We start from the raw sequence: 72,089 nt of genomic DNA on the forward strand, positions 1-72,089 counted from the left end.
AGCGTGCATTTAAAAAAATTTAGCTTTTATCAACACGTTGCCATAATGTTAACAAAAGCTCGAATTAAAAAATAAATTAACTGTTATTGCTAATTAAACATATAAAGTGTGATTTTCAGCGCGTGTCTGTATGAAATGAAATAAATATAAAAAAGGTTATTTTATACAGGTAAAGGCAAAGAAATGATTTCTATGAACTCTTACAATAGCGATATATTATTAATTCAATTAATCAGATTTATTCAATGTACCAATGGTTTAAAATATATATCCTTTGAATTCAAGGCCTAATTTGACCTACATCAACCAAATTTATTACGCGTATACGATGGATTTCGGAAATGTGCACCTCGGAGCGATTTTTTTTTTGAATTTTTAATTAATTAAAATTAAGAGAAATTTCGTCGTTTCAGATAATGTCATCGCATACAAATAATTTTTACAGCAAGTTAAAGTTCAAAAAAAAATAATCTTTTAAATTATGCTAATGCTTTAACCTATAAATTAAATTTCTATTTTTAATAACTTTTATAAAAATAATTTAATTATATTTTCCAGTAATCTAAATCGCAATAAATAAAAATAAAATCTAAGCTGCGCAAGCACATGGGGGAAATATTAGCTTTTATTAACGTGTTGCCATGACATTGACAAAATCTCAAATAAAAAAAAAGTTAACTATTATTGCGAATAAAAGATATTAAATATATAAATGTAATTTTCAGTACATGTCTGTATGAAATGAAATAAATATTAAATATGATATTTTCTAAAGAGTAAATGCAAGGAAATGACTTTTGTAATCTTTTATAATATCTATATCATTAATTCAATAAAACAGTTTTATTTAAGGCAAACATAGTTTAATATATGCCAGATACGGACTTTAATCAGGGCCCACTAGATAATTTGGAACATACAATGCTAACAAAATAGTCTAAGTGAAGCAAATATATTTTATGCAATTTGAGTTCAATAAATGCTTTGATGATTTAGGAATTTTAACATTTTACATAGATCCTCTGCCTGGGAAATCAAATTTAACACAAGCTGCTGTTAAAACTCATCAAAATATGAATCTCTGACTTTCTATTATTTTAGACCAAGGAGCTGGACTTTGCTTTGAAAAATGGGTATTTAAAGCTTAATAATTCCGTCAGTGTAGTGGCAAAAGTTGATTTTTTTTTCATGTCTTTGACCTTTATTATTTTAGGCGAAGAAGCTGGTGCTCCGAGAGAATGCCATCTTAGGATTGGTGAATCTAACATGCTATAGCCAACAAAATAGTCCACATTGATTTGAAAGTGGTATTCAAGGCTAAATAATTCTGTCAGTTTTAGTGGCAGAAGCTATTTTTTTGTTATGTCTTTGACCTATATTATTTTAGGCCAAGGATTTGGGACTGCGAGAGGAAACGCCGTTAGATGATTGGTGAATTTTTCCTGATGCGGCCAACAAAAGTTCAAATTTGAAAGTGTGGTATTCAATGCTTAATAATTTTGCTGGCTTTAATGGCTGAATTAAAATTGTCTTTTGTTTAAGATATTAATGTTATTTATAAAGTAATTATACTAAAGATGATGCACAGATCTGAGATCTAAAATTTAGTTTTGAAATTTTTCAATAATGTTAATTTATTGATAAATCATCATAACATGTAACTTTTTACGACGATTCTTATAGAAAAAATTTCTTTTAAAATATTTTCAAATTGGAAATTTCTCTCTCTATATATAAACTAATTTATAGTGATATTTCATTGTGATATTTTATTGTGTCTCAATTAAAGTAACACTTTTTATTTTCAGTGAGAAAAAAGATAATTATAAAAAAAAGTAGGAACCGATAAAATAAAAAATATATATATATATGCATCGAATGTAGACATAAATTGACTTGCAATTGTAATAAAACAATATGAATAATATGATAAAACATAAATCTTATTTTTATTCTTCTTTAAAAGAATGTTTATTTTATCAAATTAATTTATTTGATTTGTTAAAATTAAATTACTAGGGGTTATTGTCCTTGTTTTCTATTAATAACTGTAGTTTCATTACACCAAATATAATGAAACATTAATCATTATGTTAAAATTCTTTTTTTATTAATCAAAATCTTTTTAATGTTATTCTGAGCATAAACATAGAACTCATAAAACATTAATCATTATGTTAAAATAATTTTTTTATTAAGCAAAATCTTTTTAATGTTATTCTGAGCATAAACATAGAACTCATAAAACAATAGCATTCTATTATTGTAAATCCTGTTTGTCTAGAACAATTTTATGCATTTGTTATAAACATCACTAAATATACTTTTATAGAAAAAAAACCAACAAAAGAACCTTTTTAAAGAATTTAAAAATTTACTTCAATAAAATGGATTTAAAAATATTAAAAATATATGTGTGCCATTTATAAGATATATATTTTATATGAAACTAATCATAACTGAACTCCTCAAATATCGCTTATGCATTCATTTCATACAGATTTTATTGATAAAGACGCTGAGATGCCAGAAAAATTTTCTATTCGAAACGTTGAAAGATTATAGACTTCAATATCTTTCAAATGCTAAATGGCAATAAAATCCCTTGTCTTCTTTTTCTAAGATATTTTACAATAATACGTCGAAGAAAATACTTTCAAAATGAAATTGCCATTTTCCTTGAAATTTATTTTAATGCTGATGATTCCTATATTTCGAGAAATAGTTTTTTTAACGAACAGTTCTAAGCGATTGCAAAAGTTTTCAGACAGTGGACTTGTTTTGGCGTATTCTTGTTGAATTTTATTTTTTATCTTTAAAAAATATTTTAATACTTTATGAAATATTTGGAATATCTCATTATTTGAAAGAACGATTTCCAAAATATTTTTCAAACGCATATATTTCAAATTTCATTTAAATATCTCTTTTTATTTAAAGTAAATTTTGAATTCCAAGAATTTGTAAACAAGACTGTGATAAGAATTAAGCTTCTCGTTTCCAGGAATTTCAATTTATTTTATATATACAACTGATAAATTTGAATAACTGTAAGCCAACTAAAATGTTTTGAAATATTTAATTCTAAATTCTAAATCTTGAATTTTATTTCGAAAAGTATGTTTGTTTGCAATAATTTCATATTTTTATGACAACAAGAATTTTGAAATTCGTATGAAATTTTTGGGAATGTGGATTTAAGTAAATTAAATCAAAACAATATAATAAAATTCATACGAATGAAAATATAATTTTATTATTGTTTATATATTGTATTATTGTTCAAAATTATTATTGTTCATGTAATGTATTTTTGTTCATATATTGTATTATTGTTCAAAGTTATTATTGTTCATATATTGTAGTATTGTTCAAAATTATTATTGTTCATATAATGTATTATTGTTCAAAATTATTATTTGTTCATATAATGTATTATTGTTCAAAATTATTATTTTTCCAATAATTTGATATTGTTCAAAATTATTATTGTTCATATAATGTAATGTAAAATAATGAGATAATATAAAATGAATAATAACTTATTATTATATAATCATGTACAAAATATATCAATGAGAATATTTAGTGCCTACTATTTCAAACCTTTTGTTATGTATGTTAAATTTGTTGGGGCCAAATGTCCTCCCTCTGGTGTGGTGTGGAAGTTTGGTGAGCGGGTGTCAGCTCAGGTGTCATCCTCGTTGGCAGATCACGGTTAGAAATTACGAGGTCCGTCCCAATATAGCCTTAGTGTTGCTTTAAAATTTGAACGTTAATATACTTAACACCGTCAGATTAAAGAACTATTTTTCCGTTGTAGAAAAATGCAAATTTCAAGTATTATGCATGAGCATTTGAAACTGTTTTACTCATCTTATCTCATATTTTTTTTTACTCGTGTTATCATCAGTTGAGATGCTAAAACATGCGGAGGCAGAAAGAGAAATAGTTTCTAGTATCCCCGGACTGTTGGCGGAGATATTTTTCAATTCCATCCTAAATGTTCTTCTGAACTTGTTCGGATTTCTTTTCCACGATTGACTGCCAGGATCCACTAGATTTATATTGGATTGTTTGACCTCAGAATTCATCGTCTTTGTAGGCAGCTAACCCAACTTTTTGCTGGACACGCGAATCTCAAAAACAGCAATAAATTTGCCAGTTGTGGTTCAACATGAAATGCTGTATTTTTTTGTGATATTTTTGATAAAAGTTGTATCGATTCAGTTATTACATATTAACATGTTGTTACATGTTTAACATACATCTTCTTTTTCTGTATTGTTCTATCTATACGAACAAGTATTGATGTGCAGAATAAAACATAAAATACCAAATGGACGTTGATAATAAATATACATTATTGAAATTTTGTTTGCCTTAGAACAGAGTCATGAGTCATTTGAAATTCATGCCTCATCATTGAAGGAGGTATTTGGTTAGGCTTCACTTAATGCCCTCAAATGAATGCCTTTATTTACAGAGAAATCTTTCTCTTGAGAGTATTGATACGAGATTCTAAATGAAGGCATTTTATGTTTTCATTAATTAACCAGCTTTTTTTGCAAAAATTTTCTTTATCATGAAGTATGAATAATAATTTTAGTATAAACAATATTTCAAAATCAAGTTTTCCTATCTTTATATATGTTACCGTTAAAGTATGAAATCCGTTATTTTATAGAATACCTAGTTATTCTATGAAACAGCTGATCATGTCCGTTAAAGTGTAAATCTCTCTTGTACTTCATGGTTTAACTAGTTATTTCATAGAATAACGATCTGTAGCCCGTTAAAGTGTAAAATAATCTATATCATACATCTTGCACGACAAATACATTTACCTTCCACCCCTACTGCATTTATGTTTTTGTTCGTTTGTTTTAGAAATGAAAAATGTTTTTGTTTTAGAAATAATGTTCTTTGTAATTCCAAGTGTCATTTTAGTAATCCTTGTTGTAACAAATGATTTTATGGTACGTTTCCATAAATACCATTTATACGCTGCAAAAATTAGATAAATTGCTTTTTTTTTATTTTAATTGTCTATTATTAGTTTAATTTCGTTTTTGATAAATTGTTTATTTTACACTTTAATTGTCTCTCATTAGTTAATTTATAGAATACCTAGTTAAAGTGTCAAATTAATAACATATTACACATTTTAAAGGACACGATCAGTTATTTCATGGAATAACTAGGTATTCTATGAAATAACTGCATTATATACTTTAACGGTAACATATAGTATACTCAGATTACAAATGAAAACTCTTTTGTTAGCATTAAATGACAAGCTGTCAGATTTCGTTACGGTACTTTCAATTTGAAATAAAACATGATGGATCCGGGCTTATTTATTCGGGTAAATATTGTCGGGTTATATCTGAAAATATGTTTTCAATCATATCGTTTCATCGCATTTATAAATCTCAAACATAATTTCGCTTTGCTCTGTTTTGGGAATTTCCCTCCGATTTATGATTTTATATCCAGTTAAAAAAATTTTAAAATTAGGAAAAATAATAAAACTGAGGAGCCGAAAAATTTCACTAAAACTTTATTCTAGGAACAATCAAGGTTTACAAGTAAATTAAATATAAATTTACCAAAGCAAAAAATAATATAAAATATTCTTTACTTTAATTAGATCTGCTTCACATTTTATATCTAGAAGATAGCCAATTTGATTTAAATTAGTTGTACTAATATATTTTTAGTATTGAAATAAGAATAATACTGTTGTGAGACATGGTTATACTCAACACAACACCATTCAAATGATGAAGATGAAAATAGAAATGGAACTTCCATACCACACTTAAGCTAAATATTTACAAGTTTATAAGTTAGAAATGAAATTATAAAATTTACGCAATATTTAAAAATAGCAATCATGCATATAATATGGATATCAGAGCCATTAAATATCGAATGAAGGATCTCACGATTTTCTACTGTTGGTATTACTCTAAATATCTCTCCCAATTCCCCTCACTTCAAACACATTCATTTACTGATTTAGAAACAGTAGAAAATAGTAGTTAGCCATAAAGTATATGTATGAACACGTGTAGTTTACGTGGAATGGTTTGTATTCAAAGAAAATATTCGAGGATTTTAGAATTCATTCACAGATAATGTTCATAGATAATGTTTTATGTGGTTTTTCAGCTTTAGAATACAATTTTTATAACATCACAGTTTTTGTAAAAATTAAACTTGTTCTAATGTTTTTTGAAAAATTAATTATTAGATTATATGCAGTCTTTCTTGTAACAAAGTGAAATCAGTTTTATTTTATCCAACAAACAATAGGCGGCAACAAGTTGCATTAAACATGTAATCATGAAACATATAAACATGTATTCCTACCATGTAATCATAGTATGAAATTTTATAGAGGCATGCAAAGTTATAACATGCAATTTCCATGCTATTACTTTGCTATGAGCCCTCATGTTTTCAGAAATCGCGAATATCGAAGGCTGTTTATTTCTGTGAGATATTCATTTGTTTTATGTTAAAAAAGTTTTACAAAGATCTTTTAATTGAAATTTTAAGTAAATTTGTTAAAATATTACAAGTTTTCTAATTTCTTCCAGTATATAAAAATATAATGATAGTTAATGTGTCCACAAAATCTTTACCAATTAAAAATTAGGTAAACGGATTATGATCCACTGCATAATTGATTTATAAATTAAACTATAGCATCTCAATTTGGAAACGGAGGGCAACAACTTATAGGTGTGCCCTTCGTCCTCTGAATGCATTTTAAATTATCCAAAAATGTATGCAAATATTTATCGTATATTTTTTCAAATTTTAAATAATTAATTTTAGATTTCAATTATTTTTTTGAAAAGCTTGCAAAAAATCTTATAAAATTAAAGGCTAAATTTTTAACTGAAACTCTTTGATAGCAAAAGTTTATTTTACATCTGGAATACTCATTGTTATCTTCTTTAGAAATAATTGATACGCTTACAAATATTCAATTATTTTAGAATAAATATTTTCTTATGTGTGAAATGTCTACAGTATACACTCTAATTTTCAATTTATTTTGAATATCCTTCACAAAAATTCGTTAATTATGGAACACATTCTACTTTACAAAATTAATGCATCACACAGTTGAGTGAATATCTAATTAACTATTTGATGAAAATCCCAAATCCATTGTTAGAATAATATTTGTGATACTATTAATTAAATCTAATGAGAGTTTAACAACTGAAAATTCATTGGCATTTACCTTTTTTACAAAACATCAACATTTCTTGTCATGAGATTTTGGATATCAATTTACAGAAGAAATCAAATATTGTCAATAATAAAATAATAACAAAAATATTTGTTATATTTATTTCCGCATAAATAAGAATTAATATGTGGCATCACAAAACTCTTTTTAGATTCCTCAATGGAAAATCTTCCCTTTCTGTATCCACTTTATAAATCACAAAATAAAATCTTACGTTGCATGAACTTTGATTAATGAAATAGAGAAAAACTTTACAGGCTTCAGTTGAAATGGCACAGATATGGGGCTTTATGCATTTCATAAAGTCCCCGTAAAATTTATTCTCATAGTTAGCGTTATTCGTTCCTGTCATATATTCAAAACTTTTCCAATAGCAGTCCCGAGGCAGGAGAGAAAGCTGCTGAGTTATTATCGTCTTTTCAATTTCCTCTCGTTTTGAATATATATGACGATTGTAAGACTTCACGATTATCCTCCTGTCTTCCCATTCAAATTTTAGCAGACTTTTCGGATTATGAACTTATAAATAAAACTGATAGGATGTAAGATGTATTTATGGAGTATTTCTGTGTTATTGGAATAGCAGAAAGGTTAAAGCTGTCTTTTTTGAATATTTCAAAAATTCTAAAGAATATATTTTTTATATATATATATATTGAAGACATTGAAGGAACAATTGTACTTTTAATTTCGTTTTATTCTCTCTAGGGAGACAGTTATGATTTATGTACAAAAGGCGCTACTTGGCACAAAAGCAGAAGTCAGAAAAAAGGGAAACAAAGGGACGAAACAAATGATCGCTAGTCTTATATAACGTAGGATTTCCAGCCACGCGCCAATTGAATACTCGTGTTGACCATTGACATCTTGGCAAGGGCAACAGAAGTATCACTTTCATTTGATACGTAGTATTGATGGCACAATATTTTTACAAAGGAATTAATTAAACCAAAAGTGGAATTGGATCAAGAAAAATGAGAATATTTTTAGATTGAAGTTACTATGGGCTAAATTAAGATAAAATCTTGGAAATTAATTAAATTGAAATTAGAATTAAAATATCATCACACACACACACACATATATTATATATATATATATATATATATATATATATATATATATATATATATATATATATATATATATATATATATATATACAAAAGTATCAAAATCAAGTTAATAGGAAAATAAAAAAAACCAATTAAAAAAGAATATATATATATATATATAAATTTAGTTTATAAAAGAAATTTAAAAAACTTATGGGAAAAGTATATTTTATGGTGGAATTCCATGATATATTTAAGTTGTATGAATATATATATATATATATATATATATATATATATATATATATATATATATATATATATATATAATGGATTCTATTCTTTTAAAAAAGATGAAATAAGAAGCATTAAGGTGAGTAGAAAATTTAAGGTGAAATTTATTTATGAACAAATTTATATGATTAATTTAAAATATTGTCCGATTTTATATCGAAATCAACAGATATTATTGCTCATAATACAAAATGTAGTACATCAGGAACTCCATTTCATTTAAATAAAGTATTTCATAATCCTTGATAACGTCAACGTATTCCAAGTTATCAGTGACAATAAGCATTGTACCATTTGCAATTTATTTGAAAATATGAGGACATATGATTATTAAATTTCACACGAATAAAATTTTTATTTTGCATTATTGGCGACGAGGAATTCTTGTTGTTGTTGAATTCTGAATATAATATCGTACATCTTATAATATTTCATACGTCATGCCAAAAATGTAAAATAATTTACTATCATGTGGAATAATTTAATGCATAGGGCTCAGACACAATAAGAAAATCATATTGCTTTTTTATTCCCACTCATCATTATTTGGGAAAAAAAGAGTATGAAGAAGTAATCTTATTTCATACTTGTAAATAAATAAACATAACACACTCATTTATATCAATTTCATTCTCATTTTTAAAGAGAAACAAAAATTTCATAAATTTATAATAAATGCCCAATTAAATGTGTGTTTTATTCTATGTTATTTTCACTCAATAAATTTTACAGATGCAAATTTATTTCATCAATAAAACATTCTTTATTACATTTTACCTATCATCTTTCATCATAATTCGCTAATATATACATATCTTTCTTCCAAATGTGAAAATATTTGAAATTTATTATGCATTTATATGAAAAGAATCTATTTTTATTTCAATGAATTCTTTCCTCAAGAAAATGATGCGTATGACGATAGGTAAGAGATGACATATTTTAACAGCAACATTCGACAGAAATCTTGAAAGGTAAAAAAAATCCGTTATCGAAAGTAGGAAGGTTTTATCATATTTAAGATTTAAAGTGTCGTTTAAATTATTAATATAAAAAAAGCATCTATATTTCAAAATAGGTAGAAGCAATTCTTAAAGACTGAAAAATTTATGCAGCGAAAACAATATCATAATTTTTAAATTATTTTAATAATGGGCAATTTTTTAATATATGAATTTTTTTTTCTTTAGTTTCCTAGTCAAGAATTTCTAATTTTAATATACATGTATTCTGGATAATTTGGTTAAAATGTTAATGGAAATCAAAGTATGTAATATTTTTTTTATCATTTTAATTTTCATTCATTTCATTAATTTTTTTCATCATTTTAATTTAATTTTTTTATTGTTTTAATTTTCAAATCCAAAAAGTGTTAAATGAAATATTTTGCAATAAATAAATAAGGTAGTTTAATGCAGAAATGAAACTTTATGTTTAAATTTTTGAGCATAAAGAAATGTGCCCTTGTATTTTTCAAAATTTTAATTTTTGTCTGTAGGATCTAGATCATCGATCGATGTTATTAATTTACTTTTAAAAACAATCATGTTGAGGAAATGCATACTTAATGATTCAGGTTTATCATATCAGCCTTTTGGGTATCAAATTCTTCATAAGTTTATTTTTCTCATGGGAATGTTATAAATGTTTTTTATTAATCATTAATTCTGCGACGGCTCACGACCTACTATTTGTTATGTGACAGTAATTATAATGTTGGCTGATAAGACTAATGTCAAGATGACTTTTTTAATGAGCAGAACTTCTTCGCATTGTACATTGACGTAGCAAATTTCCTCGTCCGTCTTCGCGAATTCTACTGATTCATTAATTTTTAAGTGAATAAAATATTATATTCTGTCTATTTTCATAACTATTCCTTAATTTTTTTTCACTTTCCAAAGAATAAATCTTGGAGATATTTCAAAAATAACCAAAATTTAATTCCTTGTTTGCAGAGAATGTAGTGAATAATTAGAAATTGAATACTTCAATATATGGAAGAAAAACATTTCTTCTGGAATGTGAAGTACTTAAAAGTCGTCGTGATATGTAACACATTTTTCTTAGTCATCATTATTGGCATCATCTTTCAGCAGTTCTGTATTCAATTTAATTTATTTTCAAAAAGAAGAAAAATATTTTATGATTTAGAGAAATATATTGGGTTTAAAAGACTGTTAATAATGTAAATCTCCATTTTTTTTCTAATCGAAAATTGTGTTAAGATCAAATATTTTAAAATTCATTTATGAATTAAACTTTTTATTAAATTATGATTCACAACTATAAAAAAGAACTGTTTATAAATTAATTCAGTTATTTTATAAGGTTCAAGACTGAATTTTAATATTCTCATTTTACCCCTCGTATGAACTTTCAATTATTTCAAAGAAATAAAATTGTTTCTGCTGTAAAATCTTGATTATAGCTTTCTAATTTATTTAAATTCAAAATTTCTTAAAACTAAGAGCATAGTAATTAAATCTGCCTTTGAATTTTTATTGTAATATAAATATTGATGTTCATTAAAATTGTGTATTACTTTTCATAGGTTTCTATGTAATATTATTTAATTCAATTAAGCACACTCATCCATCAATTCTTCAAATTAATCCTATTAATTAAATTTTGCTCTGATAATAATATATACCAAACTTCTTTTCTTTACTATTGTAGGTAAAGTCATATATTTAATTAAAATATCTATAAAAACATAACTTAAAAGTAAATTAGTCTTGATATTAAAACTTAGCAATTAAAGCTTTTAAAAATTAATAGTGAATTAAATAACAAAATAATTCGAAGAAAGGTTTTCATTTATGGATATAAAAAGTAGAAAGTATTATGTTTTTCAACGACTTTAAATTTAAAACAAAAATATCAAAAGAGCGAAATACTGGTATCAATATCCTTATTAAATTGCAATCTTAATTGCATTATAGATTAATAAGTAGTTATTTTTTAAGAATTTCTTTTTTTATGATATTTATTGTTATTTGATTTCCTTATCATTCAATTATACGGGATTTTTTGATATTAGGTTTTATTTGCTGATTCATAATAAAAACCATATTTTGCAATTTTCAAGAACTTAATACAGTATGTTTTACGCTTCGAAGTATAGTTTTTATTTTTATTTTCTTCATTTTAAGTAATTGCATTTTTAATTTTAATTATTGCCTAAGTTTTATTTATTAATGACAACAATTTTTTATGGAATTTTTATTATAAAATTATTATTTTTTTGACTTTAAAATTCTTATGGAATTTTTATTATGGAATTATTATTTTTATGACTTTAAAATTCTTATGGAATTTTCTAATCTTTCTTTTATTTTTAAGAATTATCTTGTAATCCTAATTATGTGGAATTTATATTATTATCAAAGATGAGTTATTATGGAAGAGGAGTTATTTATTGCTCAAATTTTAAGTGTGAAATAAGTGTCGTTAAGTGTTAAGTGTCGTAGCAATTCACAAAATAAGAATTAAAGAAACTCCTAAAAGATGAGTAGAGAGAACGCATAATTTTGAAAAATACAATGAGATGAATAAAATTGTTTTTCTGCCGGATTTATATCTTCTTGGATTAAAGTAGAATTGCTATTTTCTGGAACAACTGTTATTTTTTTTTCCATTCTAAATCCCTTAAAAATCCGTTGTAGCGTTGTATTAATGAAATACTTCGTTCTTTTGCGCTCATTTACTGAGATGGTGAGGAATTATTTATTTTTAATCTTAATGCAATTTCTTATTAAATCAATATGCCATAAAAATGAAGATTTTTTTATTATGTTACCAGAAGGCTAATCTATTACTACTTTATCTTAATCAATTTTAAAATATACATTTGAGATTATTTGAAAATTATTTCTATTATAAATGGTCAGTTAACTTTGGTAAAAAGCACATTATTCTTTTTATTGAAAGTAGGGCTATTGCTTGTGTACAATTTGATAAAAGTAAACCTTTTCTTGGATTATCTGTAACCATATGTGGTAATGAATCCAGCTGACACAAATTCCTAATATGAAAATTTTTCTAAATATTAAATAGTTGCTCTTGGCGATCAGTTGGACAGCCGAGGATATTATTTTTTATATTGAATGTCAGTCAAATCGTTTAGATATAATTGCTTGAGCTTTATTCTGGCAAATTGACAGACATAACAGCTATGTTATTTTAATAATCTTCCATATGTTTTGGTTGCTATATTCTTCAGTCTTTCTAATGGAAATCAGTCAAATAATATTGTATGATATTAAAAAAGTAAATGCCCTATCATCTTCCACTGTGTAATTACCTACTTTGCGTTTGTTCTATCATGTAATTCTTATTCATATTAGAATTTACACAGATCATAGACGGATTTTTCTTCTTTAGCTTTCAACAAAGTAAAAATATCACGCGCTCAAAAAATACAGATTTTTGAATTTCAGAGAAATAATGTCATTTATTGCTAGAAATTATGCATTTTTTTTTTTTTTAATTTGCCAAAGTTCAGGAAAATAGGCATGGCTAGTAAATTGGTAAAATTTAAAAAAAAATAGCTTTCTACATTTTAAAGCGGTGTAAGATGCAATTTTCTGCAATAATAGTTTTAGTAATTGAACAACATAAATAAAATGCCAGGCTTCAGTTGTTTAGAATTCTGCATTAAAATTTCAAAATAGAATTTCTTCCCTCCAAGATATTATGTGTGAAATTTGGTAGCTATAGTTGAAACGGTCAGGCCTGTAGAGTGCTAACACATGAGTATATATGAATATCATTTATATTACCTTTCATTAAAGTGCTAATTTCATTTTTTATTTTAAATAAAAAAAATTAAAGCTTAAAATTCTTTTTCCCCAAAAATTGTTTATAACGTTTTTTTAAACCAATTGCATTGAAAAAAAAGAAGATATTAAATTTATAGAGGAAAGAAATATAGACCCTGGTTCATATAAACTTAGAAATTGCCACCATTTCATGGATGAGATGAAATGTGAAATTATGATAATACCAATATTTATCTCCATAAAATAGAGAGAACCTTTTGTTAGGATAAAGCTTTTTGGCAATAAATAAGCTTTGTCAAAATTACTATGTAATAAATCTCGTTTTTTGTTGATAATTTTATTTTCGACTTGCTCTTTGGATGTTTTCAGAAGAACTCAAAACATTGACGTGATACAACAATCTATCTGAAAATATATATTTATAGCAATATATAGCATGTTGCAAATCTGTATTAAAATTTCACTGTGTGTCTGCATATTCATCATATATATTTGATAAGAAATGGGAAGACCTAGCTTTTTTTCCCTAGAAAGATTAATTCAATAATCATTCAGTATAAAATTATAATCTTGTTACATTTTTATTTACAAAAATATATATATATATATATATATATATATATATATATATATATATATATATATATATATATATATATATATATATATATATATATATATATATATATATATATATATATATATATATATATATATATATATATATATATATATTATATTCGAGTGTAATAAACAAACTCCTGAGTCTGGCAAATTAAGAAATGCATTAAATATCCAGTTACTCAATGTATATATTGAATTAAAAAAAAAACCTTTATTCAAATATTTGTTTAGTTTCTTTAAATATTAATGTTACTAATATTTAATGTTTTTCAGTAAAATAAAGAAGTGTTCTGTAAATTAACTAAAATAATGAGTTGTTATTCTGAATTATTATTATCTATTGATAAGATTTATTCTATATTGAATGCTTTTAGTAACAAATAACCATACTTGAAACAACATGTGAGGCCAACTTCTGATTTGTTTAAAAATGAATTTTAAAAAGATAAGAAGTTTTACATTAATTCTTCTTAGATGAAAACAGTATCTTTCCAAGAAGAGAAAAAGTCAGTTAATGCGTATAATTATTTATATTTTATCATGTATAATCCTCGATATCTTTACATATTGATTTTAAGTTATACATTTTTAAATATCTTAAGTAATTTTTTTTTCCTCAGAGAGGAAAAAAAACAAAAAAAAACATTGTGACTTATGACAATGTTACAAACTTTAAATCTTAGAATTTTTACTCAGTAATTATCAATATATTATATTTATTTCATAAACAATGCATTTCAATTATTTATTTAAGTTTCTAAGTTCAATACTCTCTTTAAAAAAAGGGAATTGATTGTAATTCATAATTAAATCTTAAACAAAATTTTCCATAAGATCTTTATCCAAATCAAACAAATGCCTCGAAAGTATACATTTATCATAAATCTTGCATGTTTATACTCATTTTTACATAAGAAAAATGTAATGTACGAATTAATAGAGTAAATATGAGAATACATAAATTTTTATATTTTCTCTAAAACATAGAGGAATAACCATCAGAAGCAGTTTTTTTTTAAAAAAACATTGATATGATAATTCGACTTAATACTGATTTTTTCCACTCATTTTAAAGATATATCATCATTTTTCTCGAATAGAAACTTTTTATATATTAAACGTATTAGTATTCCGTCATAACAGAAATATATTAGTATTTCAACTATTTAATATCTTTCTTGGTGAAGGCATTGAATTGTCGTTTCTGAAATTATATCCTTCTAAGATATTATAATTTGATACACAAATAACACATAAATATCAAACTCGCCGATTAATCTACGGATTTATAATTGAATTAGTAAGATATCATATTCCCAAAACAAAAGGTTCTCTCTAATTAAACAAGAAAAAATAATATATAAGTTAAAAATTGATCAACAAATATTAGCAGAAAGTCATTGTTACCGAATGATAAATATGAAGCTGGGCTAATTATTTCATCATATAAGAAAGTAATCAGAATTAAACTGAATAGCATGTGTATCGTTAATATCAAAGAACATCTTCATTAGGATAATAAGGCAAATATCATAATGTTCTAACATATCTTTTATTAATTTATCTTTAATCAATAACTTTCCGAAAGCCTGAATAATTGGAAAGAACTAATTTTTCACACTTATTTTCTTAAATTGATAAAGAGGCCGTGTAAATGAGATTTACTAATTAAGAACTAATATAGAATAGATAAATATTATCTATAATAATTAGTACGATTGTTCTCGGAAGTATAATTAGAATTTTCAAACAAAAATGATTAATTTGTCAATTGTTTGCTGTGAAATAAAAAAAAATATTGTGAATAATTAATTTAAAATATCTAAGTTAAAAAAATTGAACTTTAAAATTAAAAAAAAAACTTTTAATTTTCTGCTCAATTTGAGGAATTTAATAATGCATATAATTTTATAATGCTTTTTAACATATGAACATATTTAATCTGTATGCGTAATAAATTTAATTTTTATATGCTCCAAAAATCAATTGTTTTTCTTAAAAACTGATGTAATTTAAAAATTTATATTCAACTTATCAAGGTATTAACCAGGTATTGGTTTTTGAAGAGCATATTCGTCATGAAAAAAGTACATCATTTTGCGTTATGACGAGTTTATTCGTCATTAGTAATAAGTAGTGATAATTTGTAGCTTGAATTACAATTTTAGTAAAAGCAGAAACATATTCGTAAAATTCAAGATGTTTAAAATAGTTTGATACCAAGTCGAAACCAAAGGAACAACGGAGGGATTATTAATAATTATTATTAAAAAACAGCATTTATAATATGAATTATTTTCTATGTATAGCTGTGTTGTATTAGTCGTTCCAGAAGCAATTATGCAAAGATAAATTGTTTTAGACTATTCAATAAGTGGAGCACCTGGTAGTAAAACCAGAATGAGGATCCTTTTATACCATGCTTTGCTGAATAACATTCTCTAACAGCAAAATAAAAAATAAATAATATTTTTTTATGTTTTTTTTTCGTTTATATGCAAAAATATATGTTTGTTTAAGTAAATAAATAAATGTGATTATTGAAATAAAAAAAATAAAAATCATTTCATCACAACATAATTTCATATTACACATACTCTGTCTTTGACGAGTATACTCGTCATTTCAAAATTTTTGCTACACAATTAGATACGCATTTTCCGAAGAGGTCGAAACAGTTAAATGGTTAAATAAAATTCATTCGCTTTTCAACAATATGAGGGCGCTGATGATGATTAGAATCAGAAAACGAACTGAAGGGAAGAGTGTGGAGGAGTAGAACCGCGGGAGAGACGGTGCCGTGAGAAAAATGATGGATGTTCGGAGCTCTATGATGTTCTCTTACTAAATTTTGTTATAGTGTTCTTGTATGTTATGTTTCGTCCTACGTCAATTAAATGTGGTCAAAAAAATTTAAATATGGTGTCATACCAATTATTTTCGTTTACATTTACTTATTAAAAGGGCAGTCTTTGCCTTATTAATTTTTCTTATGAGAAATAAAAATTGAAAAAGCTTGGCAGCGCTGACAAACAACAACAGTCGAAATAATTTAACCTTTCTTTCAAAATGCATCGCTCCATTTCTTGCATATATGTTTTTATTTTGTATTAATTCGAAATCATTTTCTATTTCGATGAATTTGAAACACCCAGTCCATTTCGAAACTTATCAAAAAACAAAAAGATAATGAAAACAATAGAACGAAGAACATTTTATTTTCTATTTTCTCCCACCTCAACTTATTACCGAAATAACAATTCTAAATAAATAAAATAGATTTGACCTAACAAGCTGAAATTCCACTTCTCTATGCAAATGACCTAAGCAATGCTATGAATACTAAGGAAGCGATTCGTTATTCACTCCGACGAAGAAAAATAAGCGTTTCCGATTTTTAATTCGGAACCACATGTCTGTATGTGGGATGAAAGTAGCAGGTGTGCTGGAAGGAAGCGATGACAAATGCATTGTCTTCGGCGCAGTCTGTGTCTGTGGGGAGGCTGTGCTCACGCAATGGTAATGACTATAAGAATGATTGCGGTCGGAAATCTGTCACGTTTATTTGGCGCTATTCTTCATTGGGTGGCATAGGAGTCTCAGTGATAGAAAAACTTTCTAAAGAAACGATACTTATTTTATTCTTTAACGGTACTCATCCTTACTTTATTTAGTTTTATTCAGAGTTATGATGTGTATATTGACTGGAACCACTGTATACATTACAGTTTTAAACCGTTATATAGACTTTATTTTTAGAAGGGACGACACTTGAAATCGATTTTTTTCTCTCTTTCTGATTTGATAGATCTGAAATTCTCTGCACCCCTGTTACTTTCCTAACAATACATTTCGTGACCTACTTAGTGAATTACCAAGTTCTGAGCATAATTATCAGATAATGAAGGAATATTATTTCATTGTGCTAATAAATGGAATGTATCGGAAGGTCCTTGTATACGTTATGCTTTTAAACCGTTATATAGACTATATTTTTGGGGCAGCGGTGGCCTGGTGGCAAGGTCTCGGCTTCGGAACCGGAAGGGCTCAGGTTCGAGACCCGATTCCACCGAAGAACCGTCGTGTAAGGGGCACGTTAATCCGTCTGTTGCACGTTAAATCCGTCCTGATGGAACGTCCTCCCACTGGTGTGGAGAGGGGGTGCCAGCTCAGATGTCGTCTTCGCCATCTGACCGCGGTTCAAAATTACGAGGTCCGTCACAAAATAGCGCTAGTGTTGCTTCAAAAGGGACGTTAATACAACTGAACTAAATAGACTACATTTTTAAAAGAGTAAACATTTGAAATCAATTTTTCTCTTACTTTCTGATTTGGTAGATTTAAAATCCTGTTCACTTCTGTTATTTCCACAATACACTTCATTACTCTTATTTGAACGTAATTATCAGATAATGAATGAATTTCATTTAATCGTGCTAATAAAGGGCATATATTTACTGGAGACCTTCTATACGTTTTATTTTTAAATTGCTGTATATAGACACTATTTTTGAAAGGGTAGAAACTTTAAACCAATATTTCTCCCACTTTCTGATTTTGTAGACATGAAATTCTGTGCCTTTCTGTTTACCTTTGAGATAATATACTGAATTACTATTTTCCGAACATAATTATCAGATAATGAAGGAGTTTTATTTAATTGTGCAGGTAAATGAACTATATTTTCTCGAACTATTGCATACGTTAGATTTTTAAACCATTATATAGACTTCAATTTTGAAAGGATATAAACCTGAAATCGATTTCTCTTTCACTTTCTGATTCGATTGCCTTGAAATTATGTGTAACTATTATCTTCACTACAATACACTGAATTACTTTCAGAACATAATTATCAGATAATGAAAAAAATGATTTCAGTATTCAATAACGTTTATAAATATTCATTATAATTTAAAGTATAAATAAATATATATATAAAACAATATCTATTTATAATGAGATTAAGAAAAATTCTCTATATTGTAATTTTTTCTAAGAAAAGCATAAAAAATATAATAAATACATTTCATAATTTAAAAATTGAACTTATTCTTAACCCTTTATAGTTCTATGATGTGCATAAATATCATATGATAAATATTTTTTAAAAAGGCTCAAAAAGTATTTTAAAAGAATGAATAGATTTATAAGAGGTTTAACATTTAATTGAGCTAACTTACCGTCAAAAATATATTAAATCTATAGTTATATATCATTTAAATTTAAAAGTAGTAAGTATGATTACCACTATTCATTTATGGCGCGAAGGTTTTCATAACGACAGTAAATTGCATCTTTGGTCATCAGAATTTAACTCACGGCAAAGGTTTCAGAAATGAGCACCACAATGTTGTGTTCCATATGTCTAATATATTCTTATATTAGTTATCAGTATTTTTTATTGAATTTATTTCATTTAAATTCAATTTTCATTCTATAAAAATGAATTTATTCACATTAAATTCATTTTTAAAAAGCAAAAATTGTTCACACAGATAAAGTTTCTTAAAAGTCAGAATATTCCTATTAATGATTTTAGGCATATTTTGACTTTATTTTTGATGTTTTGATTATTTGAATACTATATTTTATGGCATTTTAAATTCTTTTTTAAGACCAAACATGTTTAAGATATTATGAATCAAACTTCATCAGAATGCAACTATTTTACTATAATGCAAAATAAAATTCAAGCTTTAAAATGAGACAATAATGAACTTTAATACTTGAATTCCGAGCAATTCTAAAATAAACTTGTTTTGAAAATTGAATAAACTTGTTTTAAATTATATAAATTTAAGCGGTATATATATATATATATATATATATATATATATATATATATATATATAAATGTTATTTTTACCCTTATTTGCCAGTGGTAAGTATGCTTACTTATTCAAGTTTTTCCTGAACGATCACTGTTAAGTATATTTACCATTTCTTATTTCATAAAATGAGCGGCAAATCAGAGAACGTTTGATATGTTAGTATTTACACCATCAGTTTATCATGATATTACCCCTAAAAATACATCTGTTGATGGTCCTGAGTTGCCCTATAACGGATAAAAATAAATTTTTCTTTATTATGTTCAGTTATTTATACTAAATCTGATACTGCTTCGGCCTTTTTGTATTTGATGCTTTTTCACAATTTTGTTTGCTTAAATGCTTGCGAATACACTTCACGATATCCAAAGAATCATGCCCTATAAATAGTTAAATAAATTTTATCTTTATTATATTCAATTTCTTTTCTTTACTCTGATACTGCTTCATTCTTTGTGCATCTGATGATTTTTCACGATTTTGTTTAGGTAAATGTTTTCGAATACACCTGAAAACATTCCTTTATTCATAAAGAAAGGAACAGAAAAATTAACTAAGGGAAGACTTATTTAATTTTCCTCTCCACAATCGAATCGTGTTTTGTCAGGGAACCTTAACCTAACATGGCCAGCTTAAAAATTCAATGTTCCACATGTGACAGAAGCGAAAAGGAACTCTGTCCTGGCCAATTTAAATCTTTTTTTTTCCCTTCTTTTATCTGATCCACTTCGCAGTTTTCCCCAACCTTCTTTTCACCTTAAACTTGGACGCAGAATGCGACTTTTTGTGAACGTGTGCTTTCGATTTCTAAGATGTGTTTCATTCAAGCTTGAACTTCTCACGTTTTTCAACTTGTTTTTCTTAGCCTTTAGGGCCGAAGTGGTGTCGTAAAAAATAAATCCGGAATCGAAATGCTGAGAAAGAATTTCGTAAAATCCTCAAAGAGGCTTGTCTTGGATTATGTTCCTGAAATTCTGTAAGATTTTTCTCTCACTGTCATATGTATCCATGATTTTCTTGGATTATTTTTAAGAACTTCATATGTTTCTGGATAATTTATGTAACAAAAAATATTTTATGTAACTTACATTACGAATATTTGTTATTTTTAATCAAAACTTTTATCTGGTTACCATTTTATTTATACTACATGGGAATTTTGGCAGTATTTCAAGTTTTAAACATAATATTGTACAGTACAAGGGGATTTTGACAGTATTTCAAATAATTTTGTACAGTAGAAGTAAATTCTGAAAATATTTCAAGTGTTTCAAATAATTTTGTACAGTATAAAGGAATTTTGACAATATTTCAAGTTTTTCAAATAATCTTGTACAGTTCGACATAAATGTTACAGTATTTCAATTTTTCAAATATTCTTGAACTGTACAATTAAATTTTGACAGTATTTCATACTTTTCAAATAATATTATTAAATTATACTATTGTAAAATTGATATAATTTGTAAATGCAGAATACGAAATATATCTTACCAATTGTTCACGTTGTTAATCTTTTTACATATTCTTAAGATCAAAATAAACCTTGGTAATGAATTATTAGGAGTTTTTATCCCATTGGAAAGCGTCATATTGTTGACACATTAGACGGCAAAAAACTGTTTTTGAATTTTTTGCTACTTGCAACAATTATAATTCTTATTTCTTCAATTATTTAGTCGTGTGAACTAATTATTTATTTCATTCAACCTAACCAAAATTTTTCAAAAGAGAATAATGAATGTCTTAACATTTTCAATTTAAAGTTCTTTTTATAATCGAAATAGGAAATAAAAATCCATATAATTTTATGAAGAGTTATTAATAAATAAAATAGTCGTTGATCTATAAATTCGATTCCCATCACAGTTTTTATATTATGGCACGTGCACTAAGTGTAAAATGTTTTAAACTATAATATTAAGAAATTATTGAAAATTTTTAATAAATTATTTGGTTCAAATTCAAGAAATAATAACGTTTAGTGATTATTAAATATGCAAGAAATCTAAATAATAAGATAAAAAATTTCGAATTTTATATTGATCTTATAAAATGTGCCCATCAACAGAATACTGTGGATTAACATGTTTTTGCTCGATATATAAATTTATCATGGTCCTAAACTAGAAAATATCTCTACTGCATAATTTTTATCATTCAATCAGTGCATTTCTATCTTCTCTCACGTAAACTGCAGCTCCTGAATGCCTTTGACACCTATTGAAAGTTTTTCAGACGTTTCCTCTGTAGACAGTTTTTCTTCTCCTCTAGTGACAGTGATGTCTATTCACACTGTTAATAGACAACTTCCAATAATTTTGTTGCTTTGAAATTTGGGAATTATTTTCTTTCCTACATAAAATTGAAGTTCTATAATTATTTTTCCTTGAACGAGGCGCCCTGAAGAAATATAAAACGAGTGACATATGTAACTAATGGTCTTAGATAGCGACTATTTTCAAATATTTATTTCTTTATGTTTCTTTAGAATTAAAAAAAAAACATATTTTCTGTCCGTAATTAGTATTTTTTCCCTATCCTGTAAATATATAGAATTCCAGTTGGAAAAAAACTTAAATAAATAGAAGAACGTATATAAGAGAATATAAATTTGTGAAATACGAATGACTTTAGATAAGTGTATATAATAATTAAAAAAAATCAGATCTTTGGAATGATATATTAGTAATTTACAATGAAAAAAAAACTTTTTCCGTAATGTTCCTTACATGCACACTAATTTATCAATGAAAACATTAAACTTGCACATTAATTTTCGCAAAGAAGGATATTAGATTTTAAGAAATGCGAGAATATCAAAATGGAAAAATCTGTTTTAGAACATTCCAAATGTAATTATATTTAAAATTTACGTTTAACAATCATCATTGCTCGAAAGATTGTTCAGTGAAACCAATTTGTATCAGAAAAACTCTATAAAGAAATTCTATTGGAGATAAAAATGCATCTCATATAGGAAGAAGGGGACTGCCAACAACACCTTGAATTTCAAAAATATTCCTTTAGATGAATGTAACTATTCTAACCCCTTCATCCCCCCAGCTAAAAAAACCAGTATCAAAATTTCAAGTTCATCGCAAAGTAAATAAAAAAATATTAAAAAATAATGTTTTAAAGAAATAGGCCTCGTTTATGTACATCATTAAGGTATGAGTTGGGATTGGCATTATAGTGTTCAAATAGAAATCCCGATGGTCTTCTACCAAGACTTATTCTCTGTATAATACATTTTCTACAGCGGCTTTTTTTTTAAATTAAAAACTCAATGTAAACTAAAAACTCAATAAAATAATGAAAAACAGCAGAAGTCATAGGTTACTGTTACATTAAAAGAAATATTTCTAATGTAAAAGTTTATAACAAATTATAATGTGAGGATCAAAGGTGAAATGAGTGAATTAAAACATAAAGTGTAAAATAAGGTAGTAATATTCAAGACATTTTTAATACCATAAGATTTGCTACAGAGTTCTTAACATAAGGAAGTTAAATTAAAATAAGTCACATATTATTTTCAACGTATTTCAGTAGGTAATGGAAACAGTCTTAAAATAATAAACTTGATAAATGTACAATAAATTACAAATTAAATGTGAAAAATGTATTATTTTGCCCAAAAGGCTTTCTTGCCATTGACTTCAAGACATAAAATACAAACTAAAAAAATAAATCTTTATTCTTATGATGTTTACACTCATGTTTACATTTGAAATAAAACTAGTAGAATGGATAAATCAAAATTATTTAATGAATACTCATACTATAATGAGATATTTATGTAAAATCAAGAGGAAGTTATTCCCAAAGAGGGAATTAAATTATTGAGATAAATTTTTTTCAAAAAAAGTATCTATTTATTTTACTTGTTATGCTTTAAGAACGCTTATGCTTGAAAAAAATCAATAAATATTACCAGAAGGATTCTTACTAGAATAAAAGACTTTATTTTATATAAAACCCTTGCATTAAATTAAAATTATGTAGACATCTTTTTGAGTTTAAATGTTATCCATAATTTACTTATTTTATAAAAACTAACTTTTAAATTAAAAAAAAATAAATTAAAAATGCACATTTATTTTATACTTATTCATTTATGTGAATATTTCATGTCACAGAAAAATTTATTTGTTCAAACGATTCAAATTCAAAAAATCAATGTTTTGAATATTAAATTTCCAAAAATACTAAAAGAAAAACATTAAGAAAGATTTTCTAATGACCAATTATTGGATAATTTTTAACTAATTTAATATAAATAATTTTAAAAAAATATTAGGATTTAAGTAAATATTTTAATGTGTTTAAACAAACTGTCAAATGCATTTTTTCTGATATTTATCTAAGATGATTCATAAAGAATAACTTCTATACAATTTCATATAATAACTTTTATTTCGACATTAATTAAAAGATGAATTCATGATGTTTTTATCCTTTGTTCTAATTCATTGATGCTTATGCATGAGTGAGCATGACGACAAATGAGAAATAAGCAGTTTTTCCCAATAGATGAAGCTTTATTTTAGATTTATGTCTACTTAGTACACTTTTGCTTAAAATGTAAAACGAAATTAATCATATTATCGATTTTGAGCCATCTAAAATTTTTTTATGGTAATCTAAAATATTTTCATTGTCTAAGACTAATATAATGCTATAAATTCTCTTAAGATATATTCATTCATAGGACATTAAAAAAGAAATTTTCCCGTTTATTATTTTAGCGATTGAATTTTCAAATCAAAAAATAAAATGAAGTATCACTTAATGACACTCATCATGTTTATGATCCATTGTCATTCATCTGAGAAATATTATCAAAAATCATCGTGTAATGCTCCAACTGTCATACTTCAGAGAAGCTCATTAAAATGTCTGCAAACAGACAAGAAAATATGTTTGTTTATTTTATATTTTTATTGAGTTTTAAATAATAGCATTTTTCGATCCAAATATCCTGGAGAATGATTAATATTACAAAACGGAACGTAAAAGAAACTTATGGAACATAAAATCTATTGAAAAATCGATAAGAATTTATAAAAGCCATTTTTCACTAATTTTTTATATCTTTGTCATATATTATCTTATATATTTATCATATATTATTATCATTATCATATATATTATCATTATCATATATATTATCATATATTTTATATATATCATATATATTATTATATATATCATATATTATCATATATCATTATCATATATAGTGATATTAAAATTATGTCATTTCCTAAATCTAAATAGCTATTAAAATTTTCGGTAGATCATGATCTGCAAATATTTTTTTTTGAATTTTCGTTCTGAAAATTGATTATTAAAAAGTAGACATTTGCAAAATTCTCTTGTATATAATTTGATTGTACATTAATCGCTCAATATGCAACTCAAATTGCAGTATAAAAATGTTTAGTATAAAATCTAATATTATTAGAGTTATAAGAGTGAAAAAGTAATGATGCAAATCAATTCTAAAGTATTCAAAACATGATGTAAATCAATTCTAATGTATTTAAATCCTTTTAATGTAAAATTACTAGTACAATGTTAATCTTAAATAGTATGTCTAATTAGTATTTAAGTTATGTTGTAATGGCTTATTTAAATGTAATATTTTTAGAATTATTTATGATTAATAAATATTAGGTAAAAAGATCAAAATAAATATATTTCAAAACCTTTGACTCTGAAATTGGATGTTGACAATTATTTAATTTGTTTATTAAATATATATTAAAATTTGAAAAGTAAAATAGTTTTTTTTTATTTTATTGCATTAGAAATTATTATATAATGGTTCTTAAAGACTTTATAAATTAATCGAAAATAATTAACTAATCAGAATTTAAATTATTTTTCTTATAAATAATTATTCTGTTATGCAAAATTTCATATTTTCAAGAATTTCAAAAAATCAAAAAAATTGATCAATGATAAAAATTCATATAAAGCAATATTTTCAATAAAAGCATACCTGTCTAAACACTAAAGATATATTCATAGGTGCAACGAATCTCACTCCGTTTAAATTTTCATTTCTTGAATATTTGGTTCTGCCAGATATTTTCTCAATCGTTGAAAATCAGCACTCGTCTTAGTATAAAATACAGTTTAAATTCAACCACCTTGATGGTGATAAATATTTAAACTAAAAGTGACAACTCTTTTGTTAGCGTGAAAAGACAAATTGTCAGAATTCATTAGAACATCGCGAGAGCAAAATAAAACACGATCTATCTACATCCATAAAGTCTTTACAACCTTTTTATACTAGAAATATGTTTTCTGTCAAACTGGTATCTTGCATTTATGAATCGTGACAGTTACTTGTCTAATTTTATTTTGAGAATTTATGTAGTATTTTCATCTTGTTCGTGAGCATGTTTTGTTTGATTTAGAAGAAAAAAATATCAAAGAAAAATTGCTCATTCTCTAGAATATTCCACTTTTCATACATTTGCTCAGTAAGACTTATGATCTAAGGTTCTAATTTTTTTAATAACTGAGTTGTTTATTATTCTAGATGTGAATAAAATATATAACATTTACAATTTTTTATAATTTAATTTGACATAAAAACTTTTTGGATGCATCTTACATAATTCCAGTTTCTCCAATATTAAAACTGGAATGTGTAATTATTTATTTAAAAGTCTTAATTTCATTCTAAAAAATGTTCAAACTTTTAGGAACTTATTAATTAAAAAGGTTAGATAATTAAAATTTCAGAATTTCTTATTATGAAATCTCAGCATTTTTTTTTTTTTTTTTTTTTTTTTTTTAGAAACGAAATAATATTTTATCACGGATTTCTATTAAATATTTTCATAAAAATATCAGAAACATTGTTTAAAATTATTTATTTTATTCAAATGTGCTAATTATATATTAAGTTTCAGCATTCCTTAAACTTTTTTCAAAATCTGCTTTTCAATTTCTGTCTAAGCACCTCTATGTAAAAAAGCCATGCAAATTTTTGCTAGAAAATAACAGGACACAAATATATCATAATCTTATATAAGACTTTACGTGCATCTTAATATCAGTGTTATTTTTTTCCCCTCGAGAAAAAAAAAACTATTTCTCTAAACTATTTAGAATATTTCCTTCAATAAAAATGTGAGCTTCTGAGTAGTTCAATAGCAATTCCTTTTCATTTTAAATATATAACCTGAATATAAAACATCATATTATTTTCTAATCTTCTTATTACATTCTTCTTATTTACATTCTTTCAATGTTATGAAAAAAGAAAGAAAAACTAAAATATACAATTTGAGATAAATATAATAAATTACGGAAGATTGTTTTTTTACTTACATTCGTTTGTTTTCCGAATTATGAATCTACATTTCAATTATAAATACGTTTTTTATTAAAATATTTTTAAGTTGCATTATACCAATGAATAATTGAGTAGAAATATAGAAGCAAATTTCCAATATATATAATGAAATTTAATTAATATTCTGATTTTCTATTAAAATTTAGCAGATTGTAAAAAACGTAGTGCCATCAGCGGAGGAGGATTTGCATGACGTTTTCTCTTACTTCAGAAGAAGAGCCTACATCAACAGAGCTAAATATTCTCCCTAATAGAGCTAAATTAAGGACACAAGCTGGAGGAGCTGGTTTCTGACAGCCTATTGTCTATTTGAGCCCAGCGCCTCAGGCATTATTTTATTAACCTTTGTTAACATTTTGTGGGTAAGAGTGTTTTGCAAATAACTATAAGGACATAATGCAAAAGATAGAGTGGATGTATATAATAATATAAGGTCAAAGAGGGAGAGAAAAGTACAAAATAGAAATCATAAATTAAGAATAACAAATAAGAAACAATAAAAAAATAAAAATGTGACAAGTCATCTGTTTTCCTTTTTTATATATATTTGTTGAGAAAATACCTGGCATTCTTCATTTGGGGCAAGGTATCATAAAAAAGAAATCGTTTTTTTAATCGAATTTACCATTCCTCAAATAACAGTTTGTGGAGACATGATTTGATAGGCCTTCCTGGCGTGTGTAGCGTATGTACGTACATGTCAATCTCAAGCTTAGTATATTGAATTTTAGCAATTATTAAGCAGCTTCACTCTCTAAAATACCGACTGATATGGGACGTGGACCAGTACATAGGAGTAATTAATCAGATTCTGGGCTTATTTTTTTAACCTTATTCTGGATATGAACTTTTTGTAGAGTGTCCCGTTCACTTATAAAATCCATGAATAAATAACAAGGAGCAATGGGCTCAACGTCCTCTTTCCAGTGCAAAACATGAATGATCTAAGTTGCTGAATTTGAAAAAATATCGAATGGGTACAGAGACTTTACCACCTAGACGTGATAAAAACTGTTTTTTCGAATTGGCATTTAATGTTTGAGTCATTTGCATATAGTGAAAATGAATATGGTGGTCTGTAACTAACCCAATACAGTTTTAGGAATTTACTGGGATGTCAATTGATGCTTACATACGTAAGCATCAAGGATCCGTCATTTGTTATGCCAAATATTTTGGTGCAGCTCAGTTATTTTTCATAGATTTTGAAACAATACTACGCTCTTTCAATTTCTCAAACTAAGTCCACTAGTGCAAGTCTATTTATCATTTATATTGCTGATGTTTAGGTAGTGCGGAAATCCATCGAAATCTCAACTACAGTTAGAAATATTTGCAAGAAAGGTGACAAAGATGAAGCGGTAAATGTATTGAAAATAAAACTTTTTAAATAATTATCTATAAATTCTTAGATTATTTATAAGAAGAAAATATTAAAAACAAGTCTTTTTTTAAATCCAAAGTTTACAAAATAAATATAATTTACATGATACACATCTCAACTTCTATTATAATTTAATCACATGGAATTTTAGATGAATCCTTATTATCTCATGATTGTTTCAGTTTTCCTATATGATATGCCTCATGAACCTGAATCACATTGTATCTAATCATTTTTCCGAATTAATTGCAGTCATTTTTATTAAAGTCACTGATTCAATTCATATATATATATATATATATATATATATATATATATATATATATATATATATATATATATATATATATATATATATATATATATATAGATATAGATGTAGATATAGATATAGATATAGATATAGATATATATTGATCGATCGATCTACATACAATGAAAAATCAAAAATTAAAATATTAGACTTTGGGAAAAAAAACTGTGTGTTCTATTTTCACATTTCTAAATTTCGCATTATTAAAATAACAGTTTTTTTCAAAGTCATATATACACTGATTAAAAATAATTTCTTTTGAATTCATGTATTTTTAATTAATTTTTTTTGTTTAAAATAATAAGCTATATGATATGCAAAAGATAATTAATTTTTAAAGAAATCCTTGATATAAATCTTGAAAGAAAAGAAATACTGTCAAAACAAACTAATGCAAGCTTTCTCAGTCATATTTAATTTTTAATATGACGTCTAAATTATTAAGAAAAATAGAATTTTTCGCAAATTTCGAAGAAAAGAACTTGGAAAAAAAATCATCGAAAGAAAACTAACTAAATTCCTTATATTCTTTTATAATTTATGAGCCTCTTTTATTTTTACAAGCTTGTAAGAAGAAGATAAATTTTTAGACGTATTTTCAAAAGGTTTCAGACTTAATGCCAATTTGTTTTTTAGAAAGTTAAAAGTAATTTTGATATTTAAAAGAAGACACTGAAATTCGCTTTTGTATTTAATAAAAAAATATTTTTGTTTGAGTGACACATTGAATTATTAATTATTTTTGTGAATAAACTGATCTGTGAAAGATTCGTTTTATAAAATATCTCTTAAATTTTCAAGCATACTAAAATGATTTTATACTGTCATGACTTCGTTGTTTTTAGATAATTTAATGAGAATGTCATTTCATGAATATTTTGTCTTAAAATTATATTACTTCGTAATTAATTCCAATGTAATGGCATTTTTATATACTTTGAAATTTACAATTGAGGAGAATATACCTTCATATTAAATATCTCTTTATTACTCATTATCTTCTTTTCGAAAAATAATATGATAATTTAGAACAGTTATTCTTCAATTTCATGGAAACTCCAAGGTTTTCAGGACAAGCCTCTGTTACATTTAATGATCTTAAAACAATATAAAAGAATTTATTTTGAGAACATCGTCTAACATTAAAGAAGACCTCTCAAGATAATGAGATTTTATATAAACCTTTAAATATGAATAATTTTATATTATACAATTCTATTTAATAATATACTTGCACAGAAATTATTGAAAATTTAAATTAATTCATGTTAAGAAATTAATATTTTAGTTTCTGTCTTCTAAAAAAAAATTCATATTTGTCATATATTAATGATTAATTTCCTCTCAAACCATTAACTGTCAATCATTACGCATATGAAAATAATGGTACCTTCAGAATCCTGTGAGTTCGATTTTAACTGTAGATGTATCAATGTGTGATATGAAGCTTTTTAATTTCGTTTTTTTATTTGAATCGGTTGGCACGTTATATTAATGCACGTCCTATGAAAATAAACTTTTCTTAGCACTTGCTGATTTTTTTTTCTTTTTATGAGAAAACACCAGAATTTTTTATTCCACCTCATGTTTTCTTATTGAAAAATAGAAGCCGTGTTGTCTCGTATAATTAGGAAAATTGTATGGGCCTATTATGACACGTAATATGCATCTTCTATATAAGAGAAATATCTATCTATATCGTAAAGTGTCTATGTTGAATTTATTGAGACGTTATACCATATACAGAGGCAAAATAAAGAAGTCATAAAAAGTATCTCTCAAAAATAGAGATTGGTTAGTTAGTCGAAGAAGATTGGAGAATTAAATTGGAAAATTATGGTTAGAAAAATGCATGCTGCACCACAATAAAACTACAGGAAAAAGTTTCAGGGACTTATCTGTAAAACTAACGGAGATATTTGCGATTATAATTTTGAATTTCTGACTTGGAAAAGGGGTCCATCCTAAATTGAAAAATGTATTCACGGATATCCCCTCCCATCCCCAGGGTTTTCTCAGGAAAATTTTCTATTATCATTATTTCAAATCCTTTTCTATTATTTTTATTCTCTTTTCCCTTTGCTTAAATTTTATTTCGCAGTTTGGCAGCTTGGAAAAACTGTATTATAATAGCGGATAATGCATTTTTAAATTAACAACGATTTTTTTTTCAATTGAACAAAACTTCATAATTTTAATTTCAAATATATCCTCCAATTTTACAGAAAACTCCATGAAACTTTTTTAATTTTTTATTATATCTCATATATTTCTAATTGGAGTTTTTGCCGATCTCATTTATTTTTGGTTACTTCCTTATTTTGCTCTAGAAACGCTATGATCATCTTTGATAAATTCAGTATAGTCACTTTAGTATTGGTGCACGCAACATCCTTGGCTATAAGTAAAGTTGTATTGAATTTAAAACACTAAAAGAACTGACCTCCTGTGTAATGTATATAAAATAAATAATCACTGCATTCAGAAATTTTTTTAAAAAAAATATATATCATATTATATATTACTAATTCAAATAGAAAATTTATATTGCAATCTAAAATTCCTTATAATTTAAAGTATTCTGAGAATGATGTTAAAATGAAGGAAAAAGAAAAAAAAAAGAATATATACAGAAGTAAATGACCTCTCATAGAACATTTCAAATTTGTTTATTATTAAATATATAATAGTGAAATATCTTATTTTCGGTTTCTTTTATCATCCTATAAACACAACCATAATCGAATGATGTAATACATATTGTTGAATTATCTGAAAGAGTAATTCGGAACAACATATATCTAACAATATTTCAGCATCCATTCTTTTTCTGTTGAATAAACGGATATTTTTAGGATGTTTTTAAATTGATATAAATCTTTTTTTTTTGAGTTTCCTTTGTTCTTACTATTAATTGTATAATTTCAATAAAGGTGATATGTGATGCGTTTCATATAACAAAAGGTTTTAAGTTTTAAAAGGAGGTAAAAATGCATTTTTTAAAAATTTTTCATAGTTGCAATATTTATATAAATGGCAAATTAATATAAAAAATATAAGCATGAATACGAAGAACCTTTGATTCATATATAAATTACTGTTATTTCATGAATAAGAGGAAAAGTGTATGACATGAAATAATGACGGTATCAATATTTATCTCCATAAAAGTGAGATTATCTTTTATGGAGAAAAAGGCTTTTGGCAATAAATAAGCTCAGTCGAAATTACAAGGTAATAAATCTTCTTTTTAACTCATAATTTTATATTCGTCCTTCTCTTTGGATGCTCTCAACAAGCCCTATGGATTTGACGATAATACAACAATTTATTTGGAGCAACCATTTTCTAGCAAAATAAATATGCATATAGAAATAAATTGCGCTTTTATAGCGCAATATAAAAATATGAATAAGAACCGCCTATCAAACAAATATGGCGCTAAGCAAAGTTATTGGTATATTTGATTGTTTTCTAGATAAATTCGAGAAGTAAAAAAAAAAAAAAGTAAAAATCGAAGTAAAACCGCAGATTGAGCGTACTTTCGAAATGCTAAAATTTGAGTTACATGGAATTTTTTAATCATTTTAAATAATATTACTTAACTAAGTTGAAATTTATTAGTGGGAATTTTCTTGTGCAATACTATTGGAAATATCAGTAAAAATTACTAGTGTGGAGTAGTAATTGAATTTGCTTGAAAAATTCGCCGTAGGGAATTTAATAGATGCAATATCAACTAAATGGGGCATATATCAAGTGTCTACACTAATCTGATTCAAATTAGAGAGACCACTCTAATTTGAGCTTTAGGATAATTTCTTCATATTTTTTGTCATTTTATACAGTTTTATTTAATGATACTCATCTATATAGGGATTTGTGTTTATTTACTTATAGAATGCTAGCGGAATCCCTAGTGGAAATTTATTGGTGGGGTTTTTTAGAATTTAATAATTTACTAATTGCTAATTTACTAATGAATATTTATTAGAGGTAATATCGACTAAATTTGAAATATATTGATATTCCCCGTTAATAATACTCGAATAGGCTCTTTTTCTTAAACAGTTAGAAATAATGATACATTTCTTGAATTAGAAATACGCTTTTTATGTTATAAAATAATTATGTTGACTTGAATAAATGATCAATTGAAAAAGTTTGTAAATTATTATACCATTATCATTACCTAATAACAACATTTAAAGAATTGCTTTATGGGTTCTAACATGTTAAGCAAAAAGAAACCTGCAGTTCTACAAATAAAACGGACCAAGTTATGTTACCAAGTATCGTTACATCGCAACGATATTGCAGAGAGGTTATTCTTGATCATGTTCGTCTTTTTAAGGGTGCTGTAGATCCAGACTTTTTGTTTATGGACGATAATACGCAGCAACTAGAAGCGTTGAGGTATCGGACACACTGCAAAGTGAAAATATTGTCCTTATGCAATGGCCTGCTTACTCTTCCTGCCTAAATCAAATTGAACATGCCTGGAATGCTCTTGGCAGACATGTTTCACAAAGAACCATCCCCCCCCCCGGACAGTACAAAAGTTCAAAATCACCTTAAGAGAGGAGTAGGACAATATTCCTCAAGAACTCCTCGATAGTTTAGTGGAGAGCATGGAGAACAGATACAAAGTGTGCATTAGTGTCCGTGGTCATCACACATCTTACTAAGGTGCTCATGTCTGAATCATTCTGACCTGAAGATCAATTTTTGTGGTGCTGTTTGCAAATATCCAAGGAGCATCTTTTTTTATTTTTAAGTTTTTAATAGTTCGATGTGTCGATATCGGCACCATTTTGCACTATAATAAATGCACATCCTCCCTACTAAATATGCGCTGAGTTTCATTTATTCAATCAATGTCTATACTTAATTATTCTGGAATACGTAACTGCTCCTTAGCAATTGTCAAGCAGTGTAGTTGGTCAATTGATATTTGATCACTCTTGCACCAGTCTTGATATTTTTTCGCAGTTTAAAAAATGTGCTTGTTTTAAATGGCAAAGAAAACATTTCACGGGGACCTATTAGAGCAAAATCTCTGATTATATACAGGTGGTTATCATAATAATGGAAACACCTGTGAATAAGAGTGCCATTTTTTAATGCACTTCTCAAATTTTAAAATATAAAAATAGCCACCGATTTATTTATAAATAGCAATGCATATATTCTGGTAGTATGTGTTATTTTTATTAAAGTTCTGTAATTCTTGAATTCTTTTCAAAGGCGTAAAATGTCGGACATTTCAGATTTTCAAAGAGCCCTAGCTGGAGCAAGTGTGACCGAAACGTCCCAACTTTTAGGTGTTTCTAGAGGTATTGTATCTAAATTCATGACATCATACACACAGCGAAGCAAGACAAGTACGGCAAAGCAAAATATGGACGGAAAGGGAAGCTTAGTGGAAGAGACAGACGAGTACTATTATGTCTAACAACGAACAACTACAGCAAAAGTGACCGCAGAGCTCAATACCCATCGGTATTCTCCAGTATCAGTGATTACAGTTAGAAGGCACCTTTATAAACAGAACATTTATTGCAGACCAGCAATTCCTAAGCCACTTATCACAGTTAATGGTAAACTTCGCCTATATGGTGTCACGCTCACAAAACTTGGTCGATTAATAATTGGAAGAAAGTAATAGCATCTCACGAATCATGTTTCACACATTTCCCTACAATAGGACGGGTGCATGTTTAGAGGATATCTGCACAAGCGTATGACCGTGATTATCTCCTTCCAACTGTCAGGCATAGAGGTGGATCTGTCATGATATGGACAGCGATGTCGTGGTTTTCTGCTGGACCAATTGTAACCCTAATAGGAAGGATCACTGGGGAGAAGTATAGAGAAATTTTAGCTGACCAGGTCCATTTATGATGCAAACTTTATTTTCTGCAAGAGTTAGAATTTTCCATGATGATGCACCTATACATGCAGCGATTGATTAACACGAGGATGAATTTAAACATCTGCCGTGGCCCACACAGTAACCCGACAACAATGTAATTGAATCGTTATGTTTTTTTTGTTTTTTTTAGCGTTCAATACGGAATCGATATCCTCCACCGCAGCGATTCTCAACCTGTGGGGCGCGCCCTCCTAGGGGGGCGCGAGCACACTAGAGAGGGGTCGTGAGAATATCCAAGAGAAAATATTATTTAAAAAAATTGATTAACTCACTGAAAGGAAAGCACAGATACACATTGAAAACAAAATACATTTCGACATATTTAATAACTTATTAAAGTAAAACAACTTTCTAAATCAAAACATACTAAATTAAAACAAATTTAATAATTATTAGTCACTTCCTGGGGCCTGTCTTGCAGAGCAAAGTTTTTAGAAGGAAGGCTTAATATTAGAAATAGCCACTCTCAGTTCTGCCGAGATCTATATTTTGTCTTCGAAGTAGCTACAGCAGAGAATCCAGTTTCTCAATGGTAGGATGTTGAAAATGGTAATAGAATGCGAAATACCCTTGTTTTTAGGGCAATTAAAATCATCCTCTACTCCAGCCCAAAATTCAAATAGTGATTTATTACTAAATTGTCTTCTAGTTTCGCCACTTGTCGTGAAGTCTATGAATTTTTCTTCCTCATCAATTGAGAGCTTTTCAGAAGTCTTATGAAATGGATCCATAACCCACTCGTAACTTGCTATCAATTTGTCGTCAGCAAGAAAATACTTTTTTTTAAATTCTTTGCCAGCATGGCTAAATGATTTTCAGTGGTTACAAAAATAACTTTGACATGTACTTCTTCAGCCTTGTAAGTTTTATTACAATCATCCACATTTGCAAACATTGTTAGATTTCTTTGCTTTAAATTTCTGCTCCACAATTCCAATTTTCTACAAAAGCATTTACTTTATCATTTACTTTACTCGTATCCAACATATGTGTATTTTCTCATCGGAGTTGAAGATTCAAGTTATTTAATTTCTCAAATATGTCGATCAATTAGCTCTATTTCATCACAAATAAACCATCGCGAAAATTCTCAGCCTCCGGTGTGTTTTCTTCTTCTAGGAAAATGGCGTTTTCTTCTCTTAATTCATAAACACGTTGCAAAAATTACCCACGTGATAACCATTTTGCCTCGCAATTAAATTGTAAATCTGAATGTACTGAACCCATGTCTTTACAAAGTGCGGAAAAGATTCTTGATTTCAGGGGGTCTAATTTTTATATAATATACTACGGTTACAACCGTAGTTAACACAATATTCAGACCAGGACTCATTTCTTTCGAAGCCAAAGCATCTCTGTGGATCATGCAACGTGTCCAGACGCACTGAGGCGATTTTTTTTACAAGTGTTTGGAATCTTCCGGACATTGAACAAGCACCATCGGTGCATATTCCGACGCAGTTTTTCCATTCTATGTTTTCCTAGTTCATAAAATCATTTAAAATAGCAAATAATGCGAGGGCCGTTGTTTTGAGTTCCATTGGTTTGCAGAAAAGTAGTTCTTCTACTTCTGACATATTATCACAAAATCGAACATAGACAATTAAATGAGCATCTTTATTACTATCTGTTGCTTCATCAAGCTGTATGGAAAACAATTTGCCACGCAACATCAAAAAAGGCTGACACTGTACATCTTCAGCTATATCACCAATTCGACGAGCAACAGTATCATTTGAAACAGGTGCGGACTGCAATTGTTTTGAAAAATTATCTCCAAACATAGTTTCTACAATCTCAATTGCTGCTGGCAAAATAAGTTCTTCAACAATGGTGTGAGGTTTTTACATCTGGCTATTTTATATGAAACTTTGTAAGATTCAATAATAGCTTTTTTATTCAGAGACAAAATTTCTTTAAAAAATGATTTTTTTATATGATTTTAATTTTAATTCGAAGAATTATCTGGGTTTGTTGACGTACTCATTATGCAGCGTTTCCAAATGTCACTTATTAGGTTCCATGTTGCCTACAGACAACAGTTTTGAGCAAATGAAACACAGGGGCCTTTCTTACAGTACTGGTAAACCCAAAATTTAAGCATTCTTGAGAATATTTTCTTGATTTTATTTTCGGAACCACGCTCGTCTGTGTACTTACTGATGCTTGACTGTCGTCTAATGCTCGCTTACTTCTGCTTAAAAATGTATCCATGATTCTTTATAAATCTTCTGCCGTAAATATTTAATATAGCGAATTGCAATTGACATGAAAACATATATAACATGCAGATTCACGATATATTCGATAGCGATAGAAGGATCGAATTTAATGAGACTGTCTGGAATAGAAACTTGCGTTATTAAACATTTTCCTTCTTCCTATGAGAAAATATCTGCGCATGCTCGAGAAGGCATCGGTTCTGTGGATTCACTTCCACAAACATTACTTATTTTTTCTCTTTTGTTTAGTCATGCTTCTGTTTTATTTCTTTTATTATTCGAAAAAATGTATTCCCAGTTTCTAAATTTAGCACACCCCGTCTAGGTTAACTTTCATTAACGAATTTTTCTACTTTCATATTCTTTTAACGTTTATCCCTATTTGGCTTTCATTTCAAATATAACATTTAAATTTTCCCCGCTTTCATTTTCTTCATCTATTCACTGCCCGCTTTGCAAAATGCCAGATGTGGTTTATCGCCAATGTTGGCTCGCTTTTACTCTTTTATTGGCAGTTAGTAAAAAATAATTTAAAAACAGAATACAAAATACTCAATATACATTGTTGTTTTTATTGTAAGTGTGTGGGATGGGGGGGGAGATGAAAATTATGATTGAAAACTGGGCCACGAATACTGAAAGGTTGAGAAACGCTGTTCCACCGCAATCTTTCCCAGAACTTTCACATTATATCTTGGAAGAAAGGTACAATATTCCTCCAAATAATATTCATCACTTGTATGTATCGATTCCTCGGAGAATCCAAGCTGTAATGCCAAACGGGATCCTACACCATACTAATAAAAGGATTCTATATAAATATAAGGTATTTCCATTATTTTGATAACCACCTGTACGTCAGATCATTAATTGGCATTTCAAAACAACATAACATATTTATGTATACAATTTTAATGTACAAGACTTGTTAGAATTGTAAAGATGATATTTTACATTCCACTTTCATTTCTAAAAAAAATTCTTTCTCGCAAAATGTTACATATTTAATATCACATTTCCAAGCTTAAAAGAAAACATTTCGCAAATGAATTTATTCGTAAATTCATTTGCTAAATATTCAATTATTTCAAATTTCGATTCAAGGTTGTTATTCATTTTATTTTAAATTTCCATTCAAAAATTAATTCATTTTTTTTTCAAATTTCGATTAAAAAATGTAGTGTAATATTTTTTTTAAAAAATTCTATTCAAAAATTTAAAAATATCAATAGCACCATTAACTACTAGTTTAGTTGAAATTTATTGATAGCTGAACATTCTGATAATGAACATCTTAATTGGAATGAAGTTTTCATTACACATATCATGAATATGTTTTCTTTATAGTTTCCTACATTATAATATTATACGGATAAGTTTCAAGAATAATTATCCACTTTCCATCTAATGTATTTAACATTTTTATTTGTGTCAAATAGAGGAAGTGTTATCTTCATTGGTTACATAATAAATTAAAGTATTAATGAAAGAATAATAAAAAAAAACACACACTCTCTCTGTCTCTCTCTCTCTCTCTCTCTCTCTATATATATATATATATATATATATATATATATATATCATTTTATTACTTACACACTAGAAATTGGGAGAAAATAGGGAAATATTTACTTTTTGACAACTTACTATATATTTATATAATGCATAGTCGTAATAAACCCGCATGTCTGTAAGTTGTAAGAGTATATTGCAAGTTTTATAAATATTTAACATAGATCCGACACTGAAAAGACATATATTCATTAATTCACAAAACCGCAGAACTTGTAATAATGAACTAGGAACTAAAAATTTGACGTTACAGGAATGTATAAAATAGTTGAAATATGAGTATTTCTTAAATTGAACAAAACTTTCCTGTAAATAATTCAACATTTATAAGTGTCTTCTGGGTAATGCAGAATATCTGAAATGTTATGTAAAAAGAAAAGAATAAAAAAATAAAAGGAAACTACAAAATATGAGATATTTTCTCTTTCGTGTATACTCGCAAGGACTATTTATTATGTAGATTTTGTTTATTTATTCTTATTGTTTATTTGTATGGTTATTTTTATAAAGACAAATGTTGTATCCTTTTTGTGGTAAAATCAGCTGATTTTAATATTTTTTATGTAGTGCATTGCTGACTTTTAAAAGTTCCTTAGAATTTAAAATTAATACACTTTTTTAATACCCTAATTTTTCAACAAAACATTTTTTTTTATTTTCACAACTTAGCATTATGATTTCGTTTTTTCATAACAGCCATTAATTATTACATTACATTTTAAGTACCTTTTTTAATTTAAGATATTCCTTTTTATTAATTAATAAATAAACAATTATAACCTTCTAAACTTATCTTTTTAAAAAAAGGTATATCATTAACCTTCTGTTATGAAACCTGAAATGAAAGAAATAAAATATAAAATTATTCAACTGTCTGCTTAACTTAATGTAAAAATAATTTATTTATCTGTTTAAGAATGTGTCAGAAGAAAACCTAGACAAAAAAAATTCTAAGCTTGAACAGTAAAAAAGAATATTTAATTTAAAAAAAAATCAGAATGTGAAATTAGATTTTTTCGCCTTTTCCTTTCATAATAAAATTTATGTAATGTTTTCATAATCAAAACAATAAATATTGATCAATATGAAGAATTTCTGAATTTTATGATAAATAAAATTCAATAAATAAATAAATTTAAAGATTCGCATCAATTAAATTAACTTTGCTTCCAAATAATTTTTTTTAACCATTTTCTTAGAAAATATTCAATAAGTAGTTTTGATATTTATCGTCTGCTTTGAAAATCATTATTTAAAAAAAAGTATCATTATTTATATTTTATACTTAATCCACAGCATTTTTGGCTTTTGTTAAGTTAAATACATTTTATTTCATTCTCATGACAGAATTTAATATTTTTATCTATGATTTTTTTGGAGTATATATAGAGAGCAAAGAATATTCGAATATCTTTAAATATGTGTTCTTAACATTAAACTTTTTAAAATTGTGCTACTAATATTTTAGTAGTTTAGGGAAAAGTCTGGACAAATTGGAATTATTTGTTTAAAAATATATTTTTTTTGCATAAGTAACATCAAATGTTTGTGTTATTTTTTATTATTTGTTAAAAAAAAAAGAATTTCAATAATGTCTTCAAAAATAATTGGAATTGTAAATGCAATTTCCTATACATAATTAATCTAACTTGAAAACTTTGCAATTATCATTTTTGGTTTCATAAAATTTCTTACGAAATTTAAGAAATCCTAACAAATATTTATCAAATATCTAAATAATTTAAAAACAATAACATGATATATGATATTTATTTTCTAATAATAACCAGCTAAGACCAATTAACTTTCAGGGAGTATCAAGGACTTCGAGTTAAAAAAAAAAAAAAAAACGTATTTAAAATACATATTCACAGTCCAATATTAAACTAAAGATATTATCCTCTTTCAATAGGTTTTGCGTTTATAAGCCGATAAAAAGGAATTAAAACTTCTTGAAGTATTTGTTTGATGAACATTAAACTCAGCTATATATCATTCACTTTTTTCCGTCCTTCTCTTAGCTATTTCAACACCAATGCAAATATTTAAGCACATTAAAAATCTACACATTCAAAAGAAATATTTTTACTTCTTGTACGATATATTTAAAAAAGATTTTAACTCCATTTCATTAATTATAAGATCAAAAATCACGATGTTCAGTAAGTATTTGTTAGCTTATTGTTAAAAATATATTTCGAGATACTCAGATCTTCAAGAAATCATAAAAAAACTTTTCATTAACCAGTGTCCCACTTTTATGAGAAATATTTTTTGCTTATTTATATTTGAATTATAATTTAAAAACATCGCTTAATTCAAAATTTCTTTTGGATATCTCTAAAATATGAATATTTAAATGAGATAGTTGATTTTGTCTCTTAAGAAATGAATAATATGAATGAATAATTATAAATTAATCGGATGTATGAATTTAAAAAAGTTCATTTCCTTATAATTAAAATAAATTTCGGCTTAGTTTAAGGATTTTTAAATATTATTGAATAAACTCTCAAATGCTCTTTTGGTATATTATAATTCATTTTATATATCACGTTAATCATTTAAAGAAAAGCACAGTTTCAAAAAGTAACTGGAAATTGTAATAAGGGAAAAAGCCGAAATCCTGGTACCCATTGTGACACCTTTAATCCTCAAAAACTGGTTAAATCTCAAAATTATACAACTGAATATAAGGACTCAAATTCATGCTTACTAGTTTTGCCAGTCTGATATAAAATGTTTAGGAACAAAATAATATTTAATAAAAATATCTTTAAATATAAATTATCAAGAAAATGAAAACTGAATTTTCAACTGTTTACCTATGCAGATAAATATAGCAAAAAAAAATCTTTTATTTTTCTTATTTTTTAAGATGAGTATATTTCGTAGCACCACTAAGATACTTTTAAAAATTTTGCAGATTTTTCTCTATTTTTATCTTCGAAAAACGCCTTCCGGAAATAGTACATGAAAAATACCATCGTTTGAACTATCTCTGCCATCACTGGAATTAATGTCTCATCCTCAGACACGTTTGAGCTTAAGTCATATTTTTATTTAGAGACCTCCTGCATGGATTTCATATTACCGAGAATGAGGTTATAATTCCAGAAGATAAAAAAGACTGGATTCCCCGAGAAATCTGGGTGGCAATCTCTTTCTATTTCAAATAAAATTTGAGTATCCCTGTCATTCCTTTTATCGTTAAGTACATTCAAGTAAGCTGTTATGGTCTTTAAAGACATCGCATAAAAAAAGAGGAATTTCAGTATTCCTGAACACATAGATTACGTTTTCATGAGTAATAGTACGAAGGTAAAATTTACAAAATGGATGTTTGCGATTTCATTAAAATTTCATTTAAAAGTCAATTATTGCTCTTTAGTCTTGATTGACACGTTATCATGCATTACTTCATATTATTATAAATTTTAAGGAAAATAAAGCATGCCACGAATATCAGTATTCTAATCTCCACCAATCACAGCTATATTTCCGTATTACGCAAAAGTAAGAATGCATAAAAATACTGCATTTCAAAGTCTGTTTCGGCTCTAAATGTAACTGGTTGCTTTGTTGGGAAATTTTCTTGTAAATATATGCTACAAAAATGACTGAGGTAGCCTAATTTATTTTCAGTTATATAAATAAAGTTACAAAAAATGGCAAAAGCTATCCCTCTAAAATTTGTCAGAAATGCAAATTTCTGTCAAACAGTGCTTTTTGTCAATGTTACTTGCTTTTGGATAAGATAAATGCTAGTTTTGCTTTTTGGACTGTTGTTATTCAGAGTTATAAAACAAAATAACATTTCCTGATATTTTATATATAAATATATATATACACTCAACTTTATAGTTATTTTGAATTTGTTTCAATAAAGAAATAACTCAACTGCGATTAAAAATCAACTCTAATGAACTGGATCATTCGCTGTGAATTTTTGAAACCTTCATCGTTGTCTTGGTTGTATAAATAAACTGTTGCCTTCTAAACAAGTTTTCATTCGTTTATGCCCATAGGCTTCAGATTTTTATGGAACCATTATTTACGTCTGTAATATAAAATATTCTTCATTTATGTTATTATGTGCTCATAATTTTTTTATTATGTGCAAATTTCATTGACGACATTTCGTTACTTGAATAATTGTAATAAGTAGGATAGTTTTTGAGTGATGCTGCACATAGTAAATAAATATTCCTTAAAAATGAGTTATGAAGAATTAAAAAAATATATAATTCTTATTGATTTCTAAAAGTTACACAACAAATATTTATTTAAAAATTTAATAAAAAAGTTTCAAAGTATTATGGATATTATATGTTATATTAAATATAAGAAAACTTTCATTATGGATTTAAAATTCTTTTTTTATATATAAAATCTCCAAACCCGTATTGAATAGCATTAATTTACGTTTGCATATATGTAATTTAAAAAATAAGTGAAATCTTACAACATTTATTTAAAAATTGATTAAATAAGTTTAAAAATATAATGGATTTTACGTATTATGAAAATTCCTGAAAATTTTCTTATGAATTAAATATTCTGTTTTTCTATTAAATCTCACACCCCGTTTTGTAATGTGTTAATTTCCGTTTACACATGTGCAATTTAAAAATAACTAAAATGATTTAAAATTTAAAAATGAGCAATATACAACACACGTTTAATTAAAACTTGATTAAATAGTTTTACTATATATCGGACTTGAGGTATTATAGGAAATATATGAAAATTTTCTTTCTGGATTAAATATTCCGTTTTTCTATTAGGGGACAGTGATTTTTGAAATAAGCAAAAATGGACGAAAAAGTGCAATTTTTTTTTTATCATTTCATCACCAAAATATATGTTTATATTCAACTAAAATAGTGTTATAAAATGTATTCTCCGATAAAAAAATATCTGAAGGGTCATGAGAAAATAAAAGTAAATCTTAATGATTTTTCTCAAAATGATGCTGTAATTAGATTTAAATATATTTGAAATGTCCAAGTGTCTTATTTTTTGAAAAAAATAACATAATTGGTAATAAAGCTTTGGGTGAAACATTAAAAGATAATAGGGTATGTATTTTATAATTCAAGATTTTTCAGACAGTTAAAATTCAATTTTTGTTCCGAAAAACAGGATATTCTTATGAAAATTTAGTAAGTGTTACAAAAATATTTACATTTAATTGGAATTACAAAAGCATACACAGTTTTATTCCAAATAAAATTTCATTGGGTAATTAGCAAAAAATAATAGAAAAAATTAAAAAAGTGATTCATTTGGAATATTTCGATTTTTTTTAAATATATATTTTAATTTTTTATAAATAATATTTCTTTTAAAAATACTTTTTTAAAGAAATCTGACGTATTTATATTTTAATACATATGCATAAAAATCATATTTTAATACATATGCATAAAAATCATATTTTAATGCATATGCATAAAAATCATATTTTAATACATATGCATAAAAATCATATTTTAATACATATGCATAAAAATCATAACTGTAAGTTAATAACTCTCAAAAATGTCTAATAGAGTCCACCGTCCCCTGAAATATTTAAACCCGTTTTGTAAAGTGTTGATTTTCGTTTCCCTCTGTGTAATTTAAAAATAAGCAAAATAATTTTTATTTTATTCAAATTTTAATTACAAACCACCTGCAAGGTGCCGAGTGATTAATCGTTCTTAAATTTATTTAAAAACTTTCGAATTCAAATCTATTGATGTTTCCTATTTTAAATATATGCGGGTTTTTATTCAATATTTTTGTATAAATCCTCATATGTGTAATCAAATTCATTCTTTCAGTCTAAATGGCACTAAAAAGTCAGAGAGCAAAAGCATTATTCTTATTTATATCTACAAACCAAAACTTTCATCTGAAATTTTCAACACAAGCCCTGAAGAGACATTTTGCTAGCGTGACTAGATTTCAAATTATATTCTCCGTATGCGACAAAAGCTAGAAAAAATATCTTGTCACCTAATTTCAAACCTTTTCACGTCATTTTTTCCCCTTATTCTTTTTATTTTACATTACATTTTGTGCACATCTATTCGCCTCAAGTCTGAATTCAGGATCCGGCTTTTCCTCTGGTTTTTGATTTTTAAACCAAGCTTTAATCAGACTTCTCCTTACTGCATTTTTATCTTCTTTTTTTTTTATCAGTCTTTAGGTTAAAGTGGCTGTTTGAAAGTTAAATCCGTAATTCTAATGTCGTATCGAAATTCTCCCCTGTAAATCTTAGTGTAAATTCTTGAGAGAATATGTCTTGATTTTTTTAAGATTCTACACTATTTTCTTACCCTTCTATAACTTTCTGATTTCGGTTACCAATAGTACGTAAATTATATTTTTAATGTGCCATATTTTAAGTAGTAACTTTTCGAGCAACAGTTTTCTAATTTTAAACATGCAGCTTTCTAATTTTAAACATGCAAATTATTTTGCAATTTAATTGGGAAAAATGAAATACTTTTAATCAAAGTAATTTTAATTTCAGGTATGAAATATAATATTTTGAACCTCATAATAGGTTTTCTGTAAACATAATTGAATCATTTAAAATATTAATACATAAAGAATATATTTATTCGTCAAAATATATTTGCTTATATTGTTATTTTCATTTACGATACACTAATTGATAAAATAGAAAAAAATTCCAATAATTTATGATGGAATTTCAATGTTCCATATTTTTCTCCTAAGGAACATTTTATAGAGACCTACATGAAATATAAATCAAAAATAAAATTATAAATCTTTTTTCAAATGTTTTTATTATGTGCATTATACGATTCAGCAAAATTTCTTAGGTTTTTTTCGCATTCCACACAGAATAATTTTTAAAATAATAAAAAATAAGTTATGATTCTGTACAATTATATTTTTCTGTTGCGACATTTCATTGATATCTTATCTACAAAACCCATGGTGATTGTATTGAAAACTTCAAATTCATTAAATCTTTCAAAATAAATCTTTTTTTTTTTGTATTTGATACAACGAACACTAATCAAAACTCTTTGCTTCATCCATTTATTAATCGATATTATTTTTCTTATGTATTTTTCAATGTATCTAAAAAAAGCAATTCAATTTTTTATGAGTAAAACGAAGTTACTAAGTAATATTTGTTTAATTTTTTAATCACGCTATCAAAGCCATTTTTTATAAATTTATATCGTAACAAGTCTTGAGGACACATTTCCCTAACAAAATTAGTTTAAAGCTTCAATTTTTCACATGTAAGGAAAAAAAGAAACTGTCTGTCCTTAACAATTTAAAATTGTTCGTCATTTCTTTATTTGACCTACTTTGGATTTCTTTCCCTGCCTTCCTTTCCTCCTAAACCTGGATTTAGAAAGCACCATTTTTTTCTACTTTTGATTTTTAAGCCGTTTCTCTTTCAGGCTTGATCTTCTCACTTTTCAACTTCTTTTTCTTAACCTTTAGTGTCGAAGATGTGTTTCGAAAAATAAGTTCAAATAGTGATTTTTAACAAGATCCCCCTAAAAATTTTAGATTGCTTGTTTTGGAATGTGTTCTCGAGATTATGTTTCGTCTGCAAATAGTCGATCAGGTTCTTTACGAATATATTTTCCAATGGAATTTATTAGCTATATAGAATGCTGCATTCTTTACAATTATTTGTTTGCTATCCTAAATCAACAAATATATTCCATTTACAGCCTACAAGAAAAGTTTATCCTTAATATTTCTATTTAATACAAAATTGTGTATTTGAATTTAAAAAAAAGCAGCTATTTAGATGTCATACTGTATATAATTAAGCCTATGATTGTCTTAAAAAATTTTAAACTAAATGTGACAGAAAAAATTATAAAAAATAGAATGAAATGCGCTAATTTTTTTTAATGTTTTAGCTATTTATTTGACCAATTTTCTTTTTCTCTGAATCTGGAAAATCAATGGATTTTTTGTGTCGTAGCAGTACTTCTGTGAAGTTACTGATCTATAATAATATTAATCATATTAAAATTACAAATGTTTATTAAAAAATATGAAATTATGCATGTTCATATTTTATTAGACAAATCAAATAAAGGAATATTGAATTATAACATTTCATGGATTAGCTTTGTTTTGAAGGCAATTTTCCAGTAGTATCTGCAGCAAGATAAATGGATCTGTATCTTCTAATATTAAACCACAATAAAATAATTAGATCTTAAGATTAGTAAATCTCTGCCCAGAATCTGCCAACACAATAGTACATAGACATTCATGGTACATTTTATGAACTACAGAACTAAATACAATAAGGAATGGAATCTCGAATATCCATGTTAATCGTAGTGGTAATGCATGGATTTATGATTTTTTTTTACCAAAAATTGAAGAAAAAACTATCACAACGTTGTAAAAACAAAGGTGTGAAACTTTAAGAAAATATATTTCTCAATAATCATTGTTAGAAATATATAAAAAGTGTTATTGTATAGTACTAGCATACGAGTAATAAATTATTCAACATCTAATTATTGTTGAATGAAATTTGAAATCATGGAATTATTTTGGGAGAATATAAAAAATACTTATCAAGAAGAATTACAAATATGTGTAAAATTTTAACAGATTCTTGCAATTGCTTTCATTTGTAGATTGAGGTTTTATTCTTCATCATTTCATCTTTCCAAAGTCATCAATAAAGAATTTTACTAATTCCAATAATAATTTAATAAAACCATTCTCATTATGAAACTCCTTTGATATAGGCAAAAGCTATAAAATGCAATCAATCGATAACAACAATTCTATGGATCCTTAAAATATAACTGCATCACACAATGTAAATCTACAGCAAATGAAAACTCTAATAGAAGCAAATGTATTTATAATTTATCTGCATATACGATTCATAACATAATACTGGAATTCAAAAAATTTATATACATCGTCTGCTCTATCTAGTAACTGAATATGTAATAGATATACAAGATATATGTAATAGATATATCTTTACACGAGACTTTAAATTTTTAACATTCAAATAAGGTAAATCATTTAATTTCAAGGAAGTATATATTATTTATATTTCATGAATAAAATATATCTTCTAAAAATCAGATATTCATTAATTTAGAAGCATATTTCATTAAACATTAGAATAATAATTTATTTTAATTATTTTTTTATTCAAAATAATAAAACGAGAGATACAAGAAAGAAGAGTAATTTTTCGAAGAATCCTTTATATAAATCAGAGAAATAACAAAAAGCACTTTAAGAAAAACCTAGAGTAAGTTTTATCCTTCATGTTTAATTTTTAATCTGATGTCTAAATTATTAAGCAAAGGCAAACATTTTCTGAAAAAGGAGGAAAAACAAAAACTTTAAAAATAACTTATTTATGCAAGGGAAAATATTAAATAAATTCTTTGCATTTTTTAATGAAATTGATGTTTTTTTTTCTATTTAATAAATTGTTTGCTTCTACTTGGCACGCCAAAAAAAATTGTTTGAAACTTTAATTTCAATTCTTTTTATGAAGTAAAGAATAATATTTTGAATAAATATCTGGATGATTCAAATTCGCTATCATTTAATTTATAAGTTTTGTTTGAGAAATCCAGATGGCATAAAATCACGAATTTGTTCCGTATTTGAAGGAACTGACTTTTGAAATGGAATACAAAGAATAGTTCTTTTTTGTCTGAATTGATCAACTTATTGGTTAAATTTTCTATATAAGTAATATTTAGAGAAACGGAAACTCCATTAAAATAACACTCTTTCCATTTCTTCCGTTCTCATAATTTGCCATTTTTCCATTACATATAAATATAATTAGAATATTGAGTTGAAAATTATCTCTTTTTTAATAAAGAATTTATCAGCTTTATGATAATAAGTATTTATAATATTTTTATTTTGAAAAAAATAAAAATCTGTCAAAAGCAGAATTGCATAAATATACCGCCTTACATCACATTCAAGTATTTTAATTTAAAATGTTTAATCTTAATGCTTATTTAACATTTTTAATTGTATCTAGTGCATTTTAAACAGGAATTTTTAAGGAGAAAATCATTTATCAATGTTCTAAACAGACCGAGGCCTTTATAAAGATAAAATAAAGCAATTCAAGATTATTTCAGTCGCTGAAAAAATTTATTAAAATATATATATATATATATATTAATGCCTAATTCAGGCGTTTTTATCTTCAGTGGAAGAATAATTTTCTTGAAACTAAACCAGGTTTCTTTCCATTCATTCAAATTCCAAGTGAAAAAATGCTTTAGTTGCTTCATATTATATAGGATGAATATTTATAAAATATAAGGCTTAGATCGGATTATCGAAATTTTTGTGTATTTCGTCACTGGTTCGAATGATTTCATTTATATAAAGATATTTAGATTACCATACATGTGTGTCATTAATAATCTTTCGGAAAGATAAGAATAACGAAAGTGATTGTAATACAATAGATATAATGAAGACCTTGGTTGAAAACATTTATTACTATTTTATGATACTAATTGATATAACACGGGATTGCATCGGGATTGTAGTCTTCCTATATAATAATTTAAAAGTAAAAATTAATTTTGTAAAAAAACTGTTTTAATACACGAAACTCCATTCATCGTCTGATTTTAATTAAAGTAGTAATATCAATTGAGCAAGACATTTGCAAATTTTATTCATAATGTTGAAACATAGTAAAAATGATCTTCTTTTTGAGAAAATGATTTATGCTAACATTTAACTGTGGTAAAATTACAAGTTTAAACAAATCAAATCCTTGTCAAAAGATGAATTTGAAATAAAAGATAAATTAAAAAACTAATTCGTGATTAATACAAAATATAAGAAAGGTAAATATTTTGGTAATTTGTAATTAATTCATCATTTAATTAATTTTTGATCTTCTGAAAGTTGGTAATATTCTTTCTCATACCTTAAGTAAAAGTGCGCAAAATTTGGTTGATTTTGGTCCACTTAGTTTGGAAGAGATGTGGAATATGCATAAATAAGTGTTTATAAGTTTTTAACTTCATTGACTTTTATTTATATTAAGGTTATTCTAGATAAACTATAGTAAAATAATATTTTGTTTGTTTTGCTTCCAAGTAATTTCGTATTTAAATATCTAATATTTTTCTAAGTATCCTTATTATTATTATACACAATGCTTAAATCATATCAAAATTAATAAAATATTTATTAATTTGAATTTCATATTTTTGGATTATTCCATTTTTGCTCGGAATCATAGAAAATAAAATGAAATTTATAATATCTTAAATTGCTTTATTTAAAACTTTGATACAGGGTGTCTCACGACTATTCTCTTTTTTCAAAAGTAAGTATCAGCGCAATAGATATCTATAAAAAAATGAAATCGTTATCAAGCTATCCATTTATTTTAAAAACTGTTAACATTCCACACGAAATTTTCAAGTTTAATTACACTTGTTGGTAAATGTAAACTGCCACTATGTAAAATAGTCTTCAAAATGCGAACCGTCTTCTATTGTTAAAACATGAATGGGGATTAATGATGGATGATGATAAATTTTTGGATGATGTTTTGAAAATCATTACTTTGAACTAATTCGATATTTATAAATATGAATACGGATCAGATTACCCGGATCTTATCTCTTGTTACTAATTCTATTAAGGCATAACAAAGAAGATACTGTTTTTTGAACATTCCTACGATAGCGTACGAGCCCACCGTCTTCATTTGTGAATAATGTACTCTCATTTTCTTTGGCATTCAGCAGAGAGTGATTGAAAATTTCATTTTTTTCCTCATGCATCAGCCATGTGCTATAAAAAATGAATGCAATGAATCGATTATAATACGGCAACATTTAGATGAAATCACAATCCAATATTTTGTTTAGTGTTCACACTTTGAATATAAAATAGCGCCATCCTATGGCACACAATATAATTAATTTTGAAGCTTCTGAAACACTTTACAACTTCCAAAATAAACACATTGCTGGTTTTATTATTTATTCAATCGCTCTGAGTTATTGTTTAATTTTAAAAGGTGGAGTCCTTTGTGAGGCACATCATAAGAATGAATGTGTTGAAAACAGATATCATAATTTTGATAGACAAAAAAAAAGACAAAAGTGCTTAGTGAAATTTTACTTCTATAAATTTCTTTTTAACAACTTACAGGCAGTTTAGTTGGACCTTATGCGTTACTGTTACAGGACGGAAGTTGTATTGTAATCGGTAATTACTCTATCACGGAATAGAGCACTGAGCTAGAGTATTCATCTCCAATATGTAAAATTTATTTTTCATATTTAAAATCAAAATTCGCCAAATAATGTATTCGGTTAGATCTATGTTATATTCAAAACCACCTATGAGAAGTTAAAATGGCGATGTGCATTGAATAAGACGTTGAATAAAAGCTGAAAATTTTGAAATTTCAGAGTAAATATTGAGAAAAAAATGTGAAATTACCAATTTTGCTTACTTGTGTTTCAGTCTTTAAAAACACGTTTTTTTATTCGGTAACTTTAGAAAAATTTTACTAAAAAGAAGTATTTTCATTAGACAATTTATTTAATGTTTTCCAACGTTTTTTTTTTATCATTGACAAAAATTTTATAGGCATAAATATCAACATCACTCTGTCTTTTGTGGATGCATTCTGTCTTTTCTAGATGGCGATGCATCATTCGTGATCAAAATTTGAAAAAAAGACATCTAATTAATCTTCGGTTACAAAAGATTACTGCGTTATTTCATGCGAGACAGATAAGTTTTTTTTTTTATTTACATGATCATTATATTGTTTTTTTCGTTATTCAAGCGAACCTTCACTTTTGTTTTATAAATTCAAATACAAGAATACAAATACATACTATGACAAATTTATGTTAACGTTTGGAACGAAATGAAAAAAAAAAGCAGGAATCGTCAAATATTTTAATTAACAACCATGAGGAAAAAGGTTGGAATTTTAAATATATTTTGTAAGTATTTTATTATAAATTCAAAAAGAATGCTGGACCATATAAATTGATGACAATTTCGAAAACTTAATTCAATAGCATATTTATTGAAATTGTAAGATAATCGATATGGCATGAATCATACAAAGAAATAATTCGTAGAAGATAATAATTTGTTATACCTCTGTCTTAGATATTTTATTTAAGTATGAATGTCAACAAAATTCCTTTATTAAAAAATATAAATGCTACTTTTGCAAATAGCATATAACTTGAATTTTATATATGTAGAGAAGAAAATAATTTTAAACATTTCAAATCCAATGCAATTGTGCAAAAAGTAAAATAATATAAAATGTTTAAAAGTAAAAGAAAGACGTCCCCATATTCCCATAGAAATTACCACCACCATTTCATGCTTGCTATGAAAAGCACATGGCTTGAAATTACGATGATACCAATATTTATCTCCATAAAATTGAGAGCGTCTTTTGTGGAGATAAAATTTTTCTGCAATAAATAAGCTTACGCGAAATTACTAGGCAATAAATCTCCTTTTTTTTACCTCACAACGTTACTTTACAGTGCCCTTTGGATATTTTCAACAGGCCTTATGGTTTTGACGATAATGCAATAATTTATTTGGAGCAGCCATTTTCTATAAAGAAAATTTGCATATCGAAATAAATTGCACGTTTATAACCCTTCATAAAAACTGGAATGTACTTGAACATATTCATCGCTTAGCAACGCAATTGAATGATTTCAGAATGCTCAAGATAAATCTTTAAAAATCAATGTAAAAATTGAAATTTAGAAAAATAATTTTTTGTATTTCCAATGTTCAGAAGTGCTTTAACAAAATAATAAAGAAAAATTTAAAAGGATTAGTGCAATTCTTAGAAAATGTTTTCATACATTTAATCAATCGTGTGTTTTTTTAATATTAAAAGATTATGATTTTCAGCAGAATAAAATATCTAGTTTGAAAATTTTGATATTATTTAATGTCAATCAGTTGCAATAATATTTCATATTATCATAATCTCTTAGATTTCAGTTTTAGATGTTATATTTGAAATTAGAAAATCTATTTAATCATATTAAATTACGTTCTAGAGCTCCCGTGAATACGAAATAATTATCGTACTTAAAGTTAAAAAATATTGCAAATTAAAATTTATAACGTTGCTTTTCTAATTTTAATTAAGTTAGATTCGAATTTGTTGTCAAAAATAATACACATGACAATACTGTGAACTTGATTTATCTATTATTATTGAAGAAATCTGTCCTCAACAATATATCACTAATAACAGGCACAGAAAAAATATATTTAATATCAATTTGTATTTGATATCAACTCGAGTGAAAATAATAAATATTTTTAAAGAATGAAAAGTATTATAAAATATACTTGCGTATGCTTGTAAGAATTTATGAAAAATTAGTGGATGCATATATCAACAAGATTGTATTATTGCAAAGTTCATATTTTGAATTTCATAGTTTTATACAAATAGGTTTTGAACAGTTATGTTTTGCGAAGTTGCACTTTTTAATTTTTAATGAATTTCTAATTGAAGATCTAATAAAAATTTTGAAAATTCTTTATTAGAAAACATATATTATGTATGTAAAACGTATTTGTATAATCCTGTCCACAATAATACTGCAGTAATAACATGAGCAGAAAAAAATGTACTTAATATCACTGCAACACTCATAAAAATAAGTCTTTTGAAGCAATAAAAACTCTTGTAAATATATATTTCTTAACATTGTACTTTTTATTCAAGTGAAAATAATGATGCATATATGTTTTCTTGAGTACTGAATTCTCTAGAAAAAAAAATTGTTCACCATATTTGCTATACACACAGTTTATATATTAAGTGGGAATTTCTAACTAAATTATCAAAGCCTCAACATATTTTAAAGCAAAATCATGTCTTTTTGATTGTAATTTTCTTCTCTCCGCGATAAACATGGTAAAAATATGAACGACTTTATGATGAAAAGAAAAGAAAAAATGTATATATAGTTTTGATAGAATTATTAAATCAAAGCTTTATTGGATCATTCATGAGGTTAATGTTTTTATGGTAATAAATAAATTTGTTTTCAAAAATAGTTGGATTCATGCAAATTTAACAGTGTTTTCATTATAATTTTTTTTAAATATTAATCTTAAATGACACTGAATTTTAAGACGCTTTCAATACACAATTTTCATAATCTATGTTAAATTGCATTTTCTTCAAGATTTATATATTTTAAAGAGGCTGAATTCCAATTTTTTACTTTTAAGATGGGAACTTATGACTTGCATTTCTGAATTTAATTTTAATGCAAGCTTATTCCATTGAAATATTTTATAGGACAATGGGAACTGCTTATACACAATATTTAGCTATTAATTATTTTATTATTTTTATTATTCATATTAGGAAGATTATTTGATTAGCTAGAAAACAAATAATTATTCTGAATTTTTAGGGTTTGCTTACGTGGAGCTTTTCAGGTGCAATATAATGCCATCACTCTGATTCCATAAATTGGTATCGTTAATGCTGAAAAAGAGCAAACTCCTACAAATTAAAATAAAACTCCTACAGGAAAAAATACTATTTTGATCTGTAACAAATTTATAAAATTAGAAAATTGTAATCATTGAAGTAACAAGTTATGTTTAAACTTTTCATCACACAGTTTTCAATTTTCTAAGTAAAAGAGAGTTCTTTCTATAAATATTTTAAACAAAAACTTGCAAAAGCAATGGATATGTGTTCAAGAAAAAAGTGATTTAGAAAATAAAATACAATCTCATCTCTAATCAAATTTATATTCCACAAAAAAATTCTTTAGATTTTTCAAAAAGTCTTCATATTTTAATGAAATAAGAACGAAGTTAAAGGTAATAAAATGATTAACTTAACAACCAGCATCATATTACAGAAATATATAAAGCAGTAAAATATATTCATAGCAAATATTATAACGGAGAATGTAAGGAAGCACTTAAAAGTTTTTTTGAGATAAAGCATTGAACCATAATACGGTCTTTTAATGAAAGTGCAACATTTTTCATTGTAAAGAGTGTTTTTTTTTAAATTTATGATATAATGAAATTCCTTACTAGTATGTTATTATTTTTATCAATATATATCTTGTCAGAAATTTTATTATACTTCCATAACTGTTCAGAAAATCAATATATAAAATTGCATTTTATTTCATACAGCTACACAAAATTACAAGCACAAATGCTATAAAAATTTGTAATCTGGAAACTAATGTATAAGATTTTTTTTTAAAAAAACCAAATGTTACGGATGAATTATAAGCATAAATTTATAGTGACTGCTGCTTTATAATTTTTTTTTACTTTATTGTTATAAATTATTTTCTTACAAAAAATCAGAATATCAATTTTTAAAAGGAGTGCAAGAATAAAAGTTATATAATTAATTTGAAAATACTTTAAGATAAAGTTCCTTGCTTAACTAAGATAGTAAAACACAAATATTATTCTCTGAGGAAAAGTATGTTACATTAAAGGTCAATTTTGGATTAATAACACCAGCCTGCAAAAAAAAAGAAAAATGTTTTTGTTTGTAAAATTTTAATTGATTTGTATTAGCAATGATGATGGCATTCCAAAATGCAAACTAAATTTTATGTAACACGTAAGGAGTTTTTACAAATGACGATGAAAAAATTAACAAAATGCAGTATAATGCATATAGTTGCAACTGTAGTTACTATTAACTAAACACAATAATGCTGTTCATTTACAATATTATGATAACTTTTGCGTTTTTTCTTGAAGTCAAGAAGCTTCTTTTTCAGGTTTTTCGTTTATGGCCCACATCACTGTCTCTTTTTAAAGACCAACAGTAATCGGCCATCATGTTAACATCCCACCGTCCTTGATACCTGCGTTCCATCTCCTTTATATCCTCGTGGAATCTTTCACCTTGCTCGTCACTCCTTTTTCCTAAATTGTCTGGGAAGTATTAAAAATGTGAGTGAAGGAAGTGAATTTTAATGCTCTTATTGCACCCCAAAAGATGATAAGTACGTAATAACTCAGTTACAAGTTCTTTGTAATTTTCTTTTCTCTCATTTCCCAAAAATCCTTCTACGGCATCTTTAAATGCAACCCAAGCCTGCTTCCCTCTATTTGTCATACATTGTTCAAAATGGGAATCTTTAACTAATTTCTTTATTTATGTTCCATCAAATACACCTTCTTTCATTTTAGCGCTAGACAATTTTGGGAACTTCGATATAAGATACTCAAAACATTTTCCACCTTTATCCAAAGCTTTCACAAACTGCTTTATGAGTCCCAATTTTATGTGAAGTGGGGGCAATAAAATATTTTGTGGATCTATTAAATATTCATTTAAAATATTCTTCTTACCAGGAATCCATTCTTGTCTCATCGGCCATATCTTTTTTATCCAATGACTTTCTCTGCCCCTGCTATCCATTCACAAATAAAGCACGGAAATTTAGTCAATCCACTTTGTTGCCCGAGAAGCAGACCTATAACCTTTAATTCACCACATATTGCCCACTTGTGTTCAGTGTATTTTATTTCAGTAAGAAGCATCTCCATACTTTCATATGTTTCTTTCATGAAAACGGAATGTGCAACTGGAACTGATGCAAGCTTAGATTCGTTATGCAATAAAATTGCTTTTAGACTCCTCTTTGAGGAATCTATAAATAGTCGCCAATCATTCGGATTATAAGGAATATTATCTTCTAATTCATGTAACAAACCAGGTATGTCAGCACAATAAACCAAGAAGTTATCAGATTGGAAAAATGATAAAAATTGCTTTTCTCAATTCCTGTACCAACTAAACGACGTATGTGTCGTTAATAAATTTTTCTCTTTGAACCGAGAGCCTAATAATTCTGCATTTTCTTTAGTTAAATCTAAATCACGAATTAAGTCATTTAATTCGGCTTTATTAAATTTACTTCATTTTTCACGGTGAAATCTAACTGCCATCTATGTTTTGAATTTTAAAATAAAAGGTTTTGTAAATACAATTATAAGTATTTATTCAATATAAATGTATTATTTAATTTCAATGAAGTAAGAGGTTTTCAGAATTTATTTAAACCAATAAACATACATACTTTATTAATTTATCCTATCCAAATCGCAAAAAATCTGTGCATTTTTACTTATTTAAAAAATTTACTTTTCAAAAAAACTGTACGTGATACGTAAAAACTGATATTATTTTTGAAATGAGCAGGCGAAAATACATAAAAAACAACTATTACTTTTAAAACAAGAAATTGTTGCAGGCTGGTGTTCTTATAAACTTTAGATAATAATTTATTGGATATATTAACTAAATTGAAATAAATTCAAAGAAAAAATATCAGCCATGCAAATAATATGATATTCAATTGTGTTACAAAATTTATTGTGCTTTTAGAATGTAGAACAAAATTCAATATTTTGTGAATTTTGTGATTTTTTAATTTATTAAAAATCCAGCAGTATTTAGAAAAAGAAAATAAACGTTTTCCTATAAAATTATAACCAAGAAAGTTTCAATTACTGGTTTTATTAGATTTCTTTCAATGAAATCAATATTTTAAAATATTAAATATTTAAATTAATTTTTTGTTTCAATATTTTAAACATATTCAATTATAATTGTAAATGTAATTCAATAATTTCGAAACATTGAATTTCATTTTTTCGAATAGGCGGAAAGAAACCTCAAAGTATGATTCCTCTAGGATTCAGAAAGTATGTTTTAATTACAAGATGACTATGATCTTCATATATTTCAATTAAAAGTGTGATTTTTATTTTATTTTAATTTTGTAAACGTTTTCAAGTAGTCGTCTTCATAGTAATATCGTACTAAAAGAATTTCTTACAAATAACAATACCCAAATTGAAATATAAATATTTTTAAATAAACTAATTCGAATATTTATAAAATATAAATGATATGAATAATGAATTATGGGTAGATAAAACTGTAGTCTCCTAATCTTAAATGTATGTGGCCGTTTATTCAGTATGTCGCGTGATATGCTCTAGACATTACAGAAATTCTTAATATCCATTCATTCTAAATTTTGTATTTTTAAAATTTAAAATATTAATTCATAATTTTATTTATTTTTTAAAACCTTTAAATAGAAATACAAGAAATTTATTAATATCTTAGTAGAAACGATATTTATAGAATCGTCGTAGTTGCACTAAACATCAGATTCAAGAGTGTTCAATATTAATATATATTTAAAATGAAGTATTGGTGTATCATTTTATTTTTAAAATAATCATAAGCAAAGAGTCGAAGAAAAGTGGACAACAAATTCAACAAACTGACTAGAAAAAAGATTAGAGCTCATTCGTTCTTGCGTTAATATTTTTTTTTAAAAAAAGAAAACAAATGTTAGGAATAGTTCCTCAAAAGTAAAAGTACTTCAAAATTCTCAAGATACAAAATAATAATAAAATTAAAAAGAATTTTTTAAATTTGTTCAAACAAACTATGATACAATATGCTAATATAAAAATTTATTCAAAGTGTAAAATGTTTTATATATCTTTTAATATGTCGTATTTTTTTTTATAAATAAAAACTGAAATAATTAAATATGTACAAGTTCGTATGCGCATTTATGATTCGTTCTTCAAAAATTTCAATTGAAAATAGATACCGCGTCAACAATTTAAGAAAACAGCTCAAATTTTCATCATTAAGATTATGTTTTATTAATGAAGCAATTTTTCAAAACAATCACTTAATAATCATTTTTAGAAACTTACGAAAAATTTATGAAATGTTTTTATTTGAAATTCTCAATTTGGTTTTTTTTAAAGAAAATGGGTTATTTTTTTTAATTAAAGGACATTAAAGGAATGTTACATCATGGCTTTGGGAAACCTTATTTTATACATTAAGAATGATGAAGAGAGTTACAAATTGGTATATTCAAAAATTGTTTCTGAATCAGAAACCGAATAGCATAGGTTTTCATTAATATTTTAATTTTAATTTTCTTCAGATAAAATACACTGAAAATCTTTATAATTTTAGATTTAAATTTTGATACATTTTTTTTTATTATATCTTCCGTAATATACGTTTTTTTAAGGTGAACTTAAAAGAAAACAGCCTTAAATCATTCTAACAATTTGAAACTGTAACCGTAGAAGAACTATTTATGACCATTTTTTAAAAATTTTATATATATTATTAAAGTTTTTATATATTAAAATTCCTTATTTCGAGATCCTCAAAGCATAAAAAACATGTTAAAAGAAGGAAAAATATATATTTTAAATTGAAGCTGATATGAAAGAAAAAATAGAAAATAAATTCACCCTTTATTTAAGAGGGAAGAAGGTAAATATAACAAATTATTTAATTTATCATTTGAAGACTGCGAACAATAAAATACGCGTAGGCGTATTTTTAATAAATTGTAATGTATAATTCCATCATGTCGTTTCACGACTCTTAGGAATGTATATGACGAATCCTAGGATAATACAATAATTTCAAGCAGAACATACAAATAATTTCTTAGACAAATTTTGGTAATCATTTGGATGCTTGTGATTATTTTTAATAAAATTAAAAAAAATGGCTGATGCAATATTTTTTACTCAACAATCTATAAAAAAAGCGAAAATTGCAATTACAAACCTAATATCTAAACAACATTTAATAATATTTTTCGCAAAGTAAATTTCGATATTAGAGTTTTCTGACTAGATACATTAGAATTCAAAAATTTCTACATTCTTATGCAGATTCTACCGAAATGCTTTTAATAATTAAACAATGAGAGAAAAGTGTCAAATAAGGGATTGATCAATTAAATTAACAAAGTTATTTTTGTTTTTCTAGAAATATAATAAATAATATATAATCTTTGTAGTAGAAATGTAAATCCATTTTTAAAAACTCGTAGAAACTAAATGCTTGTAGTTTTCTATAACCTGTACATTAAATTAAGCTGTTTAAAATTTTCTCTTATAAATTAATGATATTTTGCAAATGAGTTAAAAAGAAACCACAAAATGAGCCTTTTATTGGGTTATGTAATAAAGAAACTTATACACATACACATATTATATCATATAAATGGATAAATATTTAATATTATGAAGGTGAAAAACTATATTTTTATATAAATATTCTATCTTTTCTTTAATAATGTCTGAAAAGTTTTCAGTAAAAATAAATGTCAGTAAATACAAAATTTGTATACAAAATAATATTTATGATCTTTATAAAGAAAGAAAATCAACGATATAACAATTTTATGCAAAGAATGAAAAGAACTTTATATTAATACTTCATTCTGGATATTTCATCATACAATAAAGAGTAAAATGTTTTCAATGCATATATAATATCAAAGAAATTATTTTTTTGTAATGTTTCATTAATTTCTATATGATATCAAGTATTGATCATTAATTGTAAGAATATATGATATTAGTTCTATGCAGTGACATCACAAAAGATTATAATGATTTAAAATATTATTGATGGTACAAAACAGATGATTGTAGAAAAAGCTTTACTTCCGAGAAACTGAAAATTTACATTTATAAGACTATCAATAAATATCATCATATTTGTCGAATATTACAAAGTTTGATAGAATTTATGCATGTGAATGCTTGCATGATTCAAACAAAACGGAAGAGAAAAATAGTTTGATAACCATGTAATTGTTTTAAATTGCCCATGCCTGACATGAAAAATAATACAGTGACTGCCGTATTCACTACACTTATATCCTTGCGATTTCTACCTTTGGTGTAACTTGAAGGATGCGGTGCTTCAGATATATCTTTGACCACACGAGGAACATGAAGAAATAATCAATGATGCATGTGCACAAATGTCATCGGCTACTTACAAGAAAATGTCTTCCGATTTCGTCCTCCGATCACGAAATGTGATTGTGGCTATTGGTAGACATTTCGAAAATACGGTACTCTTATTTCCATTTATTAAAATATTTCGAAAAATTGTGATGTGATTTTCAATTCTTGATTAACATGTTTTGACGCCATATGCTGCGCAATCCGCCAATAACTTTTTGAACTAAAACTAAAACTAAAACTGTGAGAGGAAAAAAATTATGTCCTGTCACATGAATTTGCTGGATGAATTGTTTTTTAAATTTTACCATTTTCCTGTTATGAATTTTTGGAAAAATGTCAGTATTATTTCTATTTTTAACTTTCAATTAAGGCAAAAACTCAATCAATTTAATCTAAGATTATTTGGTGATAATTTTAATTATAATTTTATTTTAGTGAGCAGTAGAGACTTAAAACAAAGTAGTATTAGTCTCATTCTTGCTGCTTACATATAAAAATAAATACTTAGTCTCAAATATTATTAAAATTTTATAGAAATAAATACAAAGTATAATATTATTTTATTGTTGATATTATACAGCTTTCTCCTTAGAGCAGTAAATCGGTTCTTCCCTAGTCAAAATATGAGGAACCATCGCTGCATTTAATCATTTTTAATTTTATGAATATTCAAAATTAATCATCTGTGTCTACAAATTTGAAATACCCGATTCATTTTGAATTCAACAATGATGGCGGATCATCTAACTAGCATAATGAGAAACATTTTTCAATCCATTCTTAAACATTTCATTTTGTTTCAGTTCTTTATCGAAATAACAAATCAAGTAAACAAAATTTGTTGTTCCAACTAACAAGTTGGAATTCCGCTTGTCTATTCAAATTTCTGAACAATGCTATGAATATCAAAAAAGGCGATTCATTATTCCTGGCAACGAAGAAAAATAATCATTTCCAATTTTTAATTCAGAACCGCAAGTTTGGATTGCGGATGAAAGTAGCAGGTGCGCCAGAAGGAAGCGATGACAAATGCATTGTCTTGGTGAATTCTGTGACTATGGGGAGGCCGGACTCACGCAATGGTAATGACTTAAAGAGCGATTGCGGTCGGAAACTCTGTCACGTTTACTTGGCACTATCCTTCATTGTCGGACACAGGAATCTAGGAAACTGGGAAAAAAAATCTTCAAGGAAACATTGTTTAATTTATTCTACTCGTTCTTATTTTATTTAGTTTCATTGTAGTTTTAATTATAAATAAACTGATAGAAACTATTGTTTGGATTATACATTTTAAAAATATGCATGTAATGTCCAATATAGTGATAATAATTTTGATAAATAGAAAATTTAAAATAAATTTCTTATTTAATAGTTTCCGATTCATACATGTTTACGAGCATTTATAAATTTTAAAAAAAATGATAATTTTTTTTGCTTAAACATGTAAAAATTTCTTCATGAAATTCTCTAGGAAGACAAAAAATAAATTTCTCAAAGTCGTATGATTATTACAGTTTTAAAGTTGAAAATGTAATTTATTTAAATATATGCTTACTTTGTTTAATCAATTCTCATATCTGCAAAAGGGATTCATTTATTAATATTTATAAGGAACTGTACGTCAGTATCAGAAAATACATCTAAACATTTTTGCTTTGAACCATTTTTCTATCTAATATTTGTTGAATACCATTTAAGCTTATGATAAGTGAGACCCAGAGACAACAAATCGTTATAAAAAAAATTGTAAAGATAATATTCTCTTTCTGAAAAAAATAATGCTTTCAGAAAATCGTTTTCATAAAAACATGATATATTAATTTCATGCAATTTAACCCCTTCATTGTCATGCCCTCGTTTCATACGTACATCAATTAGTGCTTCTCAAATTTTCAAGTTGAAATAAGATAATTTTAAAATCCTGCAATCAGATAAAAATTACATCTAATTCAAAAATATCTCAGATATTCGAAAGTCGATTCAGATATTCCAAGATAGATTCCAAAGTAAATCCGTAAAACAACACATTCTCGAAACGAATGATACTATCTAAATAAATAGTAAACCAGCGATACTGGTTTCTTGAAAATTACGAGCATACTTTCGAATGAACATGTTATTCTCCCCCCCCCCCGGCATGAAATTGCGTACTTTGTGTAAGGCCGTAGAAGTCTTCCATGGTATTAGAGACAATAGTTACAGAATATGATTACTAGCTTGAATGCTGTAATTGAATTGAATCTATCATGCAGTCATTAGAGACTTTTTACATTTAATTCTTGGTACAAGATCAATGCACAAGTAACGTAAACTGAATATGTACTTTGACCTCTTTTCCTATAGACTGAAACTTAAATTTGACATAAAAACTGACTAACATTGTAGTCATAGAATACTATGCCAAAGTCCATTTTATCTAAGTCTAGGTATTTACATGATTGAAAAGTACTGACCGATGGTCAACCCTTTGACAAATTTAAGTTCAAAGAAATATATTTTAGATCCGTAGCAAATTTTATCTATCTAGCTCATTAGGCTTGTTACTTAGGGAATTGACATGTACTCAAGCAACTGACTCAGACAGACTTATTCATCATGGATTAAAATTTGTGTTTTAGCGGTTTTGAGTCATCATGCTCACATAGAGATGCATTGTTAAAAACGCGTTTTTCGCACTCAGAGTGGACTGAAACTTATAGATTTCTTAAAATCAAGGAAATAGAATCTTTTGAAGACTATAATACTTTCTATTAATATATTTTGTAAAAAAGAAAATAAAAAACCCCATTAAAATGTGGTAAATATTGAATTTAAAATAATATTTAACAGTTGAAAAAAAAAACTTTCATAGTTCCAAAAACTATTACGCTACAATCTTACAATATCTGCGACTGAATATTAAACGGAATTTAACAAGAAACTAAATCACCAGAATATCTTTTTTTTATCTTTTATAGAAGACTTTTATCTTTTTATAGAAGAATTTCTTCCAGAGCATAAATTCTTACTAAAATCCGTTCTATGTTTCTGTCCTCTTTGATAAAAGAATTTATGTAACCCGCCATGTTTTGGACTAATCTAATAAATGGTCTTTCAAGTTTAAAAACTGAAAAGTATAACGTTTTTCACATATTTTTATTAGATAACTTATTCTCTTCTTATATGGGTGTTCGTAGTATTTTGTCATCATTTTATACTTAATTTGACTGATCATTAATATAAATATAATTTAAGAGAATTGTTGCCCGAAACAATCTGAGAGATAATTTATCGATCTGAAGCTATCTATTAAATTTTCTTTATTTGGGATTTAAAAATATCGCAATTAATTATATGTGCGATTTTTAACACATTTTTTAAATCATCTGCAATTTTGTATTATTGCTTTATTATCTAAATAATATGCTTCCTTTTATACTGAATGATATTTAAAAATCAAATGTTAATGTCGTTTTCAGTTGCTATAGAGAATACAGTTTTAATATTTTTCAGGATCTGCATAAGATAATGGGAGCAAAATAAGGATGAATGATGTTATCTGAAATATATGTCGAACTATTAACTAAGAAAGAACATCCTCGTAGATTCAATGTCAGCTAATCTTATGACGAATATTGTGTCAGCATGTAAAAACTATATTCATAAGCCTCTTTCCCTTCATTCACATTCTATATTCCTAGGGTCCAGCAATTGAAAGATATTCCCAATTAAACACTGATTATACGGATGTAATCTGCAGAGCTCTTTAATTTTGCATAGGAATAAGAAAACGAAGTTAGGAACACTTTGAAATTCTTTACTATCTTTCTTTTATACTTTGATTCAACTTCATCGATGTTTCTGTCTTATGTCACACACACACACACACACACACACATATATATATATATATATATATATATATATATATATATATATATATATATATATATATATATATATATATATATATATATATATATATATATATATATATATATATATATATATATATATATATTGTTACGAAATTTCCCGGGTTCGTTTGAATAGTGGGAGTTATATGGTGTGGAGAACGCTCAATCACCAGGCGGCAGTAGAAAATAAAACAAAGTCGTTTATTTACACGAAGACACACAGGACAGCACAAAGACGACAACTATATACAGCACAGAAGAAGATTATCTTCAGCCGAGACGTGCAGCAACAACAGCATACACAGCAGCATATAACAAGACAGACAGACAGTAGCACACAGCTTAGTTCTGCACTAGCTTCACTCCGTCGCTGCTCAGCTTATTTCTGGAAGGCCAGTGTTTTTACTGTCGATTGCGACTACTCGTCGACTCCACTGGTCCACGACTCAATTCACCGTCGGTTCACAACTACGACGACTCCACTGGTCCACGACCACTCTTCTCTGTCGCTTCCGACTACTCAATTCACCACTGGTTCACCACTCGACTCACCACCATTCGGCAGCTGCGGGTGCTTCCTTTTATAGGTCTCAGGAGGCGGGGCTAGAAGCCTCTCAACCAATCGGGAACGTTCGAGGCGTATCTCCGTTGCTACTAGACGGATCGGGAAAATTCTCAATGTTTCGGGTATAATCCATTTTGGTGCCAAAGTCGTCAAATCCGTTGCTAAGCTCTGGGACCGACTATGCTTGGAAGCCGCCTTACAGATTCGTAACAATATATATATATAACTTATTTATGTAACAATGATAACGATGTTAAGCCTTATTTTAACAAAAATTATAACATACCTATATATCTAATAGCAAATAAATCATTTTCTAAAATTATTTTTCAACACGAACTTTAAGAACTCTTGTTATTCTACTACAAGATTAATTCAAGTTTACATATCTCCTTTGGCAATAAGAAAAAAAGGAAATATTTGCTCTAATAAAAACGACATTATACATGATGTTTCCCTTTTTTTTTTATTATCACTTGTCTGCCTAAATCAATTCTTCAACATATCTTTTAATACTAAGCATGAATTTATGTTCTAACTTTTCCTTGTTATTCTGATTTCGAAACCTTGATCTAGTCAACATTCAACTTCTCGTATTTCCAACCTTTAGAAGCAAGTAGAAAAGATAAATATGAATACAAATATGTTTCTTCCAAAATTTCTCAACATGCTGTTTTGTTGTTACTCAACATAAATCTGAAGCAATTATTCATCCTGTCGCAATCCTAGAATCTTTTTTTTTATTTATATATTTTCGATATGATTTCTGAAACTTTATTTCGAAATTTTTCGAAATTTGATAAATTATACTTTGCTCATATAACTGAGATTTTCTTCTACCATTAAACTGTCTGATTATTTTTATTAAATAAAAAATCATATTAAATAAAAATGTAATAACATAAATTTATGATTTGCTAAATAATATATTTCATCGAACCTTTCCATTCGTATTTAAAGTGATTAAAGAAGAAACGCTAAAAAAAAAAAAGGATTTTGTTGTCACTAGCATATATGATTGTATGATTATCCATTAGAAAAGAATTTCTATAAAGAAAACGGTGCAATATAAATGATAATATGTTGTTTTCCTGTCGACATAAACATTAATAAAAAACCTCGAATGGTGCAAACAAATTAGAAATATTTACAGTGAATTTTTTTAAATGTTTGATACATATAAAATTAAACGTTGTTAATTAATCAATCTTTCAGATTCATTCTGAAGTACTTTTGAATTAAAATAAAACATAATAAAGGAAATTAAAAATTTCTAATCCGCAAAGTGTTACCCCAACTGGCGTAGAAAAATTCATGCATTTGTGTTACCGTAACTGGCGTTGAAAATTCAGGCATGCGTATTGTGTTCTGATTGTTGACAACGGATGCGGACTTGATTTAAATTATTTTTATGTTAGTTGTATGCTTTTGTAATTAAATTGTATTTATGTTAGTTATATATTTTTTGTACATGCTTATAGTTTTAAGTGCATCGTTTTTTAAGTAATATATTTAACCTGTTTTATACCGATTTTTTTAAACGATTCATTTTATTTTCTTAGTGTTTAATGCATTTAAAATTAAACATTGTTAATCAATCGATCTGCTCATGATGAATCTGAGAAAATTTTGTTGACAAATTCTTGAGATATTACATAAATTAAGAAAGAGATTCTTTAGTGCCCATAAAGTTTAAACGCTCAATGACTCTGTTTTCAGTAATCATATTATAAAAAAATGCTTTGTTTCAGTAAAAAATATTATTATATTAATTGCAGATTAATCCTTCCCACTTTAATTTAAAGCATAAATTCTACGGGAGCTAACAGAAAATTAGAGAGAGATATATTATGTTATAACTGAAGGCTTTTATATTATTATGAATGAATTATATGACAATGAAAATTAGAAGTTTAAAAATATTTTGATGAAGACGCTATTAAAGTAGGAATTGCATAAAATATTTAATTATAAAAATTTTAACGAATATTAAGATTAGCGAACCGGCTGGTCGCCAAAGGCGGCAAGTATAAAATAAACACTAACTCAACAGATTAGTATAAAACGCCAAGTTTATATTAAGCGATGAAGCTATTATTTTCATGTAAATATAATAATAGATTTTATGATAATGTAACTAATTCATACTATACAAAAAATGCCAAAAATAATGTAATTTATTTTTTAATTAGTGTAAAACTGCAATAATGTTAATTATATTCAATATGCTCTTTGTATATAGATATATTAGCAATAAAAAATGTTTGTCTTAAATGATCGATTTGCAATACTATTTATCACATGAGTGTGTAGCGTTTGACAGCATTATCTGTTCAAAGAGTTTAATTAAGTCGAAAAGATGTACCTCTATTCAGGTTAAATGGGACCTAATATGTAAATTAGGAAGGTTTCATTTAACTTTTTGTATTCGTAAAACGAATTTTTTTCTTTGGAAGTTTTTCATGCGCATCTTCTAGAACTTGACTAATTTAAAATTTAAACTGTCGAGATTTGGCAGATTGAAAAAGAAAATTCTTTTCGTAATCAATTTTAAGCCCTTTTCCTTTTCTTATCATTTCTTTCTTTCTTTTTTTCTCTTTTCTTTGCCTACTTCATGCTTTTTCCAACTTTCTCTCCTTTCTATTTTCGGATTCAGAATTCAACTTTTTCTTGTGCTTTCTCTTTTTAAGCTGTGTTTCAATCAGGTAGAAATTCCCATATTTCCAACTTTATTTTATTACGTTTCAAGGACAAAATGTAAATTCGAAATTATGATGACTCGAATGAGAAATTCAGATATTTTAAGAAAATCTGGAATGTCGATGACAGATCATTTTTCTAGACTCTCATTCAATCCTCAGATATTTAAAGGATTTCTAAGATTATTCTTAGTTTGGTTGAAGTAATTTGGGTACATGAAATATTATACGAAATATCCATCCTAATAATCAGTATCAAATATTTAATGAACGACCTTTCATGTATTTCGTAAATTAAAAACTGGAATGTTAAAGGCAAGTAACAGCAATTTGAGTCCCTTAGTAATGCTTTCAACGACTAAGTAATACTTTTTCTCTTTAATTTTAAATTCCATGTTAAATAAAGGACATTTTGTTTTTTAATGATTGAATATGGAGATAATAATTTGTTTTTTAATGATTAATATTATTATGATATATTATAACACACCATATATATAAGATTATTTGACATAAACCAATTAAACAAAAAAGAACATGAAATATTTCTTTTAAAAAATGTACACAGTATATACAACCTATGTATCTTTAATTTATAACAATGGAATTAAAATATATCAATTTTTTTTTTCGAATATTTCGAATTTCGCTGGCGGATGAATATAAACTAATTCAAACGTTTGAAAAATGTTGTATATATTATTTATTTGAAATATAATTGTGTAACATTTTGAAATATAGCATTTTGATTTCAATTGAAATTGTTCAAGTTTCTTAAAAGCTCCGAACTTCTGGGATTGGTTCTCGAGGCAATGAAAAACCAGAATTGAGTATTTATGTGTTTCAAGGATATTTCAGGAATTTTTTGGTTATTCTTTGGTGTTGATTCCAAATGTTCTTATTAGATTATCTCCAGTTCTAGAGAAATAGGGAAAATTAAATTTCAATAATAATAAGTATGTAATAATGAAATCGTAAAAGCCACTCGCTGAAATGAAAATCAATTATAAAATTGCATCATCATAAACCTAAACCGATTTTAGCCTAAAGAGAAATCATTTAATAAATTATAATATAAATAAAAACAATAATAATTACAGAAATCACGTGAGTCAATTAAAAGAATCATGCGAAATATGTATTTCATGTTATTCATATAATAATTTTTTCCATGTAGGTGCAGTTTAAAGAATATAATTGAAATTTTTATTAATTTATTAATGAATAAATAACTTTCAACTAATCAAAATATTCTAAGATGCAAAAAAAATATTTCTTAGAGATTTATTAATTTTAGTAAAAAGAATACCAAATTAGTTTTTCTATTAATTCATTTAAAAAGATTCTATACTTCCTTCTTTTAAGGAATATCAAAGATTCAGGTCGGAGCTTCCAACAGAAAGTGAGATACGCATCACAATATGAGTATCTCACTTTTGGCCTATATCTCGTTATTTTAGCATAATCTATATCAATAAAGTTAATTTTTTTAGTAACAAGTCCAGAAAAATTAATAATTATTGAAATTTAAAACACATTGAAAATTTTTGTCAAAAATATTTTATAACAATTAACTTATCTCTTCTTTTTTTTAAATTTCTAAGTAGAAAACCGCATTTTATAAAAGTTTTGCTTCATATAAGTTAATATGTGTTATCATATAAACTCTAATAATAAGAGGTAAGAATCCTCGTTCATGTAAGGCTATTATCATAATTAACAAATGGATTTTTTCAATTATTCTTGAATAGAAGAGGAAATAAAATTGTTTTATCTTAATAAAATTTATTTCCACAACGTATATATTTCAACATAAATTTACAATAAAATCATTTTTAAAGAATATTCCATAAGTCCTTTAAATTTTGTCGTTTTTTCGAAGCCACCATAACGCTCGTCCAAGGAGTGCATTTCTATCTTTTTTCACGTAAATATAATATCTGAATGCCTTTGACACCTGTTAAAAAGTTTTCAGACGTTTTCTCTTGCGGGAACCACCATCTCAGAGAGTTGGCAGACGTCATCCCAACGTTTTGAGCCTTGAAACTTGTATTTGTTCAGAAAACTGAAATTCTACAAAATTCTCTCTCACTGTCAATTTGAACTACCATGTGTTGTTCCAAATGACTGACATGCCAATTTAAATTCTTCAAAGAAAACTTATTTTCGCATTTTTTTTTTCTTTCTCGAGAATACAGAAATAACATATTTCCTACGTATTCCTATGTTCAGTATTAATGTTTACGTTAAGTGAAAGTTAATAAATTACTTGTTACTTGTTGTTAAACAAGTAATTTATAAATTATGTGTTTATTTACTTGAAATTGTTTCATTGTATTGTGGAATTGTTTGAACTCATTTGCAAAATTCATTATTCAAGCAAACGAAATTGCTAATTTTTTTTTACATATGAGTTTTAAAACAAATAAATTAGATTAAATATTAAGCAGATTCAAAATATAATATAAAACATTCCCAAATAAATCCTAAATACATCTTTTTGATACCATGATATTAATTTAATATTAAATATTACAAGAATTCTAGTTAAGTCAATAAAATCTTAATCTTTTATCAAAAGCAGGACAATTTACCAGAAATAACTATTCGATTAAATAATTGAGCTTTTTTGCTTCTTTCGTTTGATATGCTCAGAATGACGTAAAATTATGATTGTCAACAAATTCGAGCTTGGAATTCCGCTAATTATTTGCATCAAATGAATTAATTTTGAAATTAAAAGATATTTGAAATTATATCAATTTGTTTGTAAATAATGTAAATAATATTACTCAAATTTTCCTGAAGAGATTTTACTATGAGATATTTAAATAAAGATGTAACAATAAAACGAAAGTCAAATTTCAGGCTTCTTCGATACATTTAAAGAAATGTTGTCCCAAAAGAAATATTCAACTCTGTTCACTATACAAAATCAAACACAACTTTGAATGTAAATATGCGCACATATCAATAGAAATATAATAATTACAGTGTATCTAAATTAAGTAAATACAACGAACATAACTTGCATTTTCTCTAAAAACAGGAAATTAATTTGTCTCACAAAGAGGAATTAATAATAAAAACATTAGACGTTGTCATTACGTCGAAAAATATTCTAAAACAAATATGTAGTTTTAACGACAAAACAAAAGCTTATTTCACAAGTCTAAAAAGCAACATTTATCTCTAGTATAAAAATGACTATAACTGATTAAGGTTGACTGCTGCAGTTAATTTCGCCGTAAGGAAAACTTATGACGTAGGTTCAGCTATTAAATTTCTGTTTAGCCTTCCATAGTGAATAATATCGAGAACTTGGTCTATAGAAGTTTCGACTAGGAATGCAGTCGGTGACAAATTTAAATGAAAAAAGCGAATGAAATAAATTAGGTCTTTAAAATTATTTTTTAATAGAGACATAATTTATTATAAATACAGAAAAAATTTATAACCATTGATTCTAATATGCAATATGTTCAATAACATATATGAAAATGTGTATAAAAGTAAATGTTTCTTAATGAAAAATTATGTCATTATTATACGCATATGTATTACAGTTTGTATGTGTATTTATAAACATATATTTGTTTTGTAATTTCAAGAGTTCTAATGCTAAGAAAACAATATTACATATTATTCTATTGTATAAGTACCATATTCATTGATAAAATTTAACAATACATTTATATTTGATAAAATAGTATGATTCAATGCATTTATAAATACTTTTTTCTGTAAACTATCTATATCAAAAACGAGAAAGAAAGAAAAAATAATTATTTATCACTTATTTTTTTATAGGAAAAAGTTCGAAATACAGTAAAGTTTGGCTAGTTTAAACTGGATGGGCCATACGTAAAAATTTAATTGATCAAAAATGTTCATTTAAGAAATAGGCGAAATTAAATAAAGAAGAAATAAAGACAATTTTTAAAATTAAAGCAATGGGTAAAGTACGTTCCTTATATTTTAGATTTATAATTAATAATGTATAATTAAATGTTGACTTTAGTAAATATAAAGGTAGTAATTACAATTGATTTAATAATAACTTAAAAATGAAAACTGCAATATATAAAGCAAATATTTTTAATGAACAAACGGCAGGCGTAATTTTGAATAGAATAATGACAGGAAAAAAATTTCTAGATCAATTTGCAATTTAGATTCAATATCTTAAAATATTTTTTAAGTAAGAATTTTTTATCGCTTTTTTTCAACTGCATATTTTATATAATAATTACTTAAAGGCCTTATATGCTTAAAACCTAATTTAATTACTCACTAAGGGCACAAGGTATGTATTTATTTAATTTCGGAAAGCAATTCAGTTATAATTTCATTTTAAATTTACATTTC

Source organism: Argiope bruennichi, chromosome 4 (assembly GCF_947563725.1).
Source record: "Argiope bruennichi chromosome 4, qqArgBrue1.1, whole genome shotgun sequence".
NCBI lineage: Eukaryota > Metazoa > Arthropoda > Arachnida > Araneae > Araneidae > Argiope > Argiope bruennichi.